Genomic DNA, 72089 nt, shown 5'->3' with positions numbered 1-72089 from the left:
ATTTAGCAATAGCATTTAGCAATGCAATAGCATTTAGCAATGCAATAGCATTTAGCAATGCAATAGCATTTAGCAATAGCATTTAGCAATAGCATTTAGCAATAGCATTTAGCAATAGCATTTAGCAATAGCATTTAGCAATAGCATTTAGCAATAGCATTTAGCAATGCAATAGCGTTTAGCAATGCAATAGCGTTTAGCAATAGCATTTAGCAATGCAATAGCGTTTAGCAATAGCATTTAGCAATGCAATAGCGTTTAGCAATAGCATTTAGCAATGCAATAGCGTTTAGCAATGCAATAGCGTTTAGCAATAGCATTTAGCAATAGCATTTAGCAATAGCATTTAGCAATAGCATTTAGCAATAGCATTTAGCATTTAGCAATAGCATTTAGCAATAGCATTTAGCATTTAGCAATAGCATTTAGCATTTAGCAATAGCATTTAGCATTTAGCAATAGCATTTAGCATTTAGCAATAGCATTTAGCATTTAGCAATAGCATTTAGCATTTAGCAATAGCATTTAGCATTTAGTAACAGTTCTAGCATTTAGCAATAGCATTTAGCATTTAGCAATAGCATTTAGCATTTAGCAATAGCATTTAGCATTTAGCAATAGCATTTAGCAATGCAATAGCGTTTAGCAATGCAATAGCGTTTAGCAATGCAATAGCGTTTAGCAATAGCATTTAGCAATAGCATTTAGCAATAGCATTTAGCAATAGCATTTAGCAATAGCATTTAGTATTTAGCAATAGCATTTAGCAATAGCATTTAGCAATAGCATTTAGCAATAGCATTTAGCAATAGCATTTAGCAATAGCATTTAGTATTTAGCAATAGCATTTAGTATTTAGCAATAGCATTTAGTATTTAGCAATAGCATTTAGCAATAGCATTTAGCAATAGCATTTAGTATTTAGCATTTCGCATTTAGCAATAGCATTTAGCATTTAGCAATAGGATTTAGCATTTAGCAATACGATTTAGCATTTAGCAATAGGATTTAGCAATAGCATTTAGCAATAGGATTTAGCAATAGCATTTAGCAATAGCATTTAGCAATAGCATTTAGCAATAGGATTTAGCAATAGCATTTAGCAATAGGATTTAGCAATAGCATTTAGTATTTAGCAATAGTATTTAGCAATAGCATTTAGCATTTAGTATTTAGCATTTAGCATTTAGCAATAGCATTTAGTATTTAGCAATAGCATTTAGCAATAGCATTTAGCAATAGCATTTAGCAATAGCATTTAGCAATAGCATTTAGCAATAGCATTTAGCAATAGCATTTAGTACTTAGCAATAGCATTTAGCAATAGCATTTAGTACTTAGCAATAGCATTTAGTACTTAGCAATAGCATTTAGTACTTAGCAATAGCATTTAGTACTTAGCAATAGCATTTAGTACTTAGCAATAGCATTTAGCAATAGCATTTAGCAATAGCATTTAGCAATAGCATTTAGCAATAGCATTTAGCAATAGCATTTAGCAATAGCATTTAGTACTTAGCAATAGCATTTAGCAATAGCATTTAGTACTTAGCAATAGCATTTAGCAATAGCATTTAGTACTTAGCAATAGCATTTAGTACTTAGCAATAGCATTTAGTACTTAGCAATAGCATTTAGCAATAGCATTTAGCAATAGCATTTAGCAATAGCATTTAGCAATAGCATTTAGCAATAGCATTTAGTATTTAGCATTTAGTATTTAGCATTTCGCATTTAGCAATAGCATTTAGTATTTAGCATTTAGCATTTAGCATTTAGCAATAGGATTTAGCAATAGGATTTAGCAATAGGATTTAGCAATAGGATTTAGCAATAGGATTTAGCAATAGCATTTAGCAATAGCATTTAGCATTTAGCATTTAGCATTTAGCATTTAGCAATAGCATTTAGTATTTAGCAATAGCATTTAGTATTTAGCAATAGCATTTAGTATTTAGCAATAGCATTTAGCAATAGCATTTAGCAATGGCATTTAGCAATAGCATTTAGCAATGGCATTTAGCAATAGCATTTAGCAATAGCATTTAGCAATAGCATTTAGTATTTAGCATTTAGTATTTCGCATTTAGCAATAGCATTTAGTATTTAGCATTTAGTATTTCGCATTTAGCAATAGCATTTAGTATTTAGCATTTAGCATTTAGCAATAGGATTTAGCAATAGCATTTAGCAATAGGATTTAGCAATAGCATTTAGCAATAGCATTTAGCAATAGCATTTAGCAATAGCATTTAGCATTTAGCATTTAGCATTTAGCAATAGCATTTAGTATTTAGCAATAGCATTTAGCAATAGCATTTAGCAATAGCATTTAGCAATAGCATTTAGTATTTAGCATTTAGTATTTAGCAATAGCATTTAGTATTTAGCATTTAGCATTTAGCAATAGGATTTAGCATTTAGCAATACGATTTAGCACTTAGCAATAGCATTTAGCAATAGCATTTAGCAATAGCATTTAGCAATAGCATTTAGCAATAGCATTTAGCATTTAGTATTTAGCATTTAGCATTTAGCATTTAGCAATAGCATTTAGTATTTAGCAATAGCATTTAGCATTTAGTATTTAGCATTTAGCATTTAGCATTTAGCATTTAGCAATAGCATTTAGTATTTAGCAATAGCATTTAGCAATAGCATTTAGCAATAGCATTTAGCAATAGCATTTAGCAATAGCATTTAGCAATAGCATTTAGTATTTAGCAATAGCATTTAGCAATAGCATTTAGTATTTAGCAATAGCATTTAGTATTTAGCAATAGTATTTAGCAATAGCATTTAGCAATAGCATTTAGCAATAGCATTTAGTATTTAGCAATAGCATTTAGTATTTAGCAATAGCATTTAGTATTTAGCAATAGCATTTAGTATTTAGCAATAGCATTTAGCAATAGCATTTAGTATTTAGCATTTCGCATTTAGCAATAGCATTTAGTATTTAGCATTTAGCATTTAGCAATAGCATTTAGTATTTAGCATTTAGCATTTAGCAATAGGATTTAGCATTTAGCAATAGGATTTAGCATTTAGCAATACGATTTAGCATTTAGCAATAGGATTTAGCATTTAGCAATAGGATTTAGCAATAGCATTTAGCAATAGGATTTAGCAATAGGATTTAGCAATAGGATTTAGCAATAGCATTTAGCAATAGGATTTAGCAATAGGATTTAGCAATAGCATTTAGCAATGCAATAGCATTTAGCAATGCAATAGCATTTAGCAATAGCATTTAGCAATAGCATTTAGCAATAGCATTTAGCAATAGCATTTAGCAATAGCATTTAGCAATAGCATTTAGCAATAGCATTTAGCAATGCAATAGCGTTTAGCAATGCAATAGCGTTTAGCAATAGCATTTAGCAATGCAATAGCGTTTAGCAATAGCATTTAGCAATGCAATAGCGTTTAGCAATAGCATTTAGCAATGCAATAGCGTTTAGCAATGCAATAGCGTTTAGCAATAGCATTTAGCAATAGCATTTAGCAATAGCATTTAGCAATAGCATTTAGCATTTAGCAATAGCATTTAGCAATAGCATTTAGCATTTAGCAATAGCATTTAGCATTTAGCAATAGCATTTAGCATTTAGCAATAGCATTTAGCATTTAGTAACAGTTCTAGCATTTAGCAATAGCATTTAGCATTTAGCAATAGCATTTAGCATTTAGCAATAGCATTTAGCATTTAGCAATAGCATTTAGCAATGCAATAGCGTTTAGCAATGCAATAGCGTTTAGCAATGCAATAGCGTTTAGCAATAGCATTTAGCAATAGCATTTAGCAATAGCATTTAGCAATAGCATTTAGCAATAGCATTTAGCAATAGCATTTAGCAATAGCATTTAGCATTTAGTAACAGTTCTAGCATTTAGCAATAGCATTTAGCATTTAGCAATAGCATTTAGCATTTAGCAATAGCATTTAGCATTTAGCAATAGCATTTAGCATTTAGCAATAGCATTTAGCATTTAGCAATAACATTTAGCAATAACATTTAGCAATAGCATTTAGCAATTGCATTTAGCAATTGCATTTAGCATTTAGCATTTAGCAATAACATTTAGCAATAGCATTTAGCATTTAGTAATACAATTTAGCAATAGTATTTAGCAATAACATTTAGCAATAACATTTAGCAATAGCATTTAGCAATTGCATTTAGCAATTGCATTTAGCATTTAGCATTTAGCAATAACATTTAGCAATAGCATTTAGCATTTAGTAATACAATTTAGCAATAGTATTTAGCAATACAATTTAGCAATAGTATTTAGCAATACAATTTAGCAATAGTATTTAGCAATACAATTTAGCAATAGTATTTAGCAATAGTATTTAGCAATACAATTTAGCAATAGTATTTAGCAATACAATTTAGCAATAGTATTTAGCAATTGCATTTAGCATTTAGTAATACAATTTAGCAATAGAATTCAGTCCCGTTTATTCGGGGCAATTATTGAATTTTCACTTATTTAATAATAGAATTTAGGAATTAGCAATAGAATTTACCAGATTCATTTAGTGGATTTGTTTGTTTGCTTGCAAAATGTGAATGACTTTCTCACGAAACAAAAGATAAACAGACAAAAATCTGTGCATTTTTTGACAGGAAATGATTTTTTATACACTTTATTTCGTTTATTCGTTCTATATTCGTTTCGTTTAATATGAGTACCATATATGCGTTCGTTTCCATAATGAAATTTGTACGCCTAGTTTATTTCTAAATATTATCGTTCAATAATTAAATTTTACTAATTTAGGGTAACTTATCGTTTCTAATTTCTTCATCTCCAATAGTTTAACATGTTTTACTGATGCAATATTCGTTGTAAATAGCGCTGTTATTCTAATAAATTCTTTTTATATACTCTGAAATCGGAATTTCCGATAAGTCGGCGGCTGCGAATTCGAATTATCGGGATTTGACTGCATTTCTCCTATTTCTTACGTATCTGGTACGTAAATCATTTCACCAATTCATTAATTTTTGTCGTGCCGATCTACAAACTATTTTGCCTATTTGTTCTGTTTTTCCGGTCCTCAAAGTTCAACAATTTTATTTATTTTTCGAAGGTCCGCAAGTTATTTTTCCCATTTATCTATTTCTCATTATTTTTTCCTGGTCTGCAAATTATTTCTTCTATTTAGTTTTTGTCTGTCCGTCAGTTATTTTTTTCTACTAAGTTTTGCCATTCCTCAAGCTGTTCCTCCTATTTATTTACTTTTTGCTGGACCGCAAATTATTCTTCCTATTTATTCAGTTTCTTTCAGTCCACAAATTGAACTCCATTTCCAGTTTTTGCCTGTCCGCAAATTATTTTTCCACATTTATTTATTTTTTTGCTGGTTCGTAAATCACTTTTCTCATTTATCAGTTTTTTTCCGGTCTCAGAATTATTTCTCACATTTATTTATTTTTTGCTGGTCCGTAAAATTGTTTAACTACTTTCACCGTTCCGCATTTTTTTCGCCACCAAACACCAACTCTGATCACACCGGTATATCGCAATTCACTGCCATTAATGAGCTGAGTGGGAAATGAAAGCGCCATCTATTGGCGGGCACCTCAAGCTCGTGAGGGAAAAAAAGAGCCGTTCCGCATTCGTAAAAAGGTTGAATAGATTTATCCTTCGGTCAGTCGCGGAGAGTAACATCATCATCATCTCTTTCTCAATACAGGGTTTCCCAATGGCTACTCAGTGGCAGACTTCTTTTCGGATGTAACGTGATATTGAACAATATCTATTTGATTTTCTAATAAAAATTGAAATTCAAACTTATTAAAAAAACTGTCATTTTTTATATTTTTGAAATTTCAACAAAAAAATGGCTAATTTTCATCAGTTCATTTAACAACAAGTTAATATGTTTGATAAACTATTTGTTAAATTAAATTGTTATTTTATGTGTGTTTTAAAATTTTAATTCTTGCTTTACGTAGAACCTGGTTGAACATTCAGGTTACCTAATCTGTACTGCATTCATCTCGGGTGCGTGAGGCTTTCCATCGATATACACAGTGAGATAAATGGCTAATGGCTGACCATATATTTCCTTCATAAAAATGCGGGAAATCAGCATCCATACGCAAAAAAAATCACAATAATTACAAATTGAACTCAACGAAAAAAAACATGTTTGATAAATATGTGAGATGAATATATTTATGACTATATTTCATTGTGATAGTCATAATTGCTGAAATATAATTTATAAACCATGAAAATAATCTTAGTTCTTGATTTCGAAAACTCAAGTGAGTCTTGTTGAAAAGAAACTGGATATTCAATTTTACAGTCAAACTTGGTTAATTCGAAGTCGAAAGTCACTGGAAAAGCGAAAGTTCTCATTATCCAAAACTCGAATTATCTAATTTATCTATCCTTTAATGGCGAACCGTTGATCCTAGCGGTATAATTTGTATTCGTAAAAAGTTTCCAAAAAACGTGTAGTACTAAGATATGATATTCGTGTTGTATAGTTATCAAAATAAAAGCTAAATTTTTATACAATGCCCGTATGCCCCAAATTCTAAATAGAATGTTGTTGCCCTCTATCTTCTGATGCTAACAAAAACTTTCCACGTTTCCAAATGCAATATTCACTGGGATATTCGAATACGAAGGAAATTTGGGGGAAAAACAGTGTTAAATGCGGGTAAAACGGTTTTTCCGCATTTAGAGTTGTTTTTTTTCCCAACTTTCCTTCGTTTATCAAATTCGATTATTTAGACTAATTGATTTTAAGATCAACGATTCGTCAACAAAACGCCATACTCCCTGTTTACTATGTACCCTGTATAATTGATCTTCTGCTATATTATTCGAGTGTTTTGGAATCAGCATTACTGCGGAATTCATGACCGTGTTTCAAGCCTCATTTATGGAAACGGTTCATGATCATCCGTTATGAAACTGTTTCACAAATTTTGCTTATCATTCTTATGCTATCAAGGAAATATATTTTCATTAACGTATTAGAATCTGAACAACCACCAGGCCAACCACGACCCCTGCTCTGTCCCCTGTAGGGGGATATAAGTTGGTACGGCTCAGGAGACGTGGGCCACGGTGAAAAAATCCAACGACGTCCAAGACCAGCAAACCACCCACACCAGGCCACACAGCCACAAGCTAACCAGCAGCCGGACCCCTCTTACAACTCCACAACCCACACTTCCCCAAAATATGGGACAGCCAAAATTACGAGAATATATGTAAAATACGGGTCGTATGGTCTTCCATTATATATGCAAGTTTTTGGCCCGCAAGCTGCAGAAATACTGCATATCAAGCCCGTGGATTGAAAAGGTTTTACACCTCCTGCTATACATTATTTAACATTGAACTAGAATAAGTTTTTGTCATTTGAGAACCTGAAAAGTACTTAATGTCACAAATACGAACATATAATACACAAATACAAACAGTAATACACAAATTTAAACACATGGTACACAAATGCAAGCCACTCAAAATGGACGTATATAATATATATAAATACCAATTATATATAATATAACAAATACACACACAAACTACAAACACTTTGTGGTCCCAAGAGACTGCAAAGTCCTTGGAAGTCTTACCAATTTTATGAGTAATAATGTCTATGCAATTGTCTTGTTACGGATTGTGATATCATGGGAAGAGGAAATGATTGAGTACGACAATAGATCCTTGATGCAGCAATATCGTTCGTTAATAGGCCTATTGAAGTGTTTACTACCAGAAGTGTTGACAATGCACTTCTTAGAGGAGAGAGATCGATACTCGTACGTATAGTCGATCACAAAAGAGACCAGCCGTGCGGAAGAAGTTCAATATTACCACTGTAGCAGAAAGGCTTATCCGGATTATTCATGTATCTATTCTTCAGCAGCAATTCTGGGATTCTTTACACCCCACTGAAGACACCGTTTCGAGATTCTTTAGGGGAAAAGATACTCAGATGTTTACGTAGTTAGTGTCGAAATATTGAGGAGTAAAAATCTCCCCTTTGGCTGATATTAAAAACAATAAATAAGAAACCAACGATAAAGTTGCAAATGAGAAGGAAAACGCGTCAGGAATTCGTGGCTTTTCCTTATTTGTTTTTCTGCTTCATTGTTTTTAACTTTCGAAATATTTACTGGTAGGGTAATTCTACCGTATTTTTATAAAATAAATGAAACATATACAGTGTGACTACTAACGACCACCTAAAAACTACAAGTGATTACTTATTAAAAAATAATATGGAAAAGTGTTTTAGTTTTTAGGATTGGATGAATATTTCCGGAGTTTTAGCGTTTCGAGTTATTAGCAACATTACTTGCCATTGAAAATTTTTACGGTTATAACTGATAACTTTATGTGCCTTTGACAAATACATTTTTTTGGCTACAAATGAGAACTTCATTTGTCTTTGACAAATTTTTCGGCTGTTAATGGCAATTTTACTTGCCCTCCACAAATGTTTTGGTTCAAAAGATAAAGTTTTAATGGTTTTGAAGCATATTATTTTATATCTATCTGGAACTTCTAATCCTAGAGGAAAAAAAACCCTTTCTCACAACTATCAAAAAGTTTTGCGATGTGTCAGTGTCGTTGATACAGTCAGTTATGTGTCAAACAACCAACGAAAGCAAATTTGTCCCCTTGCAGCGAGTTGCATCTTCTTAATGAAAATAAGAAGATGCAATTCGCTGCAAGGGGACAAATTTGTTCTCGTTCTGAAAAAACTGAAATGTTCAATCCCGTTAGAAGTCAAGCTCGGTCTACTTCTTTCGTTGGCGCTTTTTCCTCATCGTGTAGTTTCCCAAACTTTTTGTTCCATCGCCCCCTTCATCAGCAATGTTTTCCTCCCCCGCCCCCGCAACTCAAGTGAGCCTATAGGATCCCGTGTTACGTCAGTAGCTTCTACCGCCCCCTGGACCATTCCATCGCTCCCCGAGGGCGATATTGCCCACTTTGGGAAACACTGGTGTAGAGTGATGTTATAACCTTGTTACTTTCACCCATTCTAATGGTAAATTTATAACCAGATTTGTAAACTGTTAGTATGAGATTTGTTTGAAAAACTTTTTAACCGAAATCCACACTTTTTTTTCTTTTTCGAAATGTGATAATTTTCTCTCGCCTTTAGTGTTGAGTGAAATCTTTTGAAGGAAGATGCATACAGAGTTCGTACGTGTTTACGTCGCGATAGTTTTTCAGGATTGGTGTTTTTCCTCTTTCTCAAGAGTATTATTATAACCTTGCTATTACGTAATAAACTGGCCCACTATATTGACAAATTCATCATCAGATTTGTAATGTGTTAGCCAAATGAAATCTATTTGAAAACTTTACCTCCCAAAATCAACACTTTTTTTGCAAAAAGTGGTATTTTTTTCTCCTTCACTTTTAAGTCAAGTCTTTTTCAGGGAAATTGTATTGCACATATTTAGCTTTCTTGATTTTCTCTGAGGGTTGAAACATTGTTGACAGCTTCAAAACGCCAATCTGTAGGTTTGATGTACGTTCGGTGAATTTGACAGGATTTGGAATTGACGTAATCATTTTTTAAAGTGTTATAACTCCAGAATTATTGGCCAAATCGAACAATTGAAAACACTTTTCCATATTAGTTTTCACAAGAAATCACGTGTGTAATTATTGAGTGGTCGATAGTATCTTCCCTGCATAGTTTATAAAATCAAATACAGAGCACGGTTATAACGTCATCGAAGATACACGAAATTTTACCGCAGAAATGACAGAAAATTTCAATTGACACGTTTAAAAAGAAATACGATAAACATGTTGGGGTAAATCGAGAAACTATCCATACTTAGAATAAGACAACCATAAGTATTCTTTATGGGCATTGTATAATATTTTATCATGTGTATATATTGTTTATAATTTTTGTTAACTGCATTTTTAATTAAGTTGCTGTATTTTTGAAATATATGACATCCATATTTATATGGGCATCTTTTTCTCAGCCACGTCGTTGGGCATTTTGCCGGTTGTGGCGTTGTATTTGTATAAAATAATCGAAGTATCATTTTGCCAAGAATCCCTCAACATATAGCTACTATATAGCTACTTAAGTTACTGCTAAAAAACGCGAAGTTTTTATAAAATATAACCGAGAAGGTTGAAATTATGGGAATGACCCGTATACGGGAAATACCATAAAAACAGAAGCGAAAGTGACGAAAGTGACGACGTTATATCTGAGCACAGCGTTGTCATCGCCTTGCTTACAAAAAAAAGCAAGGTTTTTTAACACTATTCTACACAGGAATCGACTAATCATTAATGTTAAACACGAGGTTTCCTTACAACCAAGTCTTTCTGTATATGAATCAATTTCAAATGATAAAAATTGATACAAGCATCACCAGAAGCAATAAAACTTTTCTAAAATATTATAGAATCGTTATTTTTGTTTATCTATAAAAATATAAGAATAGCTTAAAACATGATAAGAAGCTTCATTTGAATATTTCATTCGATATTTTACACTGAGAAAGCTACTTGAACAAAAAAAAAAGAGACATTAAAAAACATAAGAAAATCCGTTTTAAAAAAATAATTTCGTATATATTTCATATTTTTTGAAAAATACTAAAATATTTATCACATTGGCTTAGGAAGGGAAAAAAAACCTATTCCTTAAAAACTATGTGAAACTTTGCTACGTATAAACTTGGCGTTGTAGCTTATGCAAATTGAATCGCTTTGAAATGACGGAAATATTTGAATTACTTCTACATACTCCCATGAATAAATGAATATCTAAATCTTCGAAGCGCGGTAAAATCCTGGAAAGAGTTCCGGCAGCGATCAAAACGGGAGACGGTCCAGGACAGGGGGTGGGGGGGGGGGAAAGGGAGGATAGATATTTCCCCAAAACGTTTTCGTTTTAATCTGTTTAATTAAACTTGAGACACACACAAACGGAGATAAAATATCAGAATCGATATAAACTGTAATTGACTCGAGATGAGGAGAGTAATAAAAATCCCGATCGATTTTAGTGAAATCTCATTTCGGGCATAATATGGAGATGAGATTGATATAAGGGGAAACCCAATGGGGGATCGATTGGATTTGTCTCTTGAATTAACTAGAATTTTCTTCGATTTCCCTTTTCTATCTCGCGCTGTATCGAATAATAATTACAATTTTTAGGATGATTTTATACGGGGGGGGGGGAGGGAAGGGTTGATCATTTGATTGAAATTTGGTTTTTTTTTGTAAATTTTTGGAATTTAGAAATATCGGAGAAAATGATGGGAGTTTTTAATACGGAGGGTATCTCATAAATTCGTAAATGATTTCAAATTAATGAAAATTGAAAGAATTTATGTACAGTAAAGTCCGAACTAGTATGGCTTATAATGACAATCCCGATATGACGAGTGATTTGCAGGTGATTGTCAAAGAGCTAATGTTACAAATGTCCGTTATAACGACAGTTTTTCCTGTGGTTGTGAGGTGCCGTTATAACTGAGTTCTACTGTATTTGAATGCGGTTTGCAAAAACGTTATTCCCACGAAAATGGATTTCTCTTCGGTACAAAAAAATTAATTCACATATTTGTTCATAGAGGACGTTACAGGGAAGTAAATCACTGGAAAAAAAATATGCAAATATTTCCTATAAATAGTCCTATTAAATGCAAGGAACAGCTGATTTTTGAATTTTTTTTATTGTTATCACTTACATGAGGTTTTCATTGTGATGTTCACATTTGTGGATTAATCACTATTCGCGAAATTGTTTACTTCATGCCGCGAATTACCGGCTGAACATTTACGAACGCTTCGGCCACAGAAAAGAAGTGAAGAAAGGTTCGGGCCAAAAATTCTATTTCATGACAATATTTTTTTTTTTTTTTTGCAAACCGCATTCAAATATACCAATTCCTCCAATTTTTATGAATTTCCTATTACCTATTGAACCTATTTACGAATTCATAGGACTATACATATGAAAGCTGTTACCACCAACTGATTTGCCTCCAGAAAATTTTTGGGCCACAGAACATCACTTATTAAAAAGGAACTTAAAAACACAATGCTTTGTGCATAATCTACTGATCTTTAACGCGAATTGACGGTTTTCTCAATACCTTCCTTCAAGAATGACGGATGTGTGTGGAAACAGATGCGTAACTCCTGCATCATTGTCTAGTCACTGTTCTCCAAACGGCTCTTTCAGCGGTTCAGATCCAGACTATAGGGAGGGGTGTCTTAGATCTGACCCGTTAACTCTTCAGCTTTTCAGTTGTTGATGTAGCAGTGTGTGGCCATGCATCGTCAGGTAAAGAATGACACGAAGAACCCACCTAGTAGACACTGTTCAATACTGCAGGATCCGAGCTATCCTTAATAGCGGACTAAATGTGGATGTTATTTCTTATACTGGGTCCCATTAAGACCGTCCAAACTCTGATTCTTCCCTTGGAGTACATAAAAAAAAAAAAATGCCCGAAAAAAATGTACCTGTACGGCCCATAGTTTTCGAGAAAAATGCGAAAGAAAAGTATGACGTCGTGTCCGGTGCAAGGAAAAAAACAACTTTCCAATTCATTCCACGGCGCGCGCATGCATGCCTCGATATGCACGGTAGATATTTGAACATCTTCCAATGTAAACTTGTGCAAATACCGATGTTCATGTTTCCAATAAAGTTTTTTTCCTTGCAACGCATACGATGTCATACTTTTCTTTCGCAATTTTCTCGTAAACTAAGGGTCGTATAGGTACAGTTCTTTAGGCATTTTTCATGTATTCCAAGCGAGGAATCTGGCTGTGCAGAGTTTGGGTGGTCTTGAAAGACTTCTGTATTATTCACACAGGTGGCCTTATACAGTATATTCAGGTTAATAGCTGCTGAAAAATCCGACAAAAACTAAACTACTACTAAAGGTATGTGGAACCAACCCATAAGTTTTTACCCCAGTTCCATCCGTAACAATGGTTTTTGATTAAGCCATGGTTACTATTACTTAACCACACATACATTTCGTAAGCATTCCTCCTGGCAATTTCAAACGAATTGGTCTCATGCCGGAGCGTGTTATGTGAGTATATGCGTGATCCTAATATATTTATGTAGATACAGTTATCATTGTTTAGTCTTAGCCTACTAGTGCTACCATCTGTTTTATATATTTCGAAGTAAAAGTTGAAATTCAAAACACGACCGAAAAAAAATTTCAAATCAAGAAAAAAGTAAAGAAACGAAAGAAATCGCTAAAAAGTGAAAATAAGGGTAAATTCAAATAAATGAAAAAAAAAAGACTAAAATAATAAAGAGTTTTAATTGATGAAAAAGTTTTAATAATAGATAATTTTAATATATGAAAAAAGGTATAAAGTTCATAAAATTTTTCTTTTTTTGGATTCAATTCGAATGTCTTTAATTTAAGACATTTTTTGTCTTCTTATTTCATTGTTCATAAAAAAGTTGTTCCATCTTAAATTAAAAATTAAGAAATTGTGAGCTGTCATGTATTTAAAAATATGTATATTTCTTCATCGTATGCAGTATGTCATAATATTACTGTAGGCCTCAGCATCTTATGATCATCAAATATCTTATCGATTACCTACCATCTATTCTAATCTGTACCATATAGGTTACCTTGCCCATGAAAATAACTTTTGAATTGAAGAGTTACTAAAAATGAAGTTAATGATCGAAGCAATTTTTTAAAATCTGCTGTGTGTGTGTGTTTCATTTAATTAGCTTTAAAAGGAATATTTATGAATTATTAGTAATTTTCAAAATATTACCTTTTAAATATAGGTAATACAGGGCGATTCTAAATTCATGGGACAAACCGTAAGAGGTGATATGAGACACCCTAAGCCGCCATCTTTGCTGGTTAGGATGTGTCGTCGAATCACAGTGGCAAAGGCGGTAGAAGGTTTTTCCTAATGAGTGCACAGCAGCATTTCACCACAATAGAAAACATCAAATATTTTTCGCGCCGTATTTGCTGCGATATGCGTTATCAATCATTCGAGGATGCAAGCGGTTGTGACGTGGTAATTTTCCTCATGGTGCAATCTGGGTAACGCAAAATTTACCGAAAGTCATTCGACCGCTTGTCACAGCAAGCATCAGGAGAGAGGTGGTCACTCCTCGCAAGAGTTGCATAATATGAAAAAAAATAAATAACACATTGCCGTATCCCGTATTTTACAGACCAATGAAACCAACCTACATAATAAATCTCCTCCCAACACATTTCTCTGGATCCGAGAATGGCTTGTCATTATTTGGCGCAGCATGACCATGATGGCGCACACGCACGAAAAATAACAACAAATTAAACAAAAAGTTTGGTTTCTATTGTTGCATATGTACCTTCGCATTCCATTCGAGTATGTTTTGTTTTTGTGAGGACCATCACGATTATGCTGCTGCAAACAATGATAAGTGGTATAATGTCTTGTGGTAAATTTTTGCGTTACCCAGGTTCGACTACGAGGAGGCTTACCACATTACAACCCCCCCCCCACCCCCGAATGATTGATAGCACATATATCTTGGCAAATATACTATTTTCTTTTGATGAAAATATTGCGCACTTCCCTAAAATATTAAGCCTTTACCCGTGCTACCTATTGCAAATCGACCCCACATTCTATGACCAAAAATACTTGTTTTGGTGCCTTATTATACTTATTACCTTAAATTACCTTATTACCCTCTTAAAGTTTGTTCCATGAATTTATAATCACTTTTTATAAAAGAACAATACTTTAAAAAGTAAAAGTTTCAAATCATGACAAAAGGTAATACTATCATAGCAAAAAAAATTCCTATGTGTTGAACTCATTATTTTTTCTCCCCATGATCATTGTCATATATTATATTTGAGGAAATTACATTTTCAATTATTCTCAATTTCTATTACTATGTGTTTTTTAAAAAAAGATTTTCAAAATAATCAATTCATTATGCAAATAAAATATTCAATGGGGGAATATATATAGAACTGATCAAATATTGGATAGAATACACAGTAATATTAAAATATTTATAATAAGAAGAATTTAAAAAAAAATGCCAGTATTTTCATTTCTGCAAGATATAAAACAAAATAATAGTTTGTTTAATTTATAATTCAATATCAGAGCTAAAACAAAAGAAAAACATTTTTCCTAGAATCCATGGTTTGCATAAAAGCTTTGTTCAAGCACAGCCTATTATCTACTCACTGCCGTTATTTAAATATTTGCCAAGAGATAATGAAATAGAGTTTTTTGGGAACAAAATGAGCAAACAGTTTATTGGGAAATTACAAGTAAAATTTCATGTTCGTGGTAAAGCTTAAAATAATTTTCTGTTGGTGGAATTTCATGGAAACAATTACCCTTATTTTGAAGGAAAAAAAGAAGATAATATTGATATCTCATATATATCTCATATATATTATTACAGTATTATCTGAGTAAGTATTATTTCATAACAAATTTAATGATTATAAGTATAATCTCAGGGTTTTCCCCATCATTAAATTTGTTATGAAATAATACTTTTATGTGAAATTTTATTGTTATGAATACTTGGTCGGATGTGTTGGATGATGAGATGAAGAAAAAACATTGGCATATATAAAATATTCGTTTTATAAATTCGTTTCGTAAATTGTATTCCAAAAATGTTTGAAGCTTCATTGTAATGCTATTAAATCATCTAAAATAAAAACTGCGGGGTATTGAATATCTTTCAACTGAAATAAAATGCTATAATATATTAAAAATTCAGAAAAGAATTAAATTTTAACCACGAAATCAAAAAAAAAAAAAAAAAATTCATGATACTGACGGATTAATCAATTTTTTTCATACAAATAATTACATAATTCTAGGTTGATTACAAATGTTAAAAAAGTAACATTCATTATTGACTATATTTTTTGATTTAAGATATATTCTTGGAACTCAAATTTTTTTTGTCCTCTTAGTAGTCCAAAATATTTTATTAATACTATCAATGCTTTTCTATTTTTGAATTAGTAAATCCTTTTGGAAATATCAAGTACGTTTGTTGTGCCAATTGTGGATGATATGTATGTTGTGTAATATTGTCTCTCTCATGCCAAAAGCATGAATCTGCAAACTTACAAAACGTGGGAAAGGGTATTTGAATGTTTGCTCTACTCATGTTACTATATAAGTGTCCGTTAACCGTTAAAAACATGAAATTTTTTTCTGTTGGCCTTAGGAGAGACAGGGCAACAACTTTCTAATTTGTAGACAAGAAAGTAGTTAGACAAGAAATAAGACAACCGTATAAAATTTTAGATATTCTTAATTTGTGACACACTGTATTTTGACTCTCCAAACTTTCACAGGGTAATTTTTTGAACGCCTTTTGAGCATTTTTTAAATTGGAATCATGCCACCACGACCAACGGTTGATGAGACAAAGGCCGCTTTAGCACTTACAGGACACCCTGTATACACGAGACCATAGCGCAGTGTTTCTCAACCTCTCTTTTCACGCGGCACACTTGAACCCACATTTGAATTTTTGCGGCACACTTGAATTGAGATTTTGAAAAATCGCCGTTTTAATCATTTAATTACTAACCTATAAAGAACATAATTATTGCAATTGTTATGAAAAGACAATCAACATTAATGAAACAAAACTTAATCAAATAATGAAATTCTATTTGGACTTTTTAAGAAATGATTTAGTAAATTTCATTTAAAAAATTTCGTGGCACACCTACGATTTTTCTTCGGCCGAACGGTTGAAAAACACATAAAGGTTGTCATAGAAGGTTAATATTAAGAGAGGGGGAGCTTCTTCTAGCTTTTAACATGGTGAAAAACATTCCCATATAGAAATATTATTGAAAATATTATATTTTTCCACTGATTTATGTAAATTTTTTACTACATATATTTGATTGCGAAAGCCAGCGGTTATCAACCGGTGCTCCACGGAGTCCCGCGGCCACTTGAGGGAAATAAAAAAATACCGTAAATTTAAAAAAATAATTAGAAATTTTTTTAAATAATAAAAATAAATCAGCAACTTTGATGAATAAATCAAAAATAGGCCTACGGGGCTCCCCCATACAAATGTTTTACAGAAACGGGCTCCACAGGTGAAAAAAGGTTGAGAACCGCTGGTGTAAGCTATTCTATGCCAGTACAAAATTATACGTATTTACAATACTTAAGTTTTTACAAATGAAAAAAAATACGCGTTGAAAACAGCTCGCACGTAATAAAATTGCGTCAAATTAATGGAATTCAATAAAATACTATCCAAAATAAAAAACCGTTGAGTTCATAAAATTTTGAAAAATGTTGAGATCTTATCGATTCATTCATCTTATTCAAAATTAAAATTTAATTTTTAATTTTAAATTTAAAAAAACCTAATTTTTTGAAAATTTGTTTTATAAATCTTATAAATTGACGGCAAATATAAGCAATTAGATCTTGCATTGTGGTACTTAATATTGACGCAGATTTCGTTAAGAATGGGTATGCAATCAATCTGGTTAGTCAACAGTTTCTTGAAAAAAATAAGGAGCACACAAGTACTCTCTGCGTTTTTGTAAACTAATAACATTGAGACTGTTTCGTATACGAGTGGCAGATAGGATATTCTTATAAGGGCCAGGTTTTTTGAAATATAAACATCTTAGAAAACTGTTTTGAATAATTTCAAGACTCATAATATGGTAAGCGTTAAATGGGCTCCACACAATTGAAGCATATTCCAGTTTAAATCTTATAAGCGTATTAAAAAAGGATATATTAAAGTATTACTATCGTTGAAATCTCTCGACATTCTTTTAAGCAAGCCAAGTCTTTTATGACACAGAACAAAGTTTTTTTTTTTAACGTGATCTTCACGTATTCCCAAGGGATCAGCATGATCCGTCCCGGGAATTTGTTAGTGTTAGGTTAGCAGACATCCATGCCCGAACCGGGATTCGAACCCAGACCTGCAGAGTGAGAAGCTAGTTCCCTAACCACTCGACTGCCAGGCGATTTCTAATGTGATCAGCAAAGTAAAAATTGGTACTATAAATAACGCCCAAATCGGTCGCTGTTCTTCAAAGCAATTGGCTATTATTAATGCTGTACGTAAAAAGATAGGATTCTTTTTGTGAGTGAATGAAATAACAAAACATTTATCAATATTGAGATTACGCCTATTAAGTAAACACAATTCGTGAAGTAAAGACCACTCATTTTTTAGGCAATAACATACATCAACACAATCAATACTTTTAAAAATCTTCAAATCATCAGCAAAGAGTAGACAATTTTTGAAATGTGAGGACAAATCATTGATAAAAATGATGAATAACAACAGGCCTAGGACAGATCCCTCAGGTACACCAGAACTAGCAACAAAACCTTGGCTTAAGTTGGATAAATTGTTAAAAGGTAGGAAACCCCTCAAAGGTCTGCTGTTCACTCTAGTGAGAAATTTTTACATTTTTTTTAATCTACCACATCAGTTCAAAAATACAAACCGGTAATGAAAATAACTCTTGTGATAATGGAAAAATGCTGAAAATATTTCCTTAAATACATATGAAAATGACGACTTGGAAACAAAGGCGAGATAATTTGAGTCTTTGACAGTCCGATTTAAGTAGCATTAATTAATCAAAACAATAACGACTTAATAAGTTCTTAATTGCCTTAGCGTCTGGGGGAAAAAATGGAAAAATCTCCATCTGTGAAATTTGCCTCAGCGTTCATCCGATTCAGCCGTTTAATTTTCCTCATCCGTTTATTAATTTCCTAATTTAAATTTTTTTTTAAATATTTCTACACGTCAACTTAAAATAAATGATATTATTATTATTGCAATTTTTTTTCTTCACTACAAAAGTCATTTTAAATGCAAGTCAGAATCAAAAAAAGTGTCATCTACATTAATCATTGGAAAATATTTTTCTACCTCGATTGAAATTATGGAATTGTTAGGGAAAAAAATGGAAAAAAAGGGAATGATTTTCTTAGTGAAAGCAAAAAATATTGTTGTTTTTTCCCCCGGTCTCTAATGATTATTTTTCTGTTTCATTATGTTCAGTTCACGAAACCTTCATTAAGGAAGATGAAGTCCATTATAGTAAGTAGGAACTAAAATAAATAGAAATAATGCGAAGCTATTAAGTTTTAGATGTTACTGTTCCTTAATGGTGTGCTTTTTACTTTTTTTTTTTTTGGGGGGGGGGCGTTTTAGATGGAATGACTTTAATATACTTTGTTCTCTCTAATGTGTTGGAAATGTTCGACATGCATTTGCTGTTCTATTGTGTTTGCAATTATGTGTATTAATTCGATTAATTACCTCGCTTCGATAAATTAGAGTTCGGTACTTCAAATTATTGTTTGTACGTTTTTAAAGAAATGTAATTTATGGACTGTGCATTATATAAATTATGTGATCATAATCATGCAGTTAATCAGGGGGAAAAAAAGGCGAAATAAATTTCTGTGTAAATTCGTGATTGTATTCGTGTCCAGTATTTACGATCCTAATTTTCCTAAGTTATTTTCGTGAAATATGTGGTCACGCTGTAATCATAATAAAATAAAAACTTCACGCACAGTATTTGAATATATTATTCGTCCAAAAAAAGGTCTTGAAAACGTCAATCTCGATTTTAACGACACCTCGGTAACAACGCCAAAATCTCGAGGAATCTTCGATGTCGGTGAAACTAACCGATTCGGAATGCGAAACAATAATTAAACCAGTGTTTCCCAAAGTGGGCAATATCACCCCCGGAGGAGGGGGCCGATGGAAAGGTGTAGGGGGTGGTAGAAGCTTTGGTTTAGTATAGGATGCTATCTATGAGTTGGTGTGGTTTGGGCGATGAGAAGAAAAATAATTTGAAGAAGGGGCGATGGATCAAAAAGTTTGGGAACCACTGAATTAAACAGAGGTATGTTGCAAACCTATGTTGAAAGCAGACCTTCAACACGTTACTTCCTCAAAATGTGTTTTTGACTATTGCGCGTATCATATCTCATGAACTAATTTTCAAATGGCTATGAAATTTGATAACAATATGCTGCTTTGCTATGTGTATAGAATTAATCTCAATGTTGTTGATACAATCACATTTTAAATTTGAAAAAAAATTATAAAAATTAAATTATTAAAAGCTTTTGAAATTTAAAAAAAATTGTTTTCAACTGACATATCTTCAAAAATGGCTGCTTCATTCTAGTATTAAACAGTCAATTCCGAACATGAAACATTTTTTTTGTTAAAAAAATATCCATATATGAAGATGAAATAATGCGCTCAGCGAGGGAATGTGTTGAGTCGAAAATTTTGTCAATATTTTTTTCAATTTTATTTCGAATTTGAAAAAAAAGGAGAATATTTTCTCAAAATTTGTGGCAAGTACAGTTAAGAATAGAAACTCCTCAAGGTATGCACAGAACAATAATGCTATTTATGAATTTTCAAGGAATTTGGAACAAACATTACTCTCCACCCAATTTTCCTATATTCAACAGTCATGTGCCCCCTTTAATGGCAGTAGTAGTATAATCCATGAATGGGACCTAAAACATTTTCTTGAAACACCGTAAAAAGTCTAATTCACAAATTGTCCTGAATTCCAATGATTCGTCCTAGACTGGCGTTAGAGGTTCGCATGCAGTCAGAAATTGTTCTTATAATAATGAATTACAAAATTATTCAACTTTGGGGGTTTGGCTCCTTCAATATTGTTAAGTCTCTAAAATATGAGGCAAATAAGCGTGTATAAAAAGAACGTAGTCGACCAAAGAAATGAAACAGACTACAAAAAAAGCATTATTTTTTGGATGGTATCGTGCACTCCAAAAAGCTTTTCTTCTCGACTGGACATCGGAGATAAATTCGTCAGTCGTTTTCTTCAACTTCGGGAGCTTTTCAAAGTTACTTTTGCATAAAATTACCTCGTTTGCTGTCGTTCAGATGAAACAAATCATGTGAAAACATAGAACAAATGAGAAAACATCAGAATGCGGAGAGAGAAAGAAACACAAAACTAAAAAGATTCAGGTTGAATTTTTCCCCCCGTCCAAATACTTTCATTTCGTTGCGATAAAAAATAACGCAGAAATAGCAAAAAAATATAAATAAAATAAACAAAAGTAAAATTCAGACGTTTTTCAGCAAAACGTTCCGTGGCTTTAGATAAAGTTAAAAGAAAATAAGAATAATAAAACACAAAAATGGAACATACGATGTATGTATAGAAGAGAAACGTACGAGACATAAAAACAGATGTTATTATAGCTGCTGTCGTAAATTTGGAAACATTGCAGTTTTTTTGTTGATCTTGCGCGTTGTGAATGTCAATTGGCTTCGAAAAGTCGGAATGTAATGTCATTCTCATAAAAGAAAAATCGTAAAAGAAAAATTGATACATTCAAAAGTCCCCATGTCAAATACCAAATTCAAAATTTTCAGAGCATTTGTAACCAAAGCATGCAAGAAATCTCGCTTTCCAATATATACATATATGTTACTATCAAAACCCGAAGTGCAGCCAATCCATGACAGCCACTTCGCGAATCAGTCAAGAGTTTTGGCCAAAGTCCGAAATGCAGAAATTATTTGGACTTCAGCCGAACAATTCGCGAAGTGCCGGAAATCCATAATCAAGGCTCGATGTGCTCATGTAAGACGGCCTGGTAGGAGCCAAATCCATTTTTTTCAACCGCTAACGTGTGATACATATATATATACATATATATAGCAGCTGTAATGGATTAGCCCCATGTGATGAGAGGGGGAAAAATAATTATATAAACATAGTTTTTTTTTGCCAAATTTTGAAGAAAAAAAATTATTTCCGCATCGTGACAGTATTTTGATGGATTGCTGTAACTAACGTGTACATAATTATCACGAAAAAATAGGCCAGCTTGACAATGATCCAAAATCATGTCTTTTGTTATCGAACTTGGGCCAAAAAAAAAACTTTTGTGAGAATAACTTCTTTCTGCAAGCCGCATTCAATTATACCAATTCCTTCCATTTTTATGAATTTTTGAACCATTTACCAAATTATGGGGCACTCAGTACAAAGAAGATAATAAAATACAATTTTGTTTTCAGTTTGTATGTCCATATTTTCATTAAATCCGCCGGAGCGAGTGAACTCAACCCAATAAAACTGATGCTGGCTTCTAGTCGCAAGTTATCAAACCCATTTGCTCACCAATAAGGTGTTAAGCGAGATGACTCGCTCCGATGGATATATATATATATATATATATTATTTCGTAATAAGATTCTCATTTCTTTTTCTTTTTGTATCCTGTGTATATAATATGGCAAGTGTAAGATAACAGATGAGATAGCATGGGGGGGGGGCGCGCTCAATTGCTTTTAAAACATACCTCCATCCTAATATGTGCACATTCATCTTAACTAAACCCCGAAACTTCTCCAACTCCTAATCCCATCTTGTCTGTAATCCCCACAAAATTTTTTAATCACGACAGTACCCGATTGTCCGGGAAAAATATGTTGTAAAAAAGTTTGTATGTTTTTTTTTGTTTTTTTTAACACAAAATAAAGTGTTCCAGACTCTGCCACGAAGCTGGGCTGGAAGAGATCTCGGCAACGGGATAAGTCCAGCGGCAAAGTTCTGGCGTTCATTCATTCATTCAGTTTGTATGTCCATTAATACAAATGAAAGTCATTTGACGTATTTTACTATCAACAAAATCCACACCAAAAGTCAATCCCATCACAAATATATCGAAAAAATACCTAGAGAAGAAAAATTCATAATTCATACAGAAAACGACTCGAAATTTTAAAAGGAAAAATTCACAAATTCAAAATTTCTCTATTCAACATTAAATATATTTCACAACAGAATATAAAACATATACATATTCGACAAATCGATAACGAAAATGCGTGTAATCGACCTAAAAGTTCGGACACAAATTCTTTCTTGTGAAATTCTATTATTTTCCTCCTCAGTTACTAAAAAATAAATTCCGAGAACATTTTAGATTACTTTCCACCAACTTTAATATAAAAAAAAAATATAAAATAAAAGAATTTCTCGTCATAACGGGATTGGATAGGGAAGAAAAAACAGTCAAGAATGCGCTAATACGTAAGGAACTTGTGCATGTTTTTCTCCTTTATATATTTCTTTAGCACAACTTATTTCCTCACAGACCATGTTATCACAGTTTCATGTCGAATTCTAACTGGATGTTAACGTCTTTTTCCTCCCTCCGTTTTCCGATAAAAAGAACATATATATATAATAAAGTTTCTCTTCGAATAGTGGAAAAATAACTGGGGGGGGGGGGGCATTCCGAATGTGAAATTTAACGGAAAAAACATTTGCTCGGTAAACGAAATTTATTCGGAGCTGATTGGTTTCTGTGTGAAGAGTCTTGTGTTTTCTTTCGTCTCTTTACACCAACCTTTATTTCCTCTCCTTACGAGAAATATTTTGGTTGAAAATAATTAAATTACATTGAATCCGAGGAAGTTTTTTTTTTATTTCTTTCTCAGGGATCTATTCAATGTAAAATTCTAGTTAGTTCCGTTTTCTACATTATGGGGTATTGAGGAATTACTGTATTTTCGTTTCTTGTACGGCTCGTATAAGTGAATATTTGGATGAAAAAATGAAAGAAAAAAATTTTTTTTCATATTTTGTACATGTAATAGTGTACGTAAATCGTGTGTGATGTGAAAGTGATTTTATTTAACAGTATACGTATCCATTGTTTTGATTTGCGGAAGAAAATAGCAACCAAAACAATATCATACTTGAATCTGCTAGCGGCTCTGAGAAGAAACGACGTGCATAACCCCCTCATTGTGCACGACAATGCAAAGACTCATGCTGCAGGAGCTGTGTCTGATTTGTTCAAACGCTGGGTTGGGAAGTGCCTTATTAACCCCTCATATTCTCCAGATTTCGGTCACTACGACCTCGACCTAATCTCTGACGATGAAGGAGCCTTTTCGTAGGATTCGCTTTAGAACAGTTGAGACGTTCTTCAGGCAGTAGATTGCTCTTTCCTCATCATCCAGGGATTTGGCAGTACCAAAGTTATTCAAAGGCTTCCGCAATGCTGGTGGCCGTATCGAAGGCCTGTAAAATTTAAAACGTGGTGTTTAGGACGTTGCATTATATTTCATCATGTATATACATATTTTTTATAATAGCATGTTTAATTGGGTTGATGTATTTTAGAAATATGTGACATCCATATTTGTTATTGGCATCTCTTTCTCAGCAACCCCCGTTGGGCATTTTGCCTGTTGTGGCCTTGTATTTTATTTGTATACTGTGTGTATATGTGTACGTAGAAACTATATCAATCGCACCCCGTATTCGCGGGGATTACGTTCTGGAGGCAACCGCGAATAAGGGAAATTAGCAAATAACCGGAAAATTGTAGGGTGTGTTTTTTTTTTACGTACATCTCGTTTATTAAACATCATGAGAAGAGCAGGGTGACGCAGAGGAAGAAGGAAATGTAAAAGAGGGTGCAGTGGTTGTTGGCGATGTTTTCTGAAAGAACATTGGGATTTCTGTTTGTCGTTTCTTCTTCTTCATATCATCAAGTATGTTGGATTATGTTTCTACATGTGAAGAACGTACTATGGATAGATCTATGGCATGAAAATAATCTATTGCTGATTTGAACTTGCGAAGCCCTTCCGCCATGCTGCTCATGGTGAACTTGTCTTCTACTTCTTTATCCCAATCTTCCTCATCTGGTACCGCTTCAGATTCAGGAGCAGTCAACCGCATTAATTCCGCCTTTGTCAATACCTCTAAATTGCTATTAATTAGCTGTTTGACTTCTATATGCACATCATTAACCCTTCTCCACCCACCATCGATAGCGTGATAATGTCTTTCATAATTTCTTGCGCACATAGCGGAGAAAGGTTAACCCAACCCGCGCGCTAGTCGATTTTCTCCATTAAGAGCTGCCACGGCTCTAGTGATAAAAATAATGGCATTAGCGATAGTGTAATTCTTCCATACCTTAAAGACATTTTCTGCATTTGCATCTTCTATTGCGAGCAAAATCATCTCCATTGAATGACGTGTAGTGAGCCTTAAGAGCTCGCATTACCCCCTTATCAAGGGGTTGAATGATAGATGTAGTATTAGAAGACATATAAAGGATAGATAGATAGAACTGCTCACAACCCCGGACCGATACAAAACACCCAACTTCCGTTACCTCAAAAGAGACAGAGTTGTGTCGGAAAAAGTTAGCAAAGATTTATAGTGGTTGCCGCCTTCCCCTGTGCTCGCAGGTATGGAATCACTCGCGTCCTTCACCCCATGAAGACAGCCATCAACTCGATGCAACGTACAAGCCATTTGCCTAAAAATTGATAGCTAAACCCAATGACCAAGGAGAAAAATTGCACGTGCGCCCAGTGGCACACAAGGGACGGAGACCGCAGCCTGGGATTTCGAAAGAAGTGTGGAAAAGACTTGTGGGCCAAGTAAGAAGAAGTTGGCATGTTGAAGTGGGAGAGATTCGAGAATGGTCTAAAAATACACAATATATACAGAATATATATACATCGCCTCCACTGTGACGGGAAACGAAGAAACAAAGCTTCCGTTCACAGTGCCGGACAGTTTTGTTTCCCTTTCCTTTTACGGAATATGCAATATAAAGGACTTCCACACGATCGGCTTTAAACTCATCGACATTTGTTTCGACAATAGTTTCTTAAACCTATAAAACTAACCTTTACTTGCATAAAATTCTGATGAAATAGAAGTTTCACCAGCCCTTTCCTTCATGGAAGAGTAAATGTTTTCGCTTTATTCCGTTGCAATATTACAATCAATGGGAATACAGTCAAACCTCGTTAGTGCGTCACCCGGTTAACACGTCACTCCGCTTACCGGGTCACTTTTTTGGAAGTAACAATCGTCCTAAGGCAGGAATTGGCACAGCTCTGGCTTACTTCGTTGAATGAGTCACTCCGCTTACTAAGTCACAGTTTTGCTCTTCCAAGAGTGACTCATTAACGAGGTTTGACTGTATCTTTTTTTGTGGCAGTGTTGTATCCACAAAAAACAACAGCATTTTCTGTACGAGAAACACGTAGATCTCGTAGGAAATGCAGAGTTTTCACTGCCACAGGTGCCAGCTACAGCGGATCGAATTTCAGATTCCTTGTTCTTGTTATATATCACCGTGGATTCGATGATTCCGTAATGACTTTCCACAGCAGCAATTGACTTTTTTCCGTCAAGCATACTCAAATATATCCAATTTTTGTTGGAATGTTTTGTTTCTTCGAAGCGTTATCAGTAGCACTAGAAAAATGAGCCATCCTTATCAAGCAAAACTCAAATTTTGCAAACAGAATACGTAAATGACGATTATTAATTTTTTTTCCAATGAAGGAAATAAAACAAATCGCGCATATGGGGGGGGGGGGGCAACTGTAGTTTTGCTACGACTACTCCTAAAAATTCCACTTAGGTATGCGCACAAGTTTACTTTAGAAAAGAGAAAGATACTTAAATTTCCTAAACTTCTCACGAATCCCGCGGGCCACAAACTCATGTAACTTAGTGACATCTTAATAGAAGAGACCAATGGGAACCCCTCAGGAATAAAAATAATTGAATACTTTTATTTATTCTGAAATTATTTCTTTTTCTAATTATTAATTTCGATTAGTTCTGAAATAATTTGATTTGCTGATTCTGAAAATGTTTTTGATTAATTACTGGTTGAATTAATTAATTATTTTTACAATTTACTTTAAATAATTCTTAAATTATATATTTAGGCATAGGTCTGAAACTATAGTATTTCTCAATATATCTTGAAATCATTGCTTTCAATAATTATTCAGTCGCTCAATCAATTATTCAGTTACTCTTCAATTGATTGTGAAAATTCTTCTATCAGAAATTACCAAATTATTTCTCTCGTTGATTTAAAAGTTATTTTTTTAAAAATTTTGAAATATTTTGTTTCAAAAAATTCAAAAATTATTTCTTTTAATATTTCTGAATTTTCATCGATTCTGGAATTATTTATTTCATTAACTCTGTGTTTTCAATTTTTCCCGGGGGGAATTATATTTCTTTCCTTTATTCTAGAAAATTATTTCTTTCATTTATTCTAGAAAATTATTTCTTTCATTTATTCTAGAAAATTATTTCTTTCATTTATTCTAGAATTATTTCGTTGATCAATTCCGAAATCATTTCTCTCGTTCATTCTAGAATTAATCGTTTTTTAGCGTTCTCAACCACATTTTCTGAAAATGATCGGTGGGCCCCAACAAAAAGCTCCGAGGGACAAATGTTGCCCGCGGGCCATTGTTGAAGACTCCTGATATACGAGTATATAACAGCTAATTTCTGAATTTTCTTGTAACTGGCACTTACGTAAGGTTTCCATAGTGATGTTGACATTGGTGAAGTTGTTTTACCTCAGCCACGATTCCCCTCCTGAATCTTTACGAATTTTTCAGAATAACTATTTTTTTTAATGTATCAAAAATAACAATAATCTCAATGCTACGATAAGTATTTTAGTGCAAACTTCACTTTTTTTGTGTCAATGAATCGGTTGAGTTTTCATCAATTTTTGAAATGTGCTATGGACTTTTCTCCCACCTTGCATCTGAAGACTTCTGTGATTCATATTGCCCTCATATTTAAAAACTTTCGACTCGAATCCCTTGAAAGTGTATTTTTTATGGTTTCGTAGGAATGCATTTACAGCGATTTACGAGATTCTTTTTGAGAATATAATAAAAAGCAATATACGTATACGAAAAATAGAGGGGGGCTTTTGGAACATGTATCATGGTTTCTTCACAGTACAGATCAGCGCTGTTTGATTCCATTCTTTATTTTTTTTTTCTAGGAAAGCCAATCCTGAAAGCAACGTTTCTTAAAAATTTCAAGCTTGGGGCATATTTATTGCTTGGCAATACGGGAACAAGTTTCGTATAATTTTCCACTTTGAATTTTCATGTCGTCTATCACCGAGGAAAAGATATTTAAAACCGGTGCTTGTTGATGTAACGTAATGCACGAGTCGAAATTTTATTGGTTAAATTTTCTTCTTTTGAAATTTTTGGTTTTTCGCTTGCGATAAATATGATTGTATCGAGTTCTTTCCCAGAAGGAATATTAGTTTTTGATCTTGAGCGAAATAAAATGTCGCGAAAATTTAAAGTAAAAACTTTGACTGATATCGAGGATTTTTTTTAACATTCTTTTCTGCACTCTATGAATATTTCTTATGAAATTTGTAAGATATATTTCCAGGATTATGGAATAAAAGTTACTTTTGTATGAGATTATCTTAAACTTATTTCTATTTTTATTTATGCTAGAATGAAATTCCAGAAATTTCGAACGCATTTATATCAGTTAATTTCATTTTAGATTCCAAGTGAATATTTTGACTTCAAAAATTTTAAGTCAATAGATTATTTTCATGGTATAGTACGTTCTTCACATGTAGAAAAATTGGTAGAGGATGCCTTGTCAACATACTCCAACATACTTGATGATATGAAGAAGAAGAAACGACAAACAGAAATCCCAATGTTCTTTCAGAAAACATCGCCACCAACCGCTGCACCCTCTTTTACATTATCTTCTTCCTCTGCGTCAACATGCTCTTCTCACGATGTTTAATAAACGAGATGTACGTACAAAAAAAAAAAACCCTACAATTTTCCAGTTATTCGCAAATTTCTCGTATTCGCGGTTATCTCCAGAACGTAATCCCCGCGAATACGGAGGGCGACTGATATAGTTTCTAAGTACACATATACACATCGTATACAAATAAAATACATGGCCACAACAGGCAAAATGCCCAACGGGGGTTGCTGAGAAAGAGATGCTCATAACAAATATGAATGTCACATATTTCTAAAATACAACAACCCAATTAAACATGCTATTTAAAAGATTTAAAATTAAGATTAAATTTAAAAGTAAAAGTAAGATTAAATTTAAAAGTAAAAGTAAGATTGAAATTTTATTGTTCTCGGTTATAGAAAACCCATTTATCATTAGCAATTAGTAATTGGTTAATTTTGGTTATTCAATAATCATAGGAAGCACAGAGCAATCGGTATCTTGGATTGAAAATTTTAGTATGCTTATGCACAATCTGTATCACCACCACGTTTTAAATGTGGTGATTTTGTTACAACATACAGGGTGCAGCTTAAATTAGTAAATACTGTAGATTAAAAATTCATAGAAATCGAAGGAATTGGTGTATTTGAATGGGATACATTTTAATGACATGTTGAAACCCATACAAACATACTTTTACAATAAATGCCCTAAAATTTTAAATCCTGTCTCAAATAAACATACTCTTACAATTAATAGATGATATTTTCCGGCTTGAAATATAATGATAAATTGAATTCTCTGGGGATGTTATGTCCAAATATTCGTTTCGGCATTACATCTAGAAAATTTAGTTCCTCTGCATACTCTTACAATACCCTAAACTTTAAAATTCTTACAATTGTACGTATATTGTCACAACGTTTGTATGTACAACCAAGTATACAATGTGTAACGATTAATGAACTTACTTTCTTACTTACTTTTATATCTTTCACATATGGGCATCGTCCGTGATGTGGAACAACGCATAAGACTGATAATCAGATAATTATGGCTCATCAATGTATGACGTATCAAAGAACGTGATATTTGCCCCACTTCGATTTTCCAAACATTAATAACATTATTAAAATAACATATTAAATTGATAATTCAGTTAACAGAGTTGTAGAAAATGAAGCACTATAAAAACAAAGTTCATAAAAAATTGAATTCCGTAAACGTAATCTTTTCATTATCATCACGAAATATTAAAATTTTATAACCAAATTAAGGAATTTCATAACAAAGAATAGTTTTAAATTGTTTTAAGTAATCATCAAATCCAATTAAAAGAAAGAAACGTATTCTTCTGCCCCAGAAAAACTAAATAATGCGTAATTATTTCTGATTCTAAACAATCGTGAAATACGAATCGTATTCAAATAGGAAATAATACTAATGTTGAAAAAAAAATTAAGATAACATTGTTCTGAGATAGCACGATATTTGCTTATGGTTAATTTGGACAAATCGCGGAGTATTTACAAAGTAAACGAATTCAATTAGATTTCCATGCAGAGATAATGAGTCCTTTAGAATGAGGAAACACATATCCTCCCGAAATATAAATAATAAGCAGATTCATTAAAGACTCCCATTTTTTCTGAATATCTAAACACGACATCGCTAATGAACGCACGTATAATGAGAAAAACTTTTGAACTCCAGGAAGCAAACAGAGACGATCTGATTATTTGAGTGATTTCTAATTGCCAGTATGCAAATATCAATGCGATTTCCTCTCATTTTCTGATAGATATTTTTGTTATAATTGAATTTCACAACATCGGAAATTATCATCCCTTGAGTTCAAATTCCAAAAGATGAACTGATATCAATTTGTACTAATTGAAACTCGCCATCAGGGGGGAAAAGTGTGGCTTTGTGTGAATTCAATCAAGTTATAACTGATGAGGAGCTCTTTGAAATTCCTTCAAATTAAGTGAGGTTCAATTAAGATAAGAGCTTTCATTCGAAATCACTGGAGCATCAAAAAAGTGCGTGTTACACTTCTCAAATTGTCTATTTCGCTGTTCTTAAAATTTAGTAACCAATGGTACTTCCTAACATGATAATTAATACAAAACATTTTCCATACCGTTTTATAATATTAAAAGGTCTCTGAAGCCTTAACTGTTCTAAAAATTTAACAGAAACATGGTGCAGTAGTCAATTTTTTTCATGTTTTCTCTACACAACTCCCAGAAGTTGCGAACACATTGGTATAAAGATCAATACACGATTTGTTACTAAATCAATAAATAAAAATAAATTTTATTTATTAAAACTTATCTTATAAAAAAATAAATTTTATAAATTTGTTGTTTAAAATCTATCAGAATTAAAGTATTGATACATTAAAACGCGATTTTTGAGGAAAAACTCATTTTTATAAAAGAAAGAAAGGTTTAATACAGAAAAAGAATCAGTTTCAATTTCGAAGATAGATAGCGCTGCATGAAAGTCCGACTGACTTATTGGAAGAATTTTTTCTTCAATTACTTCTGTATGCCCGGAACTCTCGCGAAGCTTTAGCCAGTGATTCGCGGCTGATGAAACAACTTCGCCAATAGCTTTTTATCCACCGATTTCAACATGACAATGTAAAAACATGAAAGTGCCAGCAACAAGAAAAAATTCAGAAATCAGCTGTTAATTGCCCGCCCTGCATTTTATAGGATTCTGATTCGCGTATTTCCAGTGATGGCTCGTACTGCACCCTCTATCGACAAAAATTCCCTTTTGTAAGAATAGCTATCCGCATTCAAATATACCGATTCCTTTGATTTTTTTGAATTCTTAAACTATTTACGCATTTATGCGACACCCTGTACATAGACAGTGGCTATAATTCACCTGACATCACTCAAAGACATTTCTAGCTCGATCTAACAATCAGAATGACGCGAAATTCTGTTTTAACTACGAAATGCATGGAACAGATTTCGCGAAAAGTTCCAAAATGCACCGATATACAGGGTGATTCAAATAGTTTTCTCGTAAGACTACCACTGTGTAACTGCACACTTAAGAAGTGTATACTTCCAATTGCAAAAGTTTTCGAATGACATGCGGTTTCTTTAAATTACGTAATTTTTTGGGGGGCTTGTACACTTAAAAAAAATAGTTTTGTGATCTGGAAATGTGCCGACGATCATTCTATTGATCTGTAGATGTGCTGTCCTCGAATGAATGTATATTGTCACAACCGCAACGATTTTATTTATATTGTCACAACCGCAACGATTTTATTTATATTGTCACAACGATTTTAGGTATCACAACGATTGTATGCATATTGCCACAATTATTAAATGTATATTGCCACAACGATTGTATATGTAACGAATTATACGATGTATAACCCTACGAAAGCCCCTCCCCCCCCCCCCCCGAATCTCTCCCCTTGTCTTTCAAAATTTTCTCCGGCACGACCATAGACTAAAGATATAATTATACTAAAGATATAATTGTATACTATTATAACTCTGTGGGCACGACTGTGCCCTCCAGGGCAATGAGCTAAAATTGCGTAAGCAACAGAGGCTGGTCATGCTCGATCTTACTGTTCTGTGGATGTGCCGTGGGTCGTTTACTTGCTCTGGAGCTGTACCGCTCGTCACTCAAATTATGAGTAAATATTCCATGAGCCGCTGGGGTGATTGGGGACTGTGCTGCGGATCACTGAAGTGAACTTGAAATGTGCTGCAAGCCGTTCAAGTGATCTGGAAATGCACCGCGTACACACAAATTTTCTTGGAGCTTTGTCGAGGTTTACTTAAGTGATCTTGAAACACGTCGCGGGACATTTAAGTATTGTAGAAGCAAGGTTGTCAAATTTGCTCTCCGGGTTCCTCAGCCATTCCCCCCGGGTTGAGTCTTTTTCGTGGAAAATTGTTTTGTTTTCGAAGAAAATGTATTGCTTTCAGGTTTAAATTTTATTTTAAGCTTAGTTTATGTATTCCAAAAATTGCTGCATATGCAGTGTTTATAAAATATGTATATTTTAAAAGTATTTTTGAAAAATTTTTTTGGGAGCAAAAATGTGATAAATGTAATTTCTTTGAATCACCAACACTTTTTCATATGTAATTCTTCTGACTACGTTTTTTTATGTAAGCATTTAGTTACGAGATTCACATATTAAAACGTTACAAGAAACCGCAAACCGAAAATGTAACTATGAATGATATAATACACAATAATTTTTCACACGCACACAACCCTCTGTAGAAGTGCAGCACGGATAACTTCATTGATGTAGAAATGTGTCGTGTGCCGCTTGAGTGTCTTGGGAGTTGCGCCGTGTGTCAGTTGAGTAATTTAGAACTACTCCCTGGTTCACTAAAGTGACCTGTAACACCTTCTTTTCTTTCAAATCGAGCACTATGGGAATCTATCGACATCTGTGGGCAATTTACTACCTAGTAAGTTGTGCCGAAAGTGGAATAAGTGTCTGCACCTAACAGTCTGAATGTGTATCTAGTGTTGTGGTTGATTTTTCAGCGCAATCTATATTTCAGAAGTTAAGTGAATGAAGTGTAATGATCAGATATTTTTAATGTTTATAGGCCTGTTGCTCTCTATGGAGATTTTGAATAGGGAGATCGGATATGAGTCCATCACTATGATCACTCGACCATCACAGCGGCGACCTGTAACACTACTACTTCTAAACCAGGCATGTACTTCGTACATATTCCTCTGCGAAACTTCTAACGAATTGGTACATGTTGGAATGCGTGTGTATGCATAGTGAATCTTCCGTGAAGTTTGTTTCCGTGCAGTGCTTGTTATGTGTAGTCCGGCCATCTGCAATGAATTTTTTAAGCTACGAGTTTTTTCTCAACTCATAGTGAGTGAAGTGCAATGAATGAATATGTTGCTGTCTGCGGCAAGACTTTTTAACGGGGAGATCGGCTCGCATTCACGCCTCGAAGTTGGGAGAACCACAGTAAACCAACTTCAGCCGACCACCACTGCGGCGACGGTGGAGTTTGAACCCGGATCCTGGCGATGCGAGTCCATCACTATGACCACTCGACCACCACAGCGGCGGCCTGTAACACTATAAACTTTTATAAAAGAACCTTTACAAAACCTTTATAGTGTAGTGGCTAAACATTCATTGTCCCACTAAAAGTTTGACAGATCTTTGCTTGAAAGAAAACAACCACCAATAAGCCATTTGCTTACATTAGTTCGAATGTAACCGATGCGCTTATTGGTAGAACTTTTCAAGTTTTATAGAAGAACTTTTACTGCGCAATACCGACCTTATACGAGTGCAATACGAGTATCTCTTATATTTTTCTTATTTCATAAATAATCCTTATTACTGACTTTGAAACGGGAGAGAGAGAAAAAATCCAAAAATTTGATTAATGCTTCTCTCTTAGAATGTGCTGAGAATTCGGCAAAAATAAGATCTCACGACTCTTTCTTCTTTAGGCAAAAAATATGCTCCCGTAGCCATAATCAATCAATCATCTATGACACGATGATTACCGTTCTGTTACCCGTTGTCGAGCAAAATTATTACTCACTGACGTTACTTTGCTTCTTTTTGTTATGCAAAAGCTCGAATAGCCACTGAAATTTTCTTTTCAAGTATTCTGAAATCTACGAGTGATAAGCAAAAATAATTGCAGCTTCGTTTCCTTATAAACTGCGTCATTCGATGAAACATGTCTGATAAAGATTCATTGTAAGAAATGAAAAAATTCAGAAAATAATTGGTTTCTCTCTCTCTCTCTCTCTCTTAAACTGTAGATGAAATCAGTAAAAAAGTACGTGTCACGATTTCACAACGAATGTGATGAGACGTCCTCGTTTGAAGGATCTGTTTCGATCATTGAGTTGCATCAAGAGAAGGTAATGTATATAAAGGGTGTATTAAGTACGGCATTTCACTGGCGAATCGTTGATCCTCAAAATATGCTTTCAATTAGGAAAAGTATCCAACGTATAGTAATCAGATATGTCATTCATGACGCGAGGAATTATGTAGCTATTGAAATAAAAAAAAACTTACCTTTTTATACAGTCCTTGTGTGCCCCAAAACCCAATTGGAAAGTTGTTGCTTTGTCTCTCCCCTGACGCAAACTTAAAAAGAAATTCCACGTTTCTAAGTGCAATATTCACTAAGATATTTGAATTAGAAAAACGGAGGAAAGTTAATAAAAAAAAGCATCGAATGCTTGCAAAACGGTTTATCTGTATTTAACACTATTTTTTCCAAACTTTCCTCCATTTTTCGAATTCGGATATCTCAGTTGATACTACTTTTTTACAAGGAAATAGTCCAAAAGTGTCATCCTCAAAAAGTTTCGAAAAAATTACCACTAATTCTACTCATTAAAATATGCAAAAAAATATAAAAATATCCGGCGGAATTATGTCACTCAAAAAAAAATTTCAAATAGTAATATTTTGAATGCCAATAGATGCCAAGAATGACAAAAAAATCCCACAACCCTATAGTGTTAGTGACGTCATTCAAACTTCCACGCTTAGTATCCAACAGAAAACGAAAAGGGAGACAGGGTGGGAAGAAAATTTTATGGATATCGCCAAGAAGATCACGAAAAGCGACGTATAGCCAACTGTTGTGAATTTCTGTAATTTTTTGCAGCTTTAATAATTGAACTCCACCACTAATTCGTTTGTTTTTCTGTATTTCTGGGTGAGATGAACGTTCAGACGATCAAAAATTTACTTTTTAATGCAAAAAATATTAAAAAAATTAAAATTAAGGAAAACAATATCTTTACATGCTGTTATAATCAATTTCTGTTAAATTCAATCCTATTTGAAGGCCAACTCAAAAATTTCTTTTTAAGAAATTCATTGCGACCCACTCTTTAAGTCTTGTATTGTGAACCTTTGGCCCGCTGACTAAATGTGGCCCTGGGTGTTACGATATGGCCTGTACCACTCAAACCTAATTTAGTAAAAATTAACTAAGCGGCACATTTACGGATCGCTTAAATCACCCGTGACACAATTCCAGACCATTTAAACGGCATGTGGCTATCAAGATATTTATTGATAGTTGTCAATAATGAAAGAGAATCAATGGAACTTGTTCAGAATAAATAGTTACATGGTTGACAATATTCAAAAGAGTTAATGGTAGTTGTTAACATTTAAAGAGAGAGAGGGAGCATTAAAAATTGAATCAACAGTTGCGATATTTAAAGAGAATCAATAGTTGAAATATTTAAGGAGATTTAACTATATTTGGTGAGAATCAGTGCCAATCGGTAATATTTGAAGAAAACTGGCAATAATTGAAAATATTTAGAAATAATTAATGATAGTTGGCATTACTCAAAGATTAATAATGATATTTAGCAATAATAAGCAATAATTTGTAATATTTGGAGAGAGTCGGCGGTAATGGAAATCTTTAATAGTAAATGATTGTCAATAAAAGAGAATTAATAGAGAATTGATATTTAAAGAGAATTAATAGAGAATTGATATTTAAAGAGAATTAATAGAGAATTGATATTTAAAGAGAATTAATAGAGAATTGATATTTAAAGAGAATTGATATTAATAGAGAATTGATAGAGAATTGATATTTAAAGAGAATTAATAGTTTTAGTTTTGTAATATTCCGGAAGAATGGTTTTAGTCGACAATATTCTAAGATAATATTTATTATAGCTGACAATATGATTTTGAGATGAATTAATGATGGCTAGCAATATTTTTCAAGGAGAATTGATGATCGTTGGAGGGAAATAATCAACGGTAATTGACGATTATACAGAGAATCGGAGATGTTCGGCTGGAATTGACAAGAAGATTCCGGTTTCGTTACATTGCAACCTGGTCATTCAATTTATAAGTACGGTATATTGCAATCCATTATCCCATCATTATGAGCCTTGACCTAGCTGATGTGGGGTTGTGTGGGTATCACGACCACTTCGCATCCCGAAAGTCCAGGTTCGATATCCCGAAGTGGCACTGCGATGCCCGGCTAAAGTTTGATTTCTGGGTTTTTTTGCAACTTTTAGACGCAAATGATAGCCAATCTCTCCGCAAAAAGCGCACAACCGCAAAAATTATTACTTCATCCTCTCACGCCTCTTTCACTTCCAAGGTGGAAGCTTCATGGCAGCAATAAAACACATAACACTTGCATTTTATCTAATTCTGAAAAAATAGTAGGCTCAGATTTTTTTACCACAAATGGCATTCGCATGTTCCAATTGGTTGATTTCATATTGATGTTTGAAATGAGTCATAGAGAGAGATCGAGGTACGCAAGTTCCGCTAAAAAAAATCCAAATTTTGCGAAAAAAATATTTCCGAACTAGAAATTTCGCATTTATTCGGGGGAAAAAAATTTGAAAATTTTGCATTCGTTCGCTTAAAAAATAACTGATCCGAAATTTCGCATTCATCTTCAGAAATATTTTTCAAATCAAAAATTTTGTGTGAAATTATTTTTGAAATCGAAAATTTTGTACTCAAAAACGAACTGAACTAACGACACTAATTTTTTCACAGTTTAATCACGAGGTCATGTAAAATGCTGTACTTGAAAGGAAAGGGTCCCCCCCCCCCCATATTGATGTCTTAAAAAAAACCCCAACAAATTACCACTGTTTCAGCACATTTAAATATACACAAAAATGTGAAATAATCGGGTGGAATTATTATAGGTCAGTCAAAAAAATTGTAAATATTAATATTTTGAACGACGCGATAGAGGCTGAACTTAAAAGTCCGTCAACCCTAGAGTCTTAGATTGACGTCATCCAAACAGCACATGATCAGGTACAGACCAGAAAAATAGAAATAAAACTAGTTTTAACAGAGAAGCTGGAGGAAAGAAATGATGAGAAAGAGAGAAAGCAGATTTTTATAGATACCGCCAAGAATTGCAAGAAGCGATGAGTAGCCAAATGTTATAATTTTAATAGTTTTTTTTGTGGCTTTGATAATTGCATTCAACACTAATTTTTCTTTTATGTGTTTTTGGGTGAGATGAATGTACTGAATTATTTTCATAATTTTTTGAGGACGACACCTTGGAACACTTTCTTTGTCACTTGTGTTTCTAGTTCTAGAATTCAAGCTCTCAGCAAAATTAAAACATATTTTCACTTCAAAAAAGTGTAAATTGTCAAGGTTTCACGGAAATTTTTCCCATTTTTTACTCATCAAAACTAAGAAATTTCGCACTTATCGCATCTATTTCGTAAATACGAAAACTACGTATTCCTAGTCATAGGCTTTTTGCCGACCCTGTGTCTATACATTTCTTCAGTGACATCGTTCCTAGGTGATGGACATTTGCTGCGACCAAGACAAAATGAAGAAAAATGGGAATATACCGAATTTTTCGGATACCGCATCGCATCGGAAAACAGGAATGCTCGTACCGAATGTCAGAGAAAGGGAGAGAAGAAATGAATCTTTTGTGTAGAGGTAGAAAATATGAGAATCCGTCTGTGAATAGTTCACGTGGATGCGTCTGGACTGGATTCGAATAAAAGTCATGAAATATATCTTTCGACTTTTGATCCCAATAAACGTATGTATGTGATTTGGCGATTCTTTGTCTTTAACGTTATTTATTCAAGAAACTTCTTTTCTCTCTTGAGCGATTCTTTCTTTACTTGCTTTTATACATAAGGAATAGAGTTCTTCCATGCTTATAAGATGATTCAATGTGTATTTCTGGATAGTTTAGTTGATTTCGCTTACCTGTTTCTATTCTTATCATTCTCTGTCAACTGGAAAAGAAGAATAATAAGGTTGTGCTGATGTCATATGTATACAGGGTGTTTCGTCAGAAAGGAAAAATAATAAAAATTCGAATAAAATGTGAAAAATTATCACCAGGAAACTGGAAATTCTTCTGTTGTGGTTGAACCTCTCAAAATTGATTATCAGAGGAAATATCTGAATTAAGACCTTGTACACGGATAGCTTCTCGATTTACCCCAACATGTTTATAGTATTTCTTTTTAAACGTGTCAATTGTGTTACAATTTACTACCTCCGGGGGTAAGCTATTCCATTTATTAACAACCCTATTAGAGAAAAAAAAACACCATAACCTTGCATTGTCCTTCACCAATCGATACTGGTGTCCCCTTGTAAAAGCAGTCGATTGGCGGTGTACTAAAAGTTCATGGTCCATCCCATTGAAAATTTTGAACACTTCGATCATATCTCCTCGACACCTGCGTTCATCCTATGTAAACATATTCGAAAAATGAAGTCTCTCTCTTCATAACTCAAGCCCTGTGTGCCAATAAGGACACGCGTAGCTCTTCTCTGCACCCCTTCAACCAAGTCCATGTCCGTCTGTAGGTATGGTCTCCAAAACCTTACAGCATACTCCAGTCCAGAACGAACTAAGCCTCGAAAAAGCGGATGAATGACTTTTGGAGAACGCGAAGAGACCTTTTCGAAAATGACAAGGTCGTTATTTCCGGGGGGGGGGGGCACGATGATGATGATGATGTCAATTCATATATGCATATATACATTAGATCACAACGACGCTGGAGGGGGGGGGCAATGACCCCCCGTATCTCCGCTCATGCTCTCAGCAATTCTTTTTTTTACTGACCTTATACATAAGGAACAGAATTCATTTCCACAGGTTCAGTGTCTGTTTCTGAATATTTTAGTTTATTTCCTTTATCCTTTCTATCCTTATCATTCTCCTCTATAAAATAGAAAAGAAGAATGATAAGGTTGATCAGGTATACAGGGTATTTCGTTGAAAAGGAAAAAAAAATTCGAATAAAATATGAAAAACTATCACCGAGAAATTTTTCTGTTCAGTTGAACATCTCAAAAATGATTATCAGAGGATATATGAGAATTATGGCCTCCATATAAATGGCTTCCAGTCAGCTAATTATCAATTAGTAAAATTTCCTTCGTTTTACCGAAAGGAATACACGCCGTAACTAATGAATGATAATTCGTCGAGATATCGGTGATTTTTTTTGCCTCTTTTCAAAGTCGTGAAAATTTTTAAGACTTGACACGTAACAGTGGACAACCAAAACTTCTAGATGTGTGCTAAAATCCTTTCCCTTACAGCCAGAAAAATTGTCGAAAGCAAACATGAAGTAGCTAACTATCGCTAAAATTGCAGAAAAATCGTCGATGGAGGGAAATAGAGGGCTACACGGCGGGAAGAGAGAGGCAAGTCACACACACACACACACACACACACTGTGCCAAAAATGTAATTCACCAAGGTCGGACGGCAAAAATTACAGGCATGTTCCGTAAAATACAGGTCCATTCCCAACACGTTTCTTGCCCGCGAGTGGCGGAAATACTACGTATCTGACCCGCGGACTCAAAAGGTTGGGCATCCCTTCATATAAACGAAACTATGTCAGCGTTTATTATACTACTTCATATGGTTTTTCCCACTCAATAAAATTATGAATCACTGTGGTGTTCGTTACCATAGTCAAATGATTCAAAATGATCAAAGCATTATCAAATAATCGTCGTCACTGCAGTTATTTTGTGCTGTTCAACGTACTACGAAAGGAAATAAATCGTATATTCTTTATTAAATTAAAAGACCGAAAGTGAGTTTGCGTGAATAAACAGTCGGTATCATTAGATCAAAAGCATTCATCCTGCCGTATGATCCATTATTCATAAAGCCTGGCACTCTATTCAATGGCACATATCTCTCTCTCTCTCTCTTATATATAGCTTTGAGATATTTATCTCCTGAATAAAAATACTATATTATGCCTTTGCAAGGGAGAAATCCACGAATTCTTCCATTTGTTCTGTCCCAAAATTAAAGATGCCCGAGGAATTCTCTGTATGACATAATTTCAAAGCAATTCTCTACCACTATGTATTTATAGATGGTTGAATTCCAAAAACGGGACGAACGTGAACGAGAACGTGGAGAATGTGAATTAAATTGTCAAAGGGAATGCCACCAGGTATTTATTTTACAGGGTGTCCCATAAGTTCTAACTCGGCATTTATCTCATCAACCGTTTGTCGTAGAGGTATGGTTCTATTTTAAAAAAGTGCTGAAAATTTGTTCAGAAGTCATTCTGTACCATTTTTTGAAAGGATTCCACTCGTGATCCGGCGTGCTGGCTGTTCTTATGTGCTTCTTAAGAGTTATTGCACTATATCTAATGTTGCCAACAACAACAAAAAATCTACGTTTATAAATTCGATATTCACTGAGATGTTCGAATTCAAAAATCGTAGGGAAGTTGGGATAAAACAGCAAAAATGAGGGAAAAAGCGCGTTGTCCATTAGTTTAAGCTGTTCTTTTTCAGACTCAACCGTACATGTACCTCGTAATCATTTCTCTGAGGAAATTCACACGAATTAGTACATGCTGGAACGTGTTGTACGTGTGGATATATGCGTGTCCCTTACACTTTTATTTGTTGCAATTATGCTTTGTTCGTGTTCTACTGGTGTTCCCATCTGTCTTCGATATGGCTGATGCATGCCTGAATTTTCATATTACGTAAGCATTGTGTTGAAGGTCTGCCTAATCTCTGCAGAGAGACTTGAAATTTTAGACTGGCTCGGATTCGCATCTAGAATTTAGAAGAAAAAAATGCCTCTTTCACTCACGGACGCTGTACAACAGGCATCTTCAACCTGTTGCTCGCGAGCACCATGGTGCTTGTCTATTCATAGATCTGCTGCAGTAAAACAGCTCTTTAACCACGAAAATGTATCGGTTTTAGACTGATCATTGACGAGTCCTGACTTGAATTCTATCAGGAATGTATGGGAGGGGGGGGGCATACTTACAATAAATGTGTTTGCAAATGAAGTACAGAATTCGACTGTTGATGACTTCGAGCTCTATCGAGGAAGCATGGTACAGTTTTAATGTTGAAATCCCACAGAATTTAATTAGATCCATGGAGTATAATGTGTTTGGGTGTGTTAGAAAAAAATATATATATTAAAAGCTATTTTTAAAAACATGCTATTTTTGTAAATCTGAATACTCTCTAAACTTTTGACAGACATATTTTGTGTATTTTCGATACAATAAATATTCTAAATGTTCTTTTGTAGAATTTTTTCTATAAATGTATAAATGCTTCAGGTAATATCCATTAACAGGTGCTAATGTTACTCACCGTATTTTTCTTATTTTAAGAAAAAATGCATTATATCTAAACTTTTCAGACGGACTTGTATAAATCGAAATGCCTCAGGTTGTTGGCCCGCTATCTTCGTGGGAAGTTTCAATTTGTCCCGCGATGTCTGAAAGGTTGAAGAGCACCGCCTTAAAGTTTGTAAGCGTTTTCTCGAGACACCCTGTATAATGCAACGCTATTTAGGTAATATATCTCTTCCACCACAATTTTATTCCGGAGCATGCTTCGTCTTTAAAGGCAGCCGAATCCTTACGCATTTATTTCTATTCCAAAAACTGACATGAACGACAAGCTCGTCTAAGCGTTGTTATGAGTAGGGGAATCGAACTTATCGGACCGAATGCAAATCCGTCTCCGTCCATGACATGAGAGGACATGAGAAATATTGCTTTCGTGTTTATTTTCGCTCTTGGAACTAAACTAACATGTGCACATGAATACGAACAATACATTCCGAGCAGCACAAAGGAACTTTACATGTGTGTGTGTGCATATACGTATATAGTATGGAACTCCTGAATTATTCATACGCACAAGTGCATAGGGCGTATTTCTGCTTGCAGCAATATGTTTCTCCGGTTGTGAGAAGCTGTAAATTCGGTTATCTCCTTGTCCCGCGATGAAAAAAAAGAAACCTTTTTACGAACAAGAACAAAAACAAAAATGTTTTCTCAAAGTTTCTGTTCGAAGAGCTTTCAGAAATAACACATTTGTTGCATAATGTTTGAAATTGATGTAAATTTTGTGTTGTATGTGGAAAATAAGTGGATGCGAGTTTCTTTGAATCTGTTTTTGCTACAAAAAACGTTCCACATCCGGACTAATAGAGAATGTTCTGAATATGAAAGATATACAGGGTGCCTTATAAGTTCGCGCAAATGCTGTTAAAATTCAGAAAAATTGAAGGAACTGATATCTTTGATTGGGCTTGCGATAAAGTTATTATCACGAAAGGCGAATTTTTTTTTTGTTCGGTTCGAAAAAACGTGTAGTTAAAATTTTTATCGATAGAGGGCGATAAATAAAGCAAATAACCATATATACATGTATAGTTATTTGATATATATATATATATATATATATATATATGCAAATCATTCTTATAAATGCAGGGTGTACGATTAAAAGTTCATTTCTGAATTTTCCTGTCACTGGCGCCTACATAAGGTTTTCATTGCTATATTGATTTTGATATATTGCTTGTGATATTGATTTTGGTGGATAAAGCACTGCTGGCGAAACTGTTACGTCAGCCACGAATAGCCGGCTGAAGCTTCAAGAACGTTTCAGATAAAGAATAGATTGAAGAACGTTTCATGTAAAAAATTCATGCAGCGTCCTCCATTGATAAAAATTTGAACTAATTTTTTGGCTACCAAAAAATAAAAAATTCACTTTGTGAGAATAACTTTTTGAATTACATTTATCGGAGATTAAATTGCCTGCCATTTCAAGTATTTTGAATCATTAAGAGTTTTGCCGAACGATAATTTTATTCATCTTGTATTGATTTAAATATCTATGATTGTTGTCACTCTCAATTGTGTGCAATTTTATGATGTCCGGGTTTTTTGGGTATCATATCATCAGCTACTTCCCCACTCTATGACATTTTCCCTTTATTCTTTCGACGGTGTTGTCTCGTGTTTTATCTCGATGAGCACTCATTTAGCAAAGATTTGTAAACAATACATTCCTGCCTCCTTTCATTCTCTACACATACATACACTACTCTACACATACATACCACATACATACACTACTCTACACATACATACCACATACATACACTACTCTACACATACATACCACATACATACACTACTCTACACATACATACCACATACATACACTACTCTACACATACATACCACATACATACACTACTCTACACATACATACACTACTCTACACATACATACACTACTCTACACATACATACCACATACATACACTACTCTACACATACATACCACATACATACACTACTCTACACATACATACCACATACATACACTACTCTACACATACATACCACATACATACACTACTCTACACATACATACCACATACATACACTACTCTACACATACATACCACATACATACACTACTCTACACATACATACCACATACATACACTACTCTACACATACATACCACATACATACACTACTCTACACATACATACCACATACATACGCTACTCTACACATACATACACTACTCTACACATACATACACTACTCTACACATACATACACTACTCTACACATACATACACTACTCTACACATAAATACCACATACATACACTACACAACTTACACACATGCTCAAACTTGTCTTTCTCCTTCACATACAACCCCTTGTTATCTGTAAGTCGCCAAACAGCCTGCCAAGGCTAGGAGGCGACAGAAACGTTCAATTATGGTCTGGTCTGGTAATTTTGGACAATTAATATGGAAGTTTTGAAAACTAGCAATAACGATCCCGCTCATCCCACAAAAAGCGGACATTATATTGGGATTTCTTTAGAAATGAAACGTTTACAAAAAAAAGTAGATTGTTAAAAAAAATTCATATTTGGTAGAATTATATTATTAATTTCCTTTTCTTATACACAGTATAAGTTCTGTCTCAACGAAGAGAGATCATTGATAATTTTTGTCGCACCACGGTCATTTTCTACACACGAGGGCTAATTAGACCGGGACCTACAATTTATTGCAGACACGGGTTGTGCTGCTTAGGAGGAGAAGGTCAGGACGTGCAAATTTGCATGAATACTTCTGAAGCGATGGAATTTTGTTCCGCAAAAAAAAAAAAAAAAAAAAAAAAACAGTAAAAATGCACTGATAGGTAGCGCTGTGCTCGTGAAACGTGGAAATAAAATTCGTTCGCACAATGGCAACAACAGTCAGCATACGTTGTCAGTAAGAATTTCACGATTCATGCAAACAGCCCTAACACGAAATCAGAAAGCAAACACCTACAACTTACGCAAGGAACGTTCAATATACGTTGTCCACCGCGTCAACAAATTGTCAGCTGAGCCTCCACTCAGCGAGGACACTCCCCACTTTCAAGTTTACCAATTCCAATATGTCTGAACCAAAAAAAAAATCGTATTTTCTCAACGATATTTCCCTCTACATCGTTCTTCATTATCAAACATCCGATTTCCGATATCCATGAAAAAAAAAAAAAATCTCGTCAACTTATGGATCAATCGACAAAAAACGAAATTGTTGTATGGGAAAAGAAGTAAAGACTGAACCCGGTAAACATAGAAGAAGATCCGATTCTCCAATATACATATAAGTCAGTCGAGAAAGGGTTTTTGCTGGGGAAAGAGGAAAAAAAGTATCCATGAATAAATGACGTTTAAGACAAAGATCGCCAAATCGCATACGTTTATTGCGATCCAAAGCCAAAGATAAATACATTTCCATGTCCCTTTGTTCCATTCGGAAGAATTACACATTATCTTCCCTTTTATCTACGATAACTTTTATTTCTCCTTCTTTTTGCATTCAAAAGATCCATTCCAATGAAATCTATTCCTATCCCCTCATCTCATTTTTCTATTTTCATTGATATGTTTTTTATATAAGACGGAAGAGAATGTCATTTCCTTTTTATGTATATAAAAGGGCATCCGTTCCCCATATGGGAGATATTCTGAAAGGGGGAATGATATCTATACCTTACGGATATGTTCAGAAATAAGAAAAATTTTTAATAATATCGCGAATACATTTTCTTTCTTATTCAACGTAAATTCAATTTCTTGGACAAAATACAATTTAGTTGGAAATCCCAAAATATTTCCTTCTGCGAGTACACTGAGTGGACACTTTATAATGAATACCTACAGTTTTAATTCCTTTGCGATCACATTGAACATTGAAGGACCGGACACACCCCGCTTTCCATCTCAAGGAGATATAGAAGCGCTCCCGAAAGCTGGGTGCATCCGGAATTTTGTTATATATATAATATATATAAATTTGCGTAACATTATAACAAGTCCGACTACAAGTGTATAAATCAACAAAATATGATAAATCTTGGTCTAAGCATCGAAATCTAAATTGATATTGTAGCGTCCTTAGCACGTCAGGAACTCGATAATCAAAGTTCTATTGGTGGCAGTCCGTCCGGTCCGCGTTGTAGTCGTGTAGGTCGTACAACGAGAAATCGGTGTCATGTTTGCGTCATACGGAGTACTGGTTCACGTCAGCCAACGTTCGGACACCCAGGTGTTTTAGCTCGTTCTAGGTGCACATATCTGTTTCATAAGTATCCCACATCTTAATTCTCCTGGGAAAATAGGAGAATTTCATCATTCCCGAAGTTATATCGGCTGGCTAGCTGGATTATGTCGACGTTATCACTAAGTTTTGCCAGAAAGTCGGATGTATATCTCCCTACTGGGACACACATATTAAAAAACGTTTTTTGGAAAATAGTAGAATAACAGGGCTTGAGTAAACATACAAACGTAATTTCCCATGTATTGAAAATTTTCATATTCATATTTCCGGCATAAGGGAGACGCTAGCTTTTATATCTAATCATATCTATAATCTTACGTCGTATATACATCTTATCCGAAGTTCTTATTTGATAGGCTTGTTTTTGCAGCACAATATCAAAAAATAAAGCATCTTTTTTACCTCACGTCTCTTGAAAGAAGCAATTTTTTTTAACAAAAAATAAAAAAAAATGCATGACATAAAAAGCATTCAAAAGTCTTTTATGAGTGTTTTTATTTCTCTCCTAAGAATCTCATTAAATTTGTGCACAGGCCGTGAAAACAACCGAACTCAAGGCACCGGAACATAATTTACATAAGAGAAGATAGAGGATTCGCGATAAATTTAGGTTTTTCACTCACCAACGATTACGATGAATCAAAACTCCCAATGCGTTCTGCGTACGCATACCATGCTCTTCTTTATCATCATCATCATCATAATAATAACCAAGTACGTTACGCGTTAATAATACCGGTAAAAATTCCCAGAGAAAAATACCCCGTTAATTTTTGTCTCTGATGTACACTGACGAAACAAATATCATCCCTCAAGGAAATGGATTCATTCAACGAGATGACACAATCCATTCTCATAACATGGCGAAAGGTCGACGACAACAAACCTCCATCTTCCCTTGATTTCAACATTGAAAGCCGCAGGAAATTCTTTTCTGACAACGGGAGGCACACTCATGTGTTATAATACCCAGTGTTATTCCATTAACCATTTAATTTGCATTTTCTACCACTTTCCTCACTGACATTTCGAATTCGGTTCTGCTGTAAGTAGCACAACTAGAGGAAGAGGAAGCCTTTGAATTATTAGGGAACTTCTCCGGACATCTTTAATTTTCGGCGAGGGTTAAAACAAATGGAAGAATTCATGATTTTCCTCCGGCAAGAGCATAATATGAATGTATGGAACGAGATAAATATTTCCAAGCTATATCAAGAGATGCGCCATTAATTCTTGAGTACGAGCGTTATGAATAATGGATCGGGCTGAGGAATGGATGCTGCTGCTCTCTTGATCTAATGATTCGTACTGTTTATTCTTTTGTATACTTTGGTTCAGTAACGAATATACGAATGAACTTCGTTATCCATTAATGAACTCGATGGTTCAAAGCGGAATAACTTCGATTTCATGGGTTGTAGATCTTTCACGTTCTGTTGTACACATTTCTGAATTTTTTGTATATGTTATTGCCAAAGCCCGAAGTTGGCCAATTCGCGAAATGACCAGCCCAGTTGACCTGGCCAACGTCCGAAATTCGGGCTTTTGCTGACCTTTATATATCGATTCCTACACATCCTTATATCGATACCTATGGTTCGGGGTCACCGTCGTGTAGGCGTATTTTTTGTGTGGTAATTAAGGATATTTATAATTAGCCATAGTTAACGATAATCATTATGGTTAGCTATGGGAACCCTAGTGATCCATATATAAGGCTGTATAGAGAACGACATATAAGGGCCGGCAAAAGCCCGAATTTCGGGCATGGCAGGATCAACTGGGCTGGCCAGTTCACGAAGTGGCCAACTTCGGACTTTGGCATTAACATACACGTTTCTGATAACTGACTAGTAGTTTATTCATTCTCGGTAGACGCCACTTATTAGAATCATGGATAAAATTATCTTTCAGTAGTTATAGTTATCAATTGGTTATTGTTATCAGAAACCCCGAGTCCCGATGTAATTACATTAACGGCGTGCACTGTATAATCTTATACTAAGTTATACTAGTTATATGAATAATACACACACACACACTCGTGTACAATGCCCATTGTTATTCCAATTAAACATTTAATTTGCATTTCTTACGATTTTTCTCACTGGCATTTTGAATTCGGTCTCCTATAAGTAGCATGCTGGAGTAATAGGAAACCTTTGAATTAGTAGAGAACTTCTCCGGCAAATCTTTAATTTTCTGGAAGTTAAAAAAAAAAAAAACTACATTTTTCCACATATTTCTATATAAATATACGAACGAGGCAAATATTTACAAGCTATATTAGGAGATACACCATTGATTCGTTCATTAATAAGTGCGAGAGTTATGAATAATGGATCGTACTGAGGAAGGATTCTCTCTTGATCTAACGATTCGTATTGTTTATTCTTTTGTATGCGTTGATTTAATAATGAATAAAGGAATGAACTTCGTTATTCATTAATGAACGCGATTTCTCAAAGCTGAATAACTTCGATTAAATGGGATGTGGACTTTTCTTGTGCTACTGAACTCATTTCTGATGATTGACCAGTAGTTATTCATATACCGGATAGAATAGCCTATTTTTTACACAGGGTAAGCTCCCATACTCTGGAAATTAGTTAAATTCTAATTTGAAGGAACAATATTATTAGTTTCATGTAATAAGCATATAAAGGGTGCTCTAAACTTTGAAAATCATTCGTAAAAGGAACAAATGATGAGATAAAAGATTATACTGCTCAACACTGGTTTTGTTCTCGAAGAGATATTGCAGTGAAATTAGGGGTTTTCAAGAGAAACTTGCGGTTTCTCCAGTTTCCTCCAGTGAATTCAAAGAGATTTTGAGGTTGCTGATTTTTCGAATCTGGCATTAGTTTTGTCAGATCGGCCCTGCTTTTTGAAAAAAAGTGAAAATTAAATTTCAATAGTAATTCCCTAAATCACATTGAAACTGTGCCTTGTAAATAAATACAGTGCATCATTGACAAACATATTTCAGTGATTTTAGGGAGGTTTTAGAGCTGTGATTCCGAATTTGCCGTTTGTTGGCTCTAATTTCCGAGATATCGTGAAAAATCAAACATCAATGGTAATACCTAAAAACATTCAAAGTCCAATTTACCGAAAACATTCGTCTCCGGCAACGATTTGTTTCAATTTTCTATTATTACTGTTTATTTATGTGAAATAAATCGTTGACCCCACAGACAATAAAAAACACCTAGCTACTATATCCTGTTTTAAGAAGAAATAATGTTCAATGTTCATTCGTTCACATTATGTTTTGATTCAATAAAAATTATTTTTGCTGTAATTAAAATTTTGTATTATTCTTATGGAAGTTGTGTGCGTTATTAAACAAAAATATATATTTCTCAAATATTGGGGTGGGAGCAGCAAAATTTTAACGTTCTTAAAATTACCTATAACTAAGCGTCACGCTTATACAGATGTTGTTGGATGGCATCTTTCAATGTGGCCAATGATGTTGGTTGATCGCGGCATTCCTCTGACTTCAAATATACCCATATCCAAAAGTCGCAAAGTGTCAGATCTGGAGAACTGGATAGCCGTGCATGCGGAAAGATCAAGGACCGATGATACGATCCTCCCCAAATGTGCAGCGTAATAAATGTTTCACAGGCGTAACAATATGCGGCAGTGCTCCAATATTGCATGAGCGTTACTGTATGAGTTATTTACCCTGCGCAGCGAATATGATTCGCCATACTGGGCTTCCCTGGAGGGAGCATTTATTTTCTCAATGTAAAAGAACAAAGATTAACAAAGATTTGCATCCTAATCTTTAAAAGGTTACTGTATGCACAGCTTGTGTGCTTGAAAATCTCGAATAATGATGGTTCTCGTAACACTATTGACGGAAACTTTTTTTACAACAGTCTCTTTGACTTCCCCGAAGAAATGTTGGCCGATTAAAAGAAATCATCTGTAAAGCCATACTAGACTGTGACTTTTGGCTGATGCAGAGGTTGTTTAAAAAAATGCACGTGTTGGTTTTCTCTACTCTTAGAGAAATTGTCTATTATGACCCTAGAATCTCCACAGAATCCAGGCCAGTGGACTTGCTAAGCGTGGACTGGGTGACGAATTGATATAATTTTCAGAACATTTTCATGATTTTTTTTTCAAAGAATTTATCAATTTAACATCAGCTTTATTTGATATTGCAGAAGCTGTGATTACAACTCAGAGGCATTTATATGTCTTTTTTTTTCGCGATTAATCATGTATCTCATTTTTTTTCATAATTTCCTCTGGTATTGCCTTTATTGTACATAGCTTGCAGTTGAATTTTCTCCCTATTTTTAATGTCAGCAATATGGTTATTTTCCGCATTCTAGATTTTTATTCTTATAAATTCATTTTTTTTTTTTGGATGAACAAATAATGCATCAAATGCATGTCATATTGCAATTGATGTGATTACAATATAGAGATAGTGTGTGTCATGTCTTCATTATAACTTTTTCTCTGGCGTTCTTGATTATGGTTATATTACTGATGCCGGTTCAACAGTACCTGTACTGCCGATTGAACTTATTTACATAAAAATTTTGTCGTGATCTAATCTTTTATTGATTTAAACATCACTGATTGGTGTTTCTCGATTATGTGAAATTTTATAATGCTGGAGTTTTGGGGTAGCATATTATCAGCTACTTCCCTTAAGACCACTTGTTTTTCGACTGTGTTGTATTTTATTACGATGAGCATTCATTTAGCAAAGATTTGTAAACAATATTCTCCTGGCTCTTTCATTCTCTACACATACATACACTACCACCTTACACACATGCACAAACTTGTCTTTTTCCTTCACATACCACCCCTGGTGATCTGTAAGTCTCCAGACAGCATGCAAAGGATGGGCAGCGACGGAAACGTTCAATTCTGGTCTGGTCTGGACCTTATAAAATGATTGGGCTGGAATGTAAATGCAGTTAAAACTACATAAAAAACATGGGTTGTAGGATATTTTACGATACAAGGTTTTACTTTTCCCTTGTAGATGTCAACAGTGGTCCCGGTGTAATAATATGTCGTGTTACCTTACACGAGAGAAACGACGTTGGATCCAAGTTGCCACGTATGAATTGAAAACTAAAACTATTTCATAATCCTGGAAGTAAAATTGGTTGTTGGTTTCAGCCGTTGTGCAGTATGGAAATAAATAAATGGTTATCATAGCAGAAATTGTTTAGTTCCATGCTGCACACACCTGTGCAAATATAAAAGAGCTATTTATACCGGTCAATGTATTTTTATTTTCCGTAGCATTTTTTGTTTTCACTTCTCTTCGAAAATTTTGATTTTTCTGAATACGACTTATTTAATTAAAATTCCGGTACATAAATGAATTTCAGATTATTATGTTCGAAACGTTGAATTGTATACTGAATACTCCTTTGTCAGCCTCTCGTGTTGTTTTCCCCATAACAATCGGATCCGATTACCTCCTCGACTTATTTCCGGGGATACTTGCATAAGCAAACATTTGGTCTAAATGCATTCCAAACCTTGGGAAAACTAGACCAAATTACACAATCAGCAAAGTACTACTGCAATCCGTCCATGACAAGATAGAGAGAGAGAGAAAGAGACCACGGGACAGACAGAGAGCGAAAGACACGGTGTGACATTGATTACTTACTCTTATCTCAGTGAGAGCAGCCATCCTGAAACAGCCGAAGTGATGGCTTGTAAAAGGCACCGGACCAAACATTTACGCGAATAGAAATGATAAGAGGATGGACATGGAAACACACACAACATTGTGTTCCGAATCTAGTTCTGCGTAAATAGACGATAAAATCACCTAGAAGATAATCATTTAATGTTCTCGAGAAAGAGAGAGATCGGGTATTTAAACAATATTTACAACATTTCAGACTCAAATATTAATGATTTATATTATATTAAAATCAGTAGCCTACAGAACTGGACTTTCTTTCAAACCAAGCACATCTCCAGTCTATCGCTATGGGCAATTTACTACGATAAATAGTTGTGCCAGAAGTGCGCTTGTGTACCTAACAGTTAAAGTGCGTATTTAGTGCTGTGCGTGAATTTTCAACCACGATGCGGTATTTGTGAGTCAATCAGGTATATTCTACGCCAAAATAAGAAGAAAGGAAATAGGATGCGTGTTTCAAAATGTAGCAAACTTGCTAGGTAGTCCGAATGACGTTTATGGCAAACAGTGCAGAGCCCTTCTATCTCTAGGAGGTGCTGATCAATTACGCTCCAAACACACAACAAAAGTAAAAAGACAAAAAATCCCTGCGAGCGAGTTGCAGTGAATTCAAAAAGAACTGAAATATCCAACACCGTAACAAGTCAAGTTTAATTTTTTTCACTATTGGTGCTGTTTCTCTTCGTGTAGAGTGGCGTTATAACCTTGTTATTACGTGTTACCTTCGTCTGCTATAGTGTAAATTGATCATCAGAATTGCAAGGTGTTAGTCAAATGAGATATTTGAAAAACGGTTTTCCCAAAAGCAGCACTTCTTTGCCAAAATATGATAATTATCTTTCCTTCACTACCAAGTCAAATCCTTTGAGGTAAAGTTCAAGAAACAAAAACCGGTTTGCATATTTAGGTTTCGTTTTTTTTTCTCAGGGTTAATAGCATTGTTCAGCTTCAAAAATGACAAGTTATAGATTCGGTGTACCTTCGGTGAATTTGGCAGGATTTTTTGGCAGGAATTTGGCAGAGACGTAATCAGTTTTGAAACGCGTTTTAACTTTATATAATCAAAAAATCAAATCAATCAAAAAAAAAACTGAAAACACTTTTCCATGTTGGTTTTCCACAAGGAATCACGTGTGTAATCATTGGGAGATCGATTGTAGCCACTCTGTCCGTTTCATATTGACTGTCCATCGAATTCTTCGGAATTTCGTGCATGCGCATGCTTTCAAAACACTTGCATCGTCATTCATAAAAAACATAAAATTCAAAGCGTCTGTTATTATTTTTTACATTCCCCAGGTCAGGGAATACAAGATTCCTCCAGCCCTGCTACATACTGAAAGTTTCCTCTCAGTCATTCGAAAATATTACACATTAAAGCCTTCGCGAATATAGAGATGATAAGAGGAAATGAAATGGACATGGAAAAAAACACACACGCATAAGCATTGTTTTGAATCTAGTTCTGCGTCAATAGACGATAAAATCACCAAGAACATAATCATTTAATGTTTTCAATCGAGCATTTAGACACTATTCAGACTCAAATATTAAAGATTTCTGAAAATCAGTATCCTACATATTGAAAGTTTTCTCAATGATTCGAAAATATTACATATTAAAACCATCGGCAACTACTCGAATTTCACCGACATGAATCCGAGATGAACTTTATAACATTTTCCGTTTCGTACGTACCTTTAAATATACATGTATATCGAACGGTAGATTTGAGTCGAAACTAGAAATTTCATTCCGTTTTCCCGATATTTGAAAAGGCGAAAGCACTCCAGGGACTACGTAGCATCAAAGTGCTGCTGTGAATGTGGAAAAGAGAGGGACTTTCTGAACCAGTTCCTTCCGTAATTGAAGTTTCATATCTAAGAGAGAGAGAGAGAGAGAGTCTTGTATATCCACGTATTTACTCGAATATTTTATTCCAGTATTAAAAGCTCTCCATCTTTTCACCTTCGCCGTCCTGGACAAACTAATAAACCGATAACAACATGCACCTATATGCGTGTAATATTCATGTATCCTCGTGGAAAATAATAATGAAAAGACTTTGTAATCTTTTTTCTATGTCACGGCATGTCATTTACGTCAATGACATGCTTGTCTAAATTTATCGAGAGAAATATACACGCGTCTCATGATTCTTGAAGAAATGTTCCAATATTATTTGGAAATAAGGATTTGATATATTTCTCTTACTTAGCAATGCTAATATATTCACTTTTCCTTGCAGGGATTTGCCTCTGAAGCGGAATCTGTGACATCACCGACGATGTTTCTGCGAAATATCATATTTGTAAATAAATACGTTGAAGAATTCGCATCTTTCTCGAATTTTGAACGATTTTTCTTCGAAGATAACGTATTCAAGTACGAAATTGAACATGAATGTCGCGTGGAATTACATTCTTATATACTTGTATGTTAATTTTGTTTACCAGCGTGTTTAATTTAATTTTGCAATTTTCCTTAATGTTATCGGTGACATCTCTTCTGTCAGTTGTTATAGGTGTCCTGTTTCCTCTATACAGTAGTTTATGAAGCTCCCAAAATACACTATACGCCAGAAGTTTCCTACGATTTTTGATAACACTGCCTTCTTCCCTCCTGCTGAAGTGAAGGTGCATTTTACTAGGCTCCTGCATAAAATTTAAAATGTCATCATATAAGAGTTTACCAATTACAAAAATTTAAGCAATAATTAATAATTCTGCGACACTGAAAAGAATGGCTGATCAAATGGAAATGGAACAGTTGTTGTAATCTGGTTTTACTTTTGTATGGTGTGGTGAAACTTGATGCAGAGGTAGAGCGCGGAAGGCAGCATCTACTGTGGATTGAACTGACCCCCAGGTAGGCTTGCAGTAACACGTGATATGTGCTGGCGGTCGGTCGAAAGTATCGCCCAGCAGGCAATCGGTAGCTTTTTCATTGGCGCCTGCAGAAAGCTTTCGAGTAAAGAAGAGGTATGTAGTGCTTTCGTTTATTAGCGGCAGGAGTTTGAGTTAGCGATATGCATCGGCAAATCAAAGCAGTGTACGGTGAACATGCACTGTCATTGACTCGTATGTAGGACTGGTGCAAGCGTTTTCACTGACCACTCAGTTTCCTGGAGTGGAGCTTCTCTGCAGTGATGGAATTTTGGCACGAAAGGAACCAAAACACACTTCCACCATCTTGCTGATCCTGTTGTGCGTCGTCTGTTTGGATGATTAACAATCAGTTTGGGTTGATTATCTGGTCGACTTTGACCAGGCCGCGAATCATCATTCACAGATTCTTATCCTTCGTAGAAACGATTGTACCAGTCTTTCACACGAGTCAATGGCAGTGCATGTTCTCCGTATACTGCCTTCGTTCGCCGATGCATTTTGCAAACTCTTTCTGTCACTAAAAAACGAATATTACCACGTTTCTCTTCTTTATTTGCGAACATTCCGCAGACGAAAAAACAAGAGATTGCCTTCTGGACGATACTGTCAGCCGACCCCTGCGCATACCATGTGATTTCACACGACTACCTAGGACTAAGTCGACTGTATAAGGATTATTCTATAGGCCATATTCTAGGGGTTATACCTAGGAAGAGTACATTCCACAGTAAGGGTTGCCTTCCTTATATCCCGCTCTACCTCAACAGTTTCGCCACACTCCTCATACAAAAAGGCACCAAATTATAACAAATGTTCCGTTTTCATTTGATCAACCCTGATATTTCATACATGAGGTACGCAGAAATGAGCTATTTCGCGGACATCTGCGAAGAAAGAACCCGTTCACTTCCGTATGTCTACGGACCACAAAGTGAAAAACACTGTTGTATATAGAATTATTTCGACGGCTGCGGAACTCATCAAGCTCGCTTAAAATTTAAATTTTTACGGGAATAAAAAGACTCGGAACTCCCATTAACTAGAAAGCTCCGCCTTCGTCGATACATGTTTGTGAACATTGTTCCTTATCACTCATTATATAGCGGGATTCCAAAGGATTTTACCTTCGTCCCTGAAATTTTAAGAAAAGATACATATTGCGTAATCCTTGCCTGATCACGGAATGTTTTTCCGCCTTTATCATTAGAGGATCAATGAACTTAAACTGATCCAGACATATCCTTCCTATCTTAACCAGGGGTGGCGAAATAACTGGCCCATGAGGTGATTTTGTGCGATCCACGATTAAGTAAAAGTACTTAGATAATTGATTTTCTCATCATTATTTGAGCTATCATTTTGCACAGCAGACCTGATTCACAGACTATCAGACTATTTACATTTATAATTTCTAGTAACGATAGTAATTAGATATGTTCTCATCACACTGCCTTTCTGTTCACACGTATGGCTCTTAAAATTTGTTATGGGAATTTTCACCAATTTCTTTCCGCCCCATCGTTGGGCAAGTTTGGAGTTTCCATCGTTGGACACAATGATTTTTTATGTCGAAAACACAGATGCAATCTTCCTTCTCTAAATCTCGGTATAGCAGGTTGGTGGTATTCCATGTTGAAGCAGACTAACACTTTCTCAAACCAATAATCGTTTCTATTCCAAGAAGGTAATTTAACAAAATTACAGGTATCACAAATCTGTTTCCCATGTAACCTCATAAACATACAGGAGCACCAGGTAATGGTGCGTGTGCGCGTCCTTTCACATCTACAGGTAGTCTGCCTGGGCCTTGCGAAGCTAGTCCATTTTATTTTGGCACCATTACGGACTAACCTATGATTGTAAATGCTGTCCACACAAATGACTTTTGGCACACTTCTCATCCAATAATAAAAGGTCTACCGGTGCGTGAATCAATTCCTTGAGTGTCTATCCGATCCAAGTGGCCCCATCGGTTGCCAAATCAGGAATAAGAGAATGCACATAATTTCAGAAAAATGTATAAAAACTGGTTAGTAAAATTCAATTTATGGATGTAAATGAATGGACTAATTTGCAAAAGAAACAATAATGTTCGATGTATTGCATCTATTTGCTACTATTCAGAGAAAACAAAACAATAGATATATATCAGTTTATGACGAAGTAGAGCACCGGGTTAAATTTTAATGACTAAATCGCCTGTTTTCAACCAAATTACTTATGGCGGACACAAATCTGCTAGGTTTCTGGTTCATTTTACTGGTGCGACTTATACACCAGATTGTTGTCGCTCGCCGCAGCTGACTATTACGTGGGTCCTTGAATAGTCAGAAGTGGGCCACCCTCGTATTAAAACAATAAATTATGAACAGATTTAATTTTAAATACAAATTCAATCATAGTATGAAAAAATATCTTAATTAAATTAAGAAATTGATCAATAAAAAAAATTGGGTGGATGATACAGAATAACACTACAGTTCATTCTAAATTATTATTATTTTCTACTGTTTTTTGCTGCGATATGTGCTATTAGCCATTCAAGGGAGGGTGCATATGCACCTTCACATTGTCACATTGAATTTGAGTTTGTTTTTATTTGTGCGAGGACCATCAAGGCTATGCTGCGCCAAACAATGATCAAGCGGTACAATGACTTGTTTTAGAATTGGCGTGACCTAGGTTTCACCATTCAAACGCCTACCAAATTACAATACCCTGCAACCTCGAATGTTTGACTTAAGCTCGTCAATGAGAATTCCCAAATCGGTGACCCTAGTTGCATCCGGGATAGTGACACCATTCAACTCGTAAGAGAACCGTGGGTTGTTCAAACCAAAATGAGCGACCATGCACTTATCAACGCTAAACGTCATGCTCCATTCACTTGCCCATGCTGCAATCCTGTTTAAGTTGGTCTGGAGCAACTCCCTATCGTTCTGATTCCCGATTATCCCCATTAGCTTCACATCATCTGCGAATTTACTAGTAATCCCATCGATACCCTGATCGAGTTTATCGATAAAAAGTGAAAAAAGTATGGGGCCAAGGACGCTTCCCTGAGGAACTCCACTTGTGACGTCTGTCCAACCAGAGAATTCCCCGTTCACCATAACTCGTTGCGACCTATCTCTTAACCACGATTCTATCCAATTCAGCAAGTACCCACCCTTTATGTTAAAATTAAACTGAATTGAAACGATAATAATTTAATTCTCGGCAGGAATAAAAAGCAAGTAAGATTTCACAAGATCTAATTGGTCAACGTCTCGATTTCTTGGATTCAGACCTTCGTTGAAAACATAAAGAAAATCACGGTGCGTATCTTCAGTTCATTAATCGTCATAATAACATCTTTAAGGCCATACGTAAATTTTTCTTCTGAAATATTTGATCATGAAATAAATAATGAAACAAGTGTTTTATCGACTAAATTAACCTCTTTCTCTCTCTCTAACTTGGCCTTATATAATAATCAATGCAACATCTGTTTCTAGTCTCAGCCACCGTAAATTACACACATTAGCGAGTAGGTTTCTGTTTTAATGTGCAGCTATAATTAAGTTTCAAGCACTAAAACAGCCGCTTGATAAATGAGTCCTTAAATGACTTTGACACTAAAGATGGCGGAACGCGATTACGGAGTGCTTTAAAGCTCAACGCTTTATGGATTGGAAACGCTCTGACGTTATTTTCCCTCTATTGCTGTTAATAGGTAATTTGAACTGGCAGATTTCCTCTCTCTGGGCGGTTTATAGCCGCCCCCTCGCCCCTCTCTCCCGGGTCTCTTGAGAGATTCCTGCAAATCAGGATGTTACCGATTTTATAACGAAGTTATGGATGTTCATCTCTCCATTGTTGAAAGAGAGAAAAACGGAATTGTTTCGATTTTGCAGAACTGGAAAATGTGGAAGAAGGCACTTCATTTCGTCGAAGGGTTTCAATACATTGTTACACAAGGTTGTTCATTCAGCCTTTTAGAAGAGTGCGATCCACTTCATTGGTTGGGAAACGCATCGCGGGCCACTTGAGTCGGCTGGAAATGTGCCTCGGGCCACTTAAGTCATGCGGAAATGTACCGCGAGTCTCATACAAGTGATCTGGAAGTATGAGACAGGCCATCTGAGTCATCATGAAATGTGTCGCGTGTCCATCGGTTAATCTGAAAGTGCGCCGTGGGCCGTTTGAGTGATCTGGAAATGTGGCAAGAGCCACTTGAGGGATCTATAAAAATGCAGTGGCCCGTTTAATCGAAGCTGGGCTGAAAGAGATCTCGGCAATGGGATAAGTTCAGTGGCGAAGTTCTGGCGTTCATTCATTCATTCAGTGGTTCGTTTAAGTGTTGCAAGTCACTGATTGATTTCGAGGCAGGAGCGGATCTATGGGAGATGATCGGAGCGGTCACCCTCTCCAAGCGAAATGCAATAATTTATGAAATTTTCGGAACTTAACATAAATTTCCGAGTTATTTATGAACATGCAGCGGTGCGTTTAAGTGATCTGTAAGTGTGCCGCAAGCCACTCAAGTGGCCTCGAAGCGTGCCGCTGGCCACTCGAGTGATTTAGAAAAGCTCAGGGCCAGCCACTTGAGTAATGTAAAAATACACCACATGCCACTAAAATAAACCGAAATTGAAGTAACCGAAAAAACAAAAAATTTCGAAAACAACTAAAACTGAAAAAAAAAAAATTAAAACTAAGTGATACTGACTCAATACATATATACAGTCGAGTCCCGTTTTAACGAATACCGTTATAACGAAAATCTCGTTTCAACGAACACTTTTCTAATCCCTATGATAAGTCTATATCGGAACAAAGCAAAAATGTGCCATACTAGGTTGGTCGGGTTCATACTGTGTCGTTGAACAAAAGAGTTCTACACCCAGACACAATCATTTTTTGTGTCAAAAACACAGATGCACTCTTATTTCTTAAAATTTCAACATAGCAGGTTTGGGGGCCATTCAAGTATTACGTAAGCAGATTTTCAGCCATTTTTGACCCCCTTCCCCTTGTCAGCAAAACACTGACCCCCCACCTCCCTGTCAGGAAAATTTCGTCAGCAGCTTAGAATATTTCATACCTCCAAAACGGAGGTGGTTGATGACGTAAGCAACCTTCAAACCCCTCTACCCTCTTGTTATCAAAAGTCAGCAAATCCGAACCCCCCCCCTCCCCTCGATGCTGACGTAATACTTGAATGACCCCTTGGTGGTATTCCACGCTGAAACAGACTAACACTTTCTCAAACCAATAATCCAATATTGTGTTCCAAGAATGCAACATAATTAATAAAAATACATGTATCACAAATCTGGTTCCGTGCAATCTCATAAACATACAGGAGCCCCATGTAATGGCGCGTGTGCGCATCCCTTCACACCTACAGGTAGTCTGTCTCCTTCTCCTAACCGGATCATGACCCGTCTACTGTCTCAATGAAGAGATTTCAGCAGGCGGTTGAAAACGACTAGGACCATACTGGAAAATGTGCGTGTATGTGTTGCGAGGCTAAAATATAGACCACTACCGTGGCGACGGTGAGGTTCGAACCCGGGTTCGATGAGAGTCCATCACTATGACCGCTCGACCACCACAGCGGAGGTAGTTTGCCTGATCGATACGAAACTAGCTCATCTTATCTCGGTACCATCACGTGTTTACCCATTCCAGACACCATTATAGCAGATGGTCAATATGTCCACGCGATTGGCTTTCCGCACGGTTTTCCATCCCGATAATAAAACTTCTCTCTCTAAGTCTACCGGTGCGTGAATCAATTCCTTGAGCGTCTGTTCGACCCATGCAGCCCTAAGGGGTTGCCAAATTAGGGGTAAGGAAAAACTAAGAATTGTAGAAAAATGTTTCATCTGTAAAATTCCATCTACGCAGGAAATTGGGTGGAAATGTTTTCAGGAGAAACAGTAATTTTTTATGCATTGCATCTACAAAAATACAACTGGGGAAAACAAAGAAGATGTATCACTTTATGAAGAAGTGCAGCCCAGGGTGAAACTACTAAATTTTTTGCACGTATTTCTCCATATTACACAATATTATCGGAGTGCTTTGCCTGATGCGGCCAGCGACGCTGCAGCTTATGTTGGCCCCTCGAATAGTGAGAAGTCGGCTACCCCTGGTTTATATGGATAATCGTATAACTCATTATAGGATGAGTTTAATCACCATCACAGTCCTTGCCATCATCACTATCACCCGCTGGCTTCCGATCGGATCACGTGATTTGATTTCAGCAACTGGCCTGCGCTATAATAGGCTATTTCTACTACCACTACTACTATTAGTACTACTACATGGGCCTCGTAAGCTATGAAATTTCTGACGGATCGGTACATTCCGGAATGTGCGTTCTGAGTGTGAGTGACACTAACGTAGTTATATTGTCAGAATCGTTTGCCTTCCATATCTTGAAGTAAAGATTGAAATGCTTGAATTTCCACGTTATGGCTAGTTTCTCTGACAAAGGGGCTATATTAGCCTCGAAACAGCTGTCTGGTGTTTCATTTTTTGCATTTTGAGCGAATATGATTGGATCTCATCTTTCTACGCTGTGCTCTGAAGAGATATTCCCATTACATAAGAATGTTTGTTCCTTGTTAATTTCAGCTTTGAACGATAAGTAAAAGCACCTGAACATACGCATACCCGAAACTTGCACGAATGCACAGTTGTCCACAAAATTAAATTTCACACAACCACCTCTTCAGAGAGAGAAACGAGTAAGAATCAGTAGTAAACGATCTCTTTGGTGATAGACTAGGGCTGCGTAGTCCACAATTTTGTAGAGTTTAATATCTTATAAGGGTGCTTTGTTGCGCGCAAGGCGCAAGTGTTATTCAGCGGTGGTCTTGCATAATGTAGGCTATGTGTTACGGTCAATGTGATAAATCGGTTATTATGCGTAGTTACCGATCGTCTTGGTAAGTTTGATAAATTTATCGCTTTCAACGGAGATTATGCATAATACCCAAGCACCGTTGGTAAATTTGATAAATACCAAAAAATTATCACTTTTTGCCGGAGATTATGCGTAATTAACCTAGTGTCGTTGATAAATTCTATAAAAACTTGATCGCCTTTATCCATGATTATGCATAATACCCTAGTGTTGTTTTTGAGTTTGTTAAATATGAAAAAATTCCAAATGGGTGTAGTATGAGTGAAGAATGTAGTCAGAATCCAATATAATGATACAATACATGTATTAATCACAATGTATAGTATTAGGTCGGGGAAGAAGAAATCCTTTTTCCCCCAAAAAAAAAAATATCCAATTCCGGCCGTTTCTGGTCGATCGCTAGCCTCAAACAGTTGTGTAAGTTGTAACTCTGTCAACAACTGGACCGTTTGAAGCGATTGACCAGAAACGGCCAGAATTGGCCAACAGGAGAGGTGTTGTGTTCCATCAGGACAACGCCAGGCCACACACGTCTATAGTGACTCGCCAGAAACCCCGGGAACTTGGTTGGAAAGTTTTGATGGATCCACCATATAGTCCGGACCTGGCACCAACCGATTACTATATTTTTCTGGCATTGCAAAACTTCCTTAGTGATAAGAAATTGGCATCAAGAGAAGATTGTGAAAATCGATTACTAGAGTTTTTAGCCAATAGGGACCAAGACTTCTATGAGAGAGGCATTATGAAGCTACCTTTAAAATGGCAACAAATTATACCACAAAAGGTACATATTTGACCGAAATTGGTAATCCGAAATATGTTAAATAAAGTCTTGAAGTTCACGTAAAAATAAGGGATTTCTTTTTCCCCAACCTAATATATCATATCATGTACCCATGTAAATTACGATTTATCATGTTTACCAACGGCACGACGCTTGGGTATAAGTGATAGTTTTTTCGTACTTATTAAATTTACCAATGACGCAAGGGTACTACGCATAATCACCGCTAAAGGTGATTATCATTTGGTCATTTTTGTCGCACCACGGTAGTTTTCTGCACGCGAGGACCTACAATTTATTGCCCATTCCGAACCACAGCTTATTTTTTTACAGCGAGGATGGTGCGCTAACCTCCTCGGTGTGAGACTCTCTGCGGTAGCAATCTTTTTGTTTGGTCATGTCGTCGTTTCTGTTGCACCCTCTGTGTCGGGAAAGTTTCTGACAAGGACGAACCGGGTATCGAACTCGCGACACCTTGAAACATAATTTGGTACTTTAGGCGAGTATCTTATCGACCTGGGATACCGCGCCTTAAAGGGGATTAATTTGATAAAATTCACCAGAGACGCTTGGGTATTATGCATATTCGCCGTTGAAAGCGGATAAATTTGGGGGAATTTATCAAACTTACCAAAATGTTAGGTGATTATACATAATAAATGAATTATTATGTATATAATGAACGCATTTATCTTATTTACCGTAACGCATGCATTATAAAATGTTCATAAAAACAGTATTAAGTAAGTTGTATTTGATACCTATACAATGTATTATGTATTTAATTCAATTAATGACGCATGGAAATGTTTTCAGTTTTTTTTAACTTTTCCATTCAAGATCACGTTAGATTTTCACAGCATGTGCTGCAAATTCTTCGAATTCCTATCGAATTTGCATTTATTAATGAATACAAATTTTTCTCGAAAAGACTAAAAGCTCTCATACATTTCAAACTTTCACTTAATTTGAATAAAATTTACGAAACTAATCTCAAGATATTTATTTTGCAATGATAAAAGAGCTTGAAAGTTACACACACGCAAACAAGATTCAAAATTATATCCCCTTTTCATGAAATGCAAATTGTTATCCTATGTTATAACGTGACTTGAATAATATACATGTATTCAAGGAATTTTTTAATAAAGGAAACAAAACGGAATAGAAATCCATAAAATCCCGAATAAAATGCTTTTCACCTCCCACGTAATCCAATTACACGAATATTATTCAGTTTTACATTTTCGATGTTGAATCTCGTGTTGGTCGTCGAAGGAAAAGAAAATTGAGAGTCCGTATTATGTTGTCAAACACGGTTATAACGGCACTGAAGATTCCGCGAGATTTTTAACATAATTTTTACCAAAAATGTTGCGAATTCTCAGCGAAATTGCCAAAAAAATGCTCGTAAATAACCTCTTGCGAGACATACGGTGCTTGCTACAGCAAGTGTACAGTTATTCAAAATGAATTTCCACAGAAAAAAAGCTGAACATAACAAATATGTGAGATTACGATCTATATATAGTCATATTCATCAAAATACAATCTATGATTTATGCAAATTACTTTAATTTCCGATTCCGGGACAGAATACCAATCAAAATATGTTTCGTTAGAAAAACGGGACATTTTCATTTAAAGAAAAGTCTGAAATACAAAATTATAGGAAAATATGCATTGAATGTGCCGTGCATGGGTGATGTCAATAAGCTATCCTTTCCCAGATACGTTAACATAGGGACAATGCAAAAACATAGAATTCCTTTATAACGGAATTTCCGTTATAACGAAATGATTTCTCCGGTCTCTCGGAGTTCGTTTCAACGGGATTCGACTGTATTCGCTATTTTTCTTAAGAGAAAAAAATGGCTCTAAAATATTTCTTTCCCAAAACTATCCATATTGGGGGGAAAAGAATTCAAGGTATAGTGTAAGCAAGAATAAGAAGAAAAAAAAATCTATATACCTACATAAAGGATGTCGCTATTCATGGCGATGGTTCCATTGAAGGAATTCCGTATTCCGATCGAGGAACAAAAGACATAAAATATACCTTTTTTTCTGCCGGTTTTTCGGAACGTATAGAAATGTATGCAATTCCCTGATCCCGATCAATCGGCTTTTATCGTTATTTATTCAAAAAGATCTCACACACTGGTTTCTTTCTTACTTGGATTTCTTTTTCTTACCTGCCTATATGTATATAAGAAATTCCACTTTTTCGCTCCTTTTTTTGGTTGGTTGAATGGCAGCTCTATTCTATTCACTCTTGTATAGGTTTTCCTCCATCCTTTTGAATTATATTTTCCGTGAGAAAACGGGGGTCTTTTTTTTCGCTACGAAATTTTGTAGCATTTTTGATATTACTATTTATGGTTTTGTTCTCGGTATCACATTTGTAATTAACGGTGAAATTAAGATAGCAGATAACGAATTTACGAGTTATTACAGATGTAAAGATTGATAGAACCGCTCACAACCCCGGACTGATGCAAAAGCAACTTACTTCCGTTACCTCAAAAGAGGCAGAGTTGTGTCGGAAAAATTAGCAAAGATTAATAGTAGTTGTCTCCTTGCCCCCGTGCTCGCAAGTATCGAATCACTCGCGTCGTTCTTACCATGAAGACAGCCTTCAACTCGATGTAACATACAAGCCATTTGACTAAAATGTATAGCTGAACCCAATTACAGTGGAACCTCCCCTAACGGAGACTTTTCTGATCCCCAGTTCCGTGGAATCGGGATTTAATGTATTTCACGTTATAGAAAATGTGAAGGTCCCAAAATCTCACTATAAATATGTTTATCGACACAAATCAATCCATCAGTGGAACACAGAATATGTCAGTTCCAAAAATGCCAGTCCGGTAAAGAAATTCTTAACTTTGATTCCGGCGAGAATGAAATGTTACCATTTCTCCACAAATTTCCATTTGACCCAATTTATTACTGGGCATGGGAATTTTCAAAGTTATCTCGCGAGAATGAAACTTGCCGCTTGTTCGCTGTGTACATGTGGAACCGACGAAGAAGATCCTACGCATCTTCTTCCGCCATGCAAAAATCTAACGAAGGAGAGGGTTCATTTCAGAAAAGAACATATTTATGTGTGGTCGTATATTTTTCTATTCATGTATGTGTATTGAATTTTTTTTTTTTTTTTTTGACATTGCATTGATACCATATGGCATTCACTGGTGCAATATTGCGCTTTCGAATTGCATCCGTATGTTGTTATTGTACATACTGATCTGATTTATCCTTTCTTTTGTATTACGCTGTATTGCAATTTTTGAGTTTCTTGAACCGTATATGTTTGTTGTTGTTACTTACGTTTGTAAGCCTCGTGGCACACTCTGTGGAACACGAGGAGTTGTTTCTGAAGGACCCAAATAAAAAAAAAGATAAAAAAATGTATTTCACTCCCTCTCGATAGCGGACAACAGTAAAATCAGGCAAACTGTAATTTTTTTTACTGACTTTAATTTACAAATTTTTGTTCATTAACCGCGAATTCTTCATATTCAGCTAAGGTGACGTTTAATCCCAAGCTCATGTTGGTAAATGTGATAAATCGTCATTAAAATGAACTTAATTTTAACCGAACATAATTATAATTCAGGACGGTGAATTCGAATGTTAATGTGTTGGTTTTGTTTGTTGATAACGTGGGCGAAGAAAGCCAGCATTTTAAGACTGACAATGTTACCATGAATGTTTTTGCCTTCTTCAGCCTTACTTTAATCTTATTTTTGATCATCCCTGTGCTAGTGATCGTAGAAACTTCCCGAACAGCTCACAAGTCAAAATCGAATCCTTAGGAGTTACTTAGAAGCATCAATGCCGAAACGAGCTCAAAACATACAAGTATTACGTCTTTACTGGAGAAAGATGAGAAACTCATGCTGCTTGAGAGCAACACTGCCGAATATAGGGTTAAAAATGTGAAATACAATTCAAGTACTATATATATTTTTATTTGCATACGCGAAGGAAATAGAAACATGACTTGAATGAAATGAAATATTACAGTAATATATACGAGTTGGGAATCATGTGGACCGTATATATCTCGGAAAAGGAAATTGCGCGCGTTTCGTATCCATAAGAAAGAAATTGATCTTTTCTCTTGCAGCGGAGATATCCGAGATATAACTATGAAGGGAAGGATCGGGAAGAAAGAAATAAGACGAAGCAAGTGCATGTGACATGTTTATTTCCGCTCCCCGTCACATGACACGTCATGGTACTCAGCTTTACCGGAAGTCTCAGAACAAACATGAGTGGGATATTGTCGTCTTTAAGAAGATTCCGAGTAATAAACTCTCCACATACTGTTACGGTATTGGATAACGTGTCGTTTCTGATAATGCCCGTTCGTGGATAGCACTTCTAATTGCGGGGAGAAAGGATTATATTACATGATAAAAAATATATAAGATTTGTATATAACCGTGGTAATATCTAAATTAAGGGTAAATTAATTTAAGAGATTTTAGTTTGAAGCAGGGCAGTAAACAACCTTTTCAGTCCGCGGGCCGGATCTATGGTATTTCTGCCACTCGCGGGCTAGAAACTAATAGACAAACAGTAACCGTACGATCCGTTTTTGTCCTTTTTCTCCTGGTGCCAACTGAAAAAAAAATCCAGTTTCGAAGTGCGATATTCACTGAGATATTCGAAAGTTGGGCAAAAACAGCGTTAAATGCGAGTAAAACGGTTTTTTAGCATTCAATGGCGATTTTTTTTTCACCTTTCCTCTGTTTTCGAATTTAAATATCTCAGCGAATATTGCACTTAGGAACGTGGAATTGTTCTAGTTGGCATCAGAAAAGAAAGGGCAATAACTTTCTAATTGGGTTTAGGGGCACACGGGGACTGTATAAAAAGTTAATATTTTTATTTCAATAACTAGACAATCCCTTGCAACATGCATAACAGATCTGAGTACTACACGTGATTCGAATACTTTTTCTAATTGGAAGTTATGCCTCTCGGATCAACGGTTCGCCAGTAAAATGTCATTTCCCCCCGAATGAATGAATGAACGCCAGAACTTTTCCACTGGACTTATCCCGTTGCCGAGATCTCTTCCAGCCCAGCTTCGTGGCAGAATCTGGAACACTTTATTTTGTGTCAAAAAAAAACATACAAACTTTTTTACAACATATTTTTCCCGGACAATCGGGTACTGTCGCGGTTAACAAATTTTGTGGCGATTACAGACGAGAAGGGGTTAGGAGTTGGAGAAGTTTCGGGGTTTAGTTAAGATGAATGTGCACATATTAGGATGGAGGTATGTTTTAAAAGCAATTGAGCGCCCCCCCCCCCCATGCCATCTCATCTGTTATCTTACACTTGCCATATTATATACACAGGATACAAAAAGAAATGAGAATCTTATTGTGAAATAATATATATATATATATCCATCGGAGCGAGTCATCTCGCTTAACACCTTATTGGTGAGCAAATGGGTATGATAACTTGCGACTGGAAGCCAGCATCAGTTTTATTGGGTTGAGTTCACTCGCTCCGGTGGATTTAATGAAAATATACAAAATAGAAGTATTGTGTGGGGGAATATATACAATTAGGGAGCACCCGTGGCATCTCGCTTAGCACCTTATTCGGTGAGCAACATGAATATGACAATATGTCATTTCCCCCCTGTCACTTATGCACCCTGTATATTCAGGATGGTAACTATCGATCGCCAATAATTACACACATGATTCCTCGTGAAAAACTAATAAAGAAAACTGTTTTCCGTTTTTAGATCCAACGAATATTTGAGTTACAATTCTTTTAATTTTTGTGACGTGAAATTTCTCTAACGGTCAGCTACGTGCCAAAAACCCAACGTAAGTAAATTTGCCCGCCAGCAGCGGGTTGCCACCTCTTGAAAATGAACTGAAATATTCAATCCTATTAGAAACTAAAAGTTCGGCCTTCTTCTTTCACGATTGGCGCCTTTTCTGTCAATGTAGTGTGATATTACGTATGAGCTTCATCCACTATATTGGCACATTTATCACCACATTTGTAAAGTGTGTTAGCCAAATGAGATCAATTTGGTTTTTTTTTAAACCAAATCAACCCTTTTTTTGCCAAAATGTGGTAATTTGTTCTTCACTATCAAGTCAAATTTTTTGAGGGAAGGTGCATACAGTGCGTAGTGCTTAATGCGTAGTCGTTTTTCTATGCTGTCGTTTTGATCCGATTACATATGGAGCAATGAAATAGGGCAATATTTCTTGAGTAATTTTAAAATATCATCCAAACAGTTACGTGTAAAAGCTTCAACGAAGATTGCGAAAATGGTAGCTTGACGAAGGTGACTCGTGGAAACAGTAAAATAATAGCAACCATTCAATCAAATTATTTTATGAATTGACATATTCAGTCACATATGAGTCACATCGAGTCACATTTTCATATCGATTTCTGCATGGTGAAACGAATATTTTTGATTACCTTTTGAATGCAATAGATTTTTATCGCGCTGAAGTATTAATACATTTTCACACTTTACCTTTTTACAAGAAACATTTTTTCCAGCCTGCATGATTCGCGCAGAACTTGGTCATTTTTTCAGATGAAGTTTTATTATGGGGCGTATTTATAAGGGAACGGTTGCTTCTCTTGACAGAGACGGACTTCGAGGTGTTGTCACCCTAGGAACTACTAATTTTGCCGCCGTTTTGAGATGCTCATATATATATTTGTCTTCTCTTTTTCCCGAAAAATCATGCTTAACCCCCTCCCCAAGCTCTCAGTTTTCAAAACCAAAGCCATGTCTTTAATGTTTGTTCTTCGAAATATGGTTTTGAGTAGTGGCCTACTGTTTCATACGCACATATTCATAACATCTTGAGATGTCGCAAAAAATTTTAAGCTGTAATCGTTAGACTTCGTCATGACAATTTGTAACTGTCATCGATTTCATTCAAGTCAATCAGGTTAATTGAATTGTGTTGCAGAATTACGATCAAAAGCTGTTATATGGAACAGGTAAATCTTCAAAAACTTCTGAATTGGAATTCGAAAAAAAAATCTCATCTCAAAATTGCTGACGTTACTTTATTCATTTAATGGGTGTCATGACCCCTGAAGTAAATTTCAAACATTAAAAAATATTTCATTCATTTGTGAAAATGAAATGCAAAATATTTCGTGTTGATCGGGTTAATTTGTTTTTAAAAAAAAAAATTAAATTATAGTAAAAAACTAGGTTACTATATATAATACTGTACTCCCTGACTAGAGGTCACTCACTCTGTCACACTCACTTACTAGGTCACTCGCTGACTCAGTAGATCCCTGAGTCTATCACTGGGTCGCTCATCGTGACACTCATTCATTAAGTCACCCACTAACTCACTGGGTCACTTACTCTATCTCTAGATCGCTCACCCACTAGGCACTCTGTCACTCACTAACTATATACTGTATCGTTTACTGATTCACTCACTCTCATTTCTCACTCACTTACTAGCTCACTCACTCGTGTCGAACTGTTGTCAATGTATTTTCTTAGCGGTGAATTTCCCTCGGTGAATTTTGCGTAAACCGTAAATGACAACTTTAGTAGCCTTTGACAATTTTTGTTGGCATTATTTAGTGTTTTTATAAAGGAAATATGGTCAGCCTAAGTGACTATCGTGTTGTTATTACAGTCGAATCCCGTTGTAACGAACTCCAAGAGACCGGAGAAATCACTTCGTTATAACAAAATTTCGTTACAAAGGAATTCCAGGATATTGCATTATTGCTATGTAAATTTATCTGGGAGATTAGAAAAATGTTCGTTAAAACGAGATTTTCACTAAAACGGGATTCGACTGTATATACTATATTATATCGTATATTGATATTTTTCTACCGGAAAATCTTCCACGGACCGGATGGAAACCCTTGGGAGCCACATGTGGCCCGCGTGACGGAGATTGTGCACGCCTGATTTAAAGAGTTGTTGTGAAATGCTTCGCGAAATCATGGTGCAATGCGTTGATTACATACAGTCTAGGGCTCGTGTGAAACTTGCAGAGCAATAGAACCAATTACGATGCAAGTTTCGACCTTCAGTGATCTGCAAATATTTATGTTTAATCTACGGGACTTGAATTAGATCCGAACTCTGTTTGGGAATTGAGAGGAATGATCCGATGCAATAGTTGGTGCAGTATTTCTGTAATCGCATCGGTGCTCCTTCACTCACTTCAAAGAGAGAAATTTGAAGTAAGAACCCGTTTAACTGATCACTTTTGAAACAGCGGTAAATTAATTCGCTCATTTTCTTAACCCTTTACCCGACGTGCTCCAAGCAACATGGATTTATTATACTATTCACGTAAAGAAAATTTGATATCGGCATTGATGTTTCTAAATGGCTCCCCAATGTTTGATTTTTACTAGTGAACTGTGCGTGGCGTTTCTACAATCGCCATCAGATGGCTCAAAAGTACACGTGCCTCCTACGTTTTGATAAGTCAAACCGAGGACGATTGTTAACCTTATGATTTTGGAACGAAATATCATGTGTGTTGGAGAAATATTGATGATCATACCTGAACAATAATACGAAGTTGCGTTTTCGGACCCCTGGCCTGAACATGAACCAAAGGGACACGATGCAGATTATACAAAAATGAATGCCCAAATGCGTTTGGCTCAAAATGTAAAACGGTTTTGTGCTGCATGGGGACTGTATCGAAACTTTCCGTATCAAACTTGAAAATGCTCAAAAAATGTGTAGGTTTTTGAACCATACCTACCTTAGTAGGTACCTACTTAACCTACCTTATTATATGAAAATTGTTTGTAGTACTTAGAGCATTGTATATTTTTCAAGTTGAAAAAAAGTGAATTCTTATTATTTTTTGTCTTTTTGTTAATGGGTTGGTAATGTTGTTTACATGTAATACTCTGTATTTGTTTTGCAAATATTAAGTGTTTTTTGTTTCATTTTCATACAGTATAATGACATTCAACACATCTCATTCGCTCTTAAATTAAAGGGTTTTATATAGGGTATATTTTCCCGTTTACTGTATGTATATACCACACTTTAGTGATAACTTTGTTCACGTTTTAATGCATTTTCAACAAAACCATTTTTCATTGACATTTCTTCTTTGATGAATATTGCATTGAGTTTACAGATTTACAAATAAGTGTTGCTGGTGAAAATTCATGGAAGATCTCATTTCACACTGGAAAGAACACTTGCGTATGTTTTCAGTCTTCGGAAAATAAAAAGATTTAAAAAATTCCCTTCATTTTTCTCATTACGACTTCCACAAAGTTTCGCGCTTCTTGGATGAATAATTTACGGCTGTAGATGGTCTAACAGGAGAAATTTAGAAACAGTAAACGTGTGTTATTTTACGAATGCGGAATTGAAATCACTGTCAATGGGAAACTTGCAGCAATTTGATTTAAAAAGTAGTTTTTTGAAGGGCAAATTAGCGGAAATCACGAACTAATCAGTGAACCTGACATAACGATTTTGGCTTCTGTGAGAAGATGTAGAGAGCGGAAAGTGTCCAATTAGACTTGTATTTGCTTTTCTGATTGCCGGCTCAAACTGAATACTTGAATTTCTCTTCCACAAGGAACCAA

General features: G+C 35.2%; 1 long non-coding RNA gene across 1 annotated transcript; it reads right to left on the bottom strand.

Annotated features, from left to right (window-relative positions):
• Nucleotides 1–23432: 23432 nt before the first annotated feature.
• On the bottom strand, nucleotides 23433–49866 carry LOC149064792 (uncharacterized). Its single transcript, XR_016195736.1, has 3 exons — nucleotides 49572–49866; nucleotides 48255–48360; nucleotides 23433–24155 (listed from the first exon to the last, which is right to left on the bottom strand). It is a non-coding gene; the product is annotated as an uncharacterized LOC149064792 (long non-coding RNA).
• Nucleotides 49867–72089: the final 22223 nt, after the last annotated feature.

The sequence above is a fragment of the Pholcus phalangioides genome, unplaced genomic scaffold (genome assembly GCF_987345545.1).
Source record: "Pholcus phalangioides strain wild (caught in Gottingen) unplaced genomic scaffold, Ppha-v1.0 ptg000042l_1, whole genome shotgun sequence".
NCBI lineage: Eukaryota > Metazoa > Arthropoda > Arachnida > Araneae > Pholcidae > Pholcus > Pholcus phalangioides.
Note: the sequence above shows the minus strand (reverse complement) of the source record. Positions and strands in the feature narration are given on the sequence as shown.